The 69,849-nt window shown below is 46.8% G+C and overlaps 5 protein-coding genes and 3 long non-coding RNA genes across 16 annotated transcripts; 5 read left to right on the top strand and 3 right to left on the bottom strand.

Annotated features, from left to right (window-relative positions):
- The first annotated feature begins 410 nt into the window (after window positions 1-410).
- On the top strand, window positions 411-2,120 carry LOC120654943. 6 transcript variants are annotated; one of them, XR_005667231.1, is made up of 4 exons: window positions 411-770; window positions 918-1,001; window positions 1,384-1,489; window positions 1,725-2,120. It is a non-coding gene; the product is annotated as an uncharacterized LOC120654943 (long non-coding RNA). The 6 variants fall into 6 exon arrangements; XR_005667232.1 differs by having other exon boundaries at window positions 411-845; XR_005667229.1 differs by having other exon boundaries at window positions 918-962; window positions 1,725-2,075.
- A 7,422-nt stretch (window positions 2,121-9,542) lies between these two features.
- Window positions 9,543-12,112, bottom strand: LOC120654942 (protein LYK5-like). Its single transcript, XM_039932621.1, has one exon. It carries the CDS (start codon window positions 11,953-11,955, stop codon window positions 9,919-9,921), a length of 2,037 nt encoding a protein of 678 aa, XP_039788555.1. The 5' UTR covers window positions 11,956-12,112; the 3' UTR covers window positions 9,543-9,918.
- Window positions 12,113-13,176: 1,064 nt separating this feature from the next.
- LOC120653924 lies at window positions 13,177-14,556 on the bottom strand. Its single transcript, XR_005666897.1, has 3 exons — window positions 13,979-14,556; window positions 13,463-13,553; window positions 13,177-13,369 (listed from the first exon to the last, which is right to left on the bottom strand). It is a non-coding gene; the product is annotated as an uncharacterized LOC120653924 (long non-coding RNA).
- A 4,826-nt stretch (window positions 14,557-19,382) lies between these two features.
- Window positions 19,383-20,572, top strand: LOC120654939 (peroxiredoxin-2E-2, chloroplastic-like). The gene has a single exon (XM_039932620.1). The coding sequence runs from the start codon at window positions 19,489-19,491 to the stop codon at window positions 20,176-20,178; it is 690 nt and encodes a 229-aa protein (XP_039788554.1). The 5' UTR covers window positions 19,383-19,488; the 3' UTR covers window positions 20,179-20,572.
- A 955-nt stretch (window positions 20,573-21,527) lies between these two features.
- LOC120654938 lies at window positions 21,528-23,730 on the top strand. Its single transcript, XR_005667226.1, has 4 exons — window positions 21,528-21,673; window positions 21,786-21,892; window positions 23,191-23,386; window positions 23,482-23,730. It is a non-coding gene; the product is annotated as an uncharacterized LOC120654938 (long non-coding RNA).
- A 5,808-nt stretch (window positions 23,731-29,538) lies between these two features.
- Window positions 29,539-36,382, top strand: LOC120654937 (glucomannan 4-beta-mannosyltransferase 1). Its single transcript, XM_039932619.1, has 9 exons — window positions 29,539-30,228; window positions 30,333-30,431; window positions 32,101-32,353; window positions 34,375-34,485; window positions 34,591-34,727; window positions 34,895-35,008; window positions 35,122-35,321; window positions 35,439-35,636; window positions 35,716-36,382. Exons 1-9 carry the CDS (start codon window positions 29,950-29,952, stop codon window positions 35,876-35,878), a joined length of 1,554 nt encoding a protein of 517 aa, XP_039788553.1. The 5' UTR covers window positions 29,539-29,949; the 3' UTR covers window positions 35,879-36,382.
- A 610-nt stretch (window positions 36,383-36,992) lies between these two features.
- LOC120654936 lies at window positions 36,993-41,278 on the top strand. Of its 3 annotated transcripts, XM_039932618.1 has the most exons (8): window positions 37,022-37,224; window positions 37,876-39,113; window positions 39,200-39,331; window positions 39,423-39,733; window positions 39,848-39,920; window positions 40,014-40,624; window positions 40,711-40,762; window positions 40,902-41,278. In XM_039932618.1, exons 3-7 carry the CDS (start codon window positions 39,214-39,216, stop codon window positions 40,759-40,761), a joined length of 1,164 nt encoding a protein of 387 aa, XP_039788552.1. In that variant the 5' UTR covers window positions 37,022-37,224; window positions 37,876-39,113; window positions 39,200-39,213; the 3' UTR covers window position 40,762; window positions 40,902-41,278. The 3 variants fall into 3 exon arrangements, with proteins under 3 accessions (XP_039788550.1, XP_039788552.1, XP_039788551.1); XM_039932617.1 differs by lacking the exon at window positions 37,876-39,113; XM_039932616.1 differs by lacking the exons at window positions 39,200-39,331; window positions 39,423-39,733; window positions 39,848-39,920; ... (1 more) ...; window positions 40,711-40,762; window positions 40,902-41,278 and having other exon boundaries at window positions 36,993-37,224.
- A 650-nt stretch (window positions 41,279-41,928) lies between these two features.
- Window positions 41,929-66,326, bottom strand: LOC120654935 (methyl-CpG-binding domain-containing protein 9-like). Of its 2 annotated transcripts, XM_039932615.1 has the most exons (12): window positions 65,457-66,136; window positions 60,066-60,151; window positions 59,320-59,639; window positions 58,002-59,141; window positions 57,243-57,914; window positions 54,639-54,944; window positions 52,994-53,329; window positions 46,693-46,791; window positions 45,875-46,306; window positions 44,768-45,387; window positions 43,258-44,728; window positions 41,929-42,684 (listed from the first exon to the last, which is right to left on the bottom strand). In XM_039932615.1, exons 1-12 carry the CDS (start codon window positions 66,134-66,136, stop codon window positions 42,442-42,444), a joined length of 6,405 nt encoding a protein of 2,134 aa, XP_039788549.1. In that variant the 3' UTR covers window positions 41,929-42,441. The 2 variants fall into 2 exon arrangements, with proteins under 2 accessions (XP_039788549.1, XP_039788548.1); XM_039932614.1 differs by having other exon boundaries at window positions 43,258-45,387; window positions 65,457-66,326.
- Window positions 66,327-69,849: the final 3,523 nt, after the last annotated feature.

The following is a 69,849-nucleotide window of genomic DNA, read 5'->3' as shown; positions in this document are numbered from 1 at the left end:
ACGGGTTTGAAAAATTGATACCCGAATCCGCAAACCCGCAAATAATGACTTTTGTGATGTATTATGTATGAGACTAGTTCATTATTTGCTAAAATTTATTTGTTTCCTCAAATAAATGGTGTTGACGTGTTGATTATTAGGTTATAATTTATTAATATTGAGATATAGATGTGCATATTAATATTTACATGCTATTAAAATGTGCTTGTGTGCTTGATTCTCTAAAACTTGCGGGTATGCGGGCGTACCCGCGGGTATGCGGGTATCCGCGGATAGCGGGTACGGGTATCATTTTCTACCCGTTGCGGGTTGCGGGCGCGGGCACGGGCACGGATTTTAGCACGCGGGTACGGGTTTATAAAATTAATATCCGCGCGGATTTTACTCGTTGCCATCTTCAGACCTAATCCCTTCACTCACTTTCTTCTCTCGGTCCGAGCCGCCGCCCTTCACGCGCTGGAGCACCGCGGCTCGAGGCCCGACCGCGTCCGCCGCTGCAACGAGCTTGCGTCGCGCTCCATCCTCATGGTCTGCGCCAACCCGACTGCTCTACGCGCCGACTCGGGGCCACGGCCACTGGCCATGTGAGGCGCTGGCGCATGGTCCCTGGGCGCCGCCGCAGCCGCATACCCCGTGGGCGCCGGCCGCTCGCGCGTGGGCAACGGCCGCTAGACACAAGCACGCGTGCCAGGCATCTGCGTCCTATGGGGCGGTCCCTCTGTACAACGGCGGCCCTGGCCGCCGGCCGCTTCGTCGAGTGCTGTGCGCAGGTGAGATCTGCCTCCCTTCCGTAAGATTCAGAAATGGGACATATGGAGCCGTCGAACTCTTGATTCGTCATATGGGTAAAGCTCTCTCTCTCTCCATATCTCTCTCCGATTTGTTTACTGATGTCCTCCAAATCGATTTGGTTTCAGACCTAGGGAGCGCCGATGCGTGTGGCTAGCTTTTCTAGCGCCAAGGTAAGGGCATGTGAAAGCTACTCGTTGGCCAAAGGATTAGTATGTGTATTTGCATCTGATAGCAGGATACTAGCTAATGCTGTATGCGACTACTAGCACAATTACTTCTTAGCAAAAATCATTACCTAAATTATTTGTAGAATGCTCTGCTAGTACTGATGACCAATAAGCAAAGAGATGAAATCTTAAGTCTGAGATCGTAAACTGAAACAAGGTTGCTGTGTATATAACTTCACCTTAAGCTTGCTGGTGTTTAACTGGAGAATACTTAGAGCTACTAAAATTGTGATTCCAGTTAAAATGTTTCATATTGGTTTACTTCATTTAAATTAGTAAGTCAGATCTTAGAGCAATAACATTTTCTCTGACTGATAATTGCATTTTTGGGTAACAATGTCTTATTCCTATTCACGGATTGCAGTGAGGGAATGGACTAATGTACAAATGGTTTTGGAGGAGGGAAGTGCTGTTCTGGGTTTGCGGTTACCGACAAAGGGAAGCAACGCCTTCTATAGGCTTTAGGTTAGGTAATTGCTCTCCTCGCCTGCATGTTTTGCTTTTTATTGCTCCTTTCTATTCCTGAAAAAAATATTTGCAAAGAACACTTGACATTCATGAATGTTGAAATAAAAAATGTTTGTCTTCAATTTACTTTGAAGAGACATGTATGTCCGTAACTACCATCTTTCTTTTAAGCAGCCAATCTTTTTGATTCCCTGAAATTCTCAAAATCTAACTATGCAGTGACATTAATTTCTGCAGGTGATTTAAAGGGTGAAGTGGCAATTAGAAGAGAAGAGAAGCCTCGCAGAGAAGAAATAATCATGGCTAGCCAAATATGCTGCCACAACACTCTCATCAAAACTGATAGGTGGTGAAAAAGAATTATTTGCTTCCTTAGTTGCTGCTGCTGGTTCATACTCTTGATGAAACCTATCTTTTGTTGTTTCTGGTCCATTTTGTTGTCTTTGATCCTGCAATGTTATATTGCTAGTTCTGATACATGGAAAAAATTGTATGTGATCCATTATTCTGGTGTAGTGATGCTGGGATGCTATTGATATGAGGTTATAATTTGGGCTGTAATTGATTATTGTGACTTCTGGGCTGGAATTGTTGTTTTGGTAAATGGGCTGTGTGAAAGCTGAATTTTTTCCAGTACTATTTGTGCTGTGTAAATGAGGCCCAAATGGGCTGTGTAAATGAGGCCCAAATTGGCTCACATGCCTGCTGCCACATCACTGTCCATGTCAGCATCCATGTATGTCAGCATCCATGTGGTGCCATGTCATCACCATTTTCCACGTCACTGCTACATTATCGATCATGTCAAATTACATGTCATCATTGCTATTCACGTCATTGCCATGTCAGCAGTCATGTCATCTTCCATGTCATTATTGTGTGACATGCAATTGAATCTGTGACGAAAATTATACTGTTCATGACGTTAATTTTCGTCATAGAAAACGGGTTTGGGTTGGGCTTCGGGGGCCCGGGGACATTCCATGACGGTTTTAAAACGTCATGGATCAAGCAATCTATGACGAAAATTTAAGGAACGTCACGAGGTGTGATTTATGACACTCAATACATGACGTTATTTGAGATCGTCATAGATACTGTTTTATGACGGTTTTTCAGTGATTTGTGACGAAATTCAATCGTCATGGATCAACAGATTTTTTGTAGTGATCTCCCCCTCCACCGTCGACGTGGAGCACAAGAGGAAGAGATCGTCGCTGTCGCCGTCCCCCGGTGCGGCCTCCCGGCGGGTAAGGAGGGGAGGGCTGGCGACGCCTCCCGGTGATGATGCGGCCTACCGCCGGGGAAGGAGGGTCTGGGGCCGCGGATCTGGCGGCGGGAGAGGAGAGGGAGGGGAGCCGCCGCCGCCGGAGGAGGAGGACCAGAGGCCGCGCTGGGAGGAGGTCGGCTGGTCGCCGTCCTCCTGCTCTGTCCGCGTCGAGAAAGGGCCACTCCGAGCCGCCATCCCCGTGCCGGATCTGGATCCAGCAGCAGCAGTCGGGTCGATGGTGGCGGCGGTGGCGGCGGAGAGGAGGGACAGGTGGCGGCGACGGCGAAGAGGAGGGAGAGAGAGGGGGGCGGCAGTGGGGAGCAGGAGGCAGAGAGGGGAGAGATGGGGGCGACGGGATTGGAGGACGGGTCAGGGTAGAGTTTGGGGAGGGGGTGGCGTGTGGGGCCGGGCTGGATGGGGGGAATTTTGTTTGCCATATGTTGTAAAGAAGGACACACGGTAAAGATTGGCTTTGCCGTGTGCAGAAAAAAAAACACAAATCAAACAATGACTTTGCCGTATGCCCGAGATATTGCACACAGTAAATTAACGAGCACACGACAAGTGACAGCCTTGAAGCCCCACTAGCCCACTATCACTGGAGTTTGGTGGATGGGCTATCTCCATCTCCTTCCTCAGCCACAGCGACTGGCGCGGTTATACGTCACTTCAGATGATGTTAGCACCAACCATCACCTGGAGCAGGATTAATTCCCTCTCGAGAGAGCATGTGTTATTGGACCAAATTTTAGGCATGTTACCGTGTTCCAACTGTTTCTGCGCTTTCCCACATGCATGCATGCAGTTGAAGAGAAAAACGATGATATCACCCACATGCAAAGGGAGTTACTAAAAAAACTATAAATCTTAAACTGTGCATTCAAATTAAATTTCGATTACATTATTATCTTTTTCATAATAAGATCTTTAAAACAAGACCGCACTTGCCTACGTTTGCACAATATCACGAACAAATAGATCAATGTCACGGAACAATTTAATCTTCTAAGAGAATAAATAATATGATATTGGAACAAATTATTTATACACACAAATATAATTTTATATGAAGATAAATGTATCTACATTTATAAAAAGTTAATTTTATAAGCATATATACATATGCTAAACAAGTTAGCATATAAAAAAATAAATCCTTTTACACACCAATTTATGATCTACAATACAAATAAACTAGTGTATATATTGAATATTACTCCCTCTTAAATATGAACAAAAGAATATAACATCTTATTTATACATTGAAATAAATTTGTATGTACAGGCTTAAAATAAGAAATATGAAAGGACAAGGAAAAGAACGGATAAAAGAATACATCTACGAGAGCTGGGTAAAAAAAGAAGGGACAAAGAGGATAGAAAGGTGCCAACTTTAGTGTTGCAGTAAACATGCATGTGCAAAGAGGAAAAAACATCACACACGTATGTAGAGGAAAGAAATAAGATACAAACATGCATGCATGTTGAAAAGAAAAGTATACTTTATGTACATGTGGTGTCAGAACAGCTACATAAAGAAAAATAAGAAAGGAACACAAAGTGTATGAACGCTAGTGCGTGGGGCCTGCGTTTGGCGTGAGAAACATAAGTGGCCCAATTAGAAAATTCAACTGGGCTAAATAACTTCCCACATACCACTTCAGGTGATGAAAACCTGGGGCGAGTGGCCGCCGTTCTTCATGTCTTCGCCCTGACCGCGAGCATGTCGCGTCTTCGAGGCCAGTTGCTGCGGACACCGTGGTTGAGGGCGACGGTCGACACAGTGAAGAAACCGTCCGGGCCATGGATAGGACCAACGCCCGTAAGTGCCATCGCTGTTTCTCCAATATGTTCTTTCCTCACATTGGCGAGAACTCGCCTATGGACTCTTCTTTCGCTCAGAGGAGAGCGTGCTGAAGTAGAAAGTAGATTAGAATGGAATGAATAAAGGATTCATTGATTGATTGGATGGACAATGTGATATAGGATTCATTGATTGATTGAATAAACAATGTGACTACATCTTTATACATGGTGATATACATGGTGAAAGGGTGTGTCCAAAGGACATGTCCCTTCGGTATTCAGACCCTTTCATGAAAGGTCATGTCTATGTACTAAGAGGTGTCTCTTTATGAAAGGATGTCAACTAATTGATCACTAACATAAACTTAACTCTAACATGTTCGGCAACAAGCCTCATGTTTCCTCTTTCGCCGATTTTAGCAGTAGAAACATAGATGCGTGTGTTTAGACTAACTTCTTGTACGACTGTAAAATGGTTCCTGTTTACACATACCTGCAAAAGTGATAAACAAGAGGAATACCCCTTACTCACTTGGAGACCCTTTTTTTCTCAAGCATCACTACAGCATTGTGGAGGGCCTTAGTGGCAGTTCAGACATGATGTTTCTGGCTTCCATTTTCTGGGAAGCCTTGGCACTATGTTTCTGCATGTGCAAAGAGGAAAAAGCAGCACACTACATCGTCGAAGCAGAACTAACCATGTAGCGTTCGATCAGCTTTTCAGTAAGCAAAGGTCAGAGCAACCTAATACGGAGTAGTATCTTCAATTGTGGGGAAGCAGCTCCATGTTTCAGGTCCAAGTTGCAGAGAAACTGCTTCTTCTGATGGCACCATTCCACCATGCTCCCACTGAAGAATGTAAACACAGTGCTGAATCATAAGTGTAGCTTTAAGGCCTGCAATCTTATGTCCTTTTTCCCTGTGTTAGCGAACCAACCAATGTTCAGTAAAGCCTAACATTGAGGTAACTATCCTTACTGTCACTGAAAGGTCAGCTCTCAGCTGAATGTTTGAGAGTACTGGTAACTATCCTTACTGTTACTGAACACGGCACAAGCAAGGATTCCTTCATTCCTTGTTCCTCACAATGGTTGTGACTTGCAAATTCAAAGGCATTCTGTTTGAACAAGAATTTGTTGAGTCATTAACTTAATTATATGTCCATCTTTCTTTCCCAAAAAATTGGATTATTTCTTTTTGTTCCCCATTTCTTTGCTGAAGTGAAAAATGGTTCCCGTTTGCACATTACCTGCAAAAGTGACAAACAAGAGGAATACCCCTTATTCAGTCCAAACATGATGTTTCTGTCTTCCATTTTCTGGGAATCCTTGGCACTCTGTTCTGAAAAGACTTACATCGTCCAAGCAGAACTAACCATGTAACATTCAATTAACTTTTCAGTAAGAAAAGGTCACAGCAGCCTAATGGTTTCTGGTTTCAGGAGGAGGTGATCAGTGCTCTCAAATTTTCAGCTGATCTTTCTGTTGCCAAGAAAAGTTTTACCGAGACGCCTGCTGCCGGGGGATGGTGCCTTTTTTTTTTTTTTTGATAAAGGACGGTGTGTGTTGATGAGAGGGCTGATGATCCACGAAATGAGAAAGCTCTTGTTCTGCATTTGTTGTTTCAGTGGTAGTCCTGGTGCATTCAGACTCTGCACAAGTGTGCGCCATTTTGTGCACTGAGCTGGTCTAAAACCGGGAAACGTTGCTGTAAATGCAATCTATCTATTATATTAATAAGAGAGTGTTAAAAGAAGCAACCACATTCGCCGAGAGGGTCTAGAAATTCCCACACTAATCTAAGAGTAAAATACACTATGGGCACCTGAACTTGTAGCGCTGTGTCAAATAAGTCCATGAACTTAGAAATCAGACATCTAGCCCCTCGAACTTGCGAACCCGTTCACCCCAGGTCCAGCCCGCTTTTGCAAGGCTTGCATGGCACTGTGCAGCATGTTAAGTACGCGAAAAACGTTGAGGCTTTATACTGTTTTATCAATATCTTAACAACTTCAAATGTAAAAATTCAAAACTATAAGAATTTAGATTGTTAAAAGTGTTAAAATTTTGGTATACAAAGTGTCTTCATTTGACAACAAACAAAAAATATATTAATTTTCTAATGCGACAAGCAAAAGTATGCGATTATTATGGTGCTGTAATTTTATATATATTTTTTGAGCACCATAATATCGTCAAATGAAAAAATTCAAAACTAGAAAGTTGTAGATCTCGTCGAGGGCTACAATTTTCATATAAAAATCATCTTCATCCGATGTCGTATCGAAGAGTTATGATTTTTCGAAGATTTAGCCAAAATAAATTAGAAAAGGAAAAAAATCGCAGTTACTGTAGCAAATCCGGGGTCACTGTAGCAAATCCCGTCCGCACAGTGCCATGTAAGTTATGCAAAACCGGGCTGGACCTGGGGTGAACGGGTTCGAAGGGCTAGATGTCTGGTTTCTAAGTTCATGGACCTATTTGACACAGCGCTGCAAGTTCAGATGTTCACGGTGCATTTTACTCTTAATCTAAAAAGAGAAGGATTTGCACTATTGGATTTTATGAAGATCTAATGGTCCAAACTAACTCAAGAGTCCATATCAAATACAACTAATAAATAGGTAATTTCGGATTTAAAAAAATTAAGAAAAAATTGGACATGACCAACAAGTCCATGCCGAATACGAATTCTAATTAGCTAAATTCAGAATTTAAAAAAGTAGAACTTGTCTAAAAAGTTCATGATGAATACGAGTCCATATCGAATACGGCTAATAAATTGATAAATTCAAAAAATTAAAAATTAAAAAATAGTAGTTGATTTGTATAGTAGTTGATTTGTATAGTGATTAAGATGCAATATTTGGAATATCTTTGCTTCAACGCGTCGTTCCTCGGCCTGCCACCATGGCATTTGTTACCAGGAAGGGATTTGGATGTGCGGCAAAGTTGCAGTGAGCGAATGTTTTTGGAGCATCTTACTGTGCCGTAAACAGTTTTGGATGTCGAAGAGCTCAAGGCGGGTGTTGGTACCACTAGAACGTCAGCAATAACTCTAAAGAGGAGATCAAGTGGGTCAAACACCTTTAGATGGCTTGGCACCTTCTAGACTACCGAGCAAGCGGCCTGAACTTTACAAGGAAGATTTACAGCAGGCCATGCAATTCCATCTTTGACATCTTCCTTGCCTTAATGGCGCTAGCATCCAATTAAAGTGCTTAGCAGCTTGCTTGAGTTGGTTCGCATACATTGAGATAAGTGACAACAGTCACATCATGATATTATCTACTGTATATTTGTTAAAGATATTTGTATATTGGGAACTTTAATTAAATTAGATGCCACCCTTATTCGTTGTATATTATATTCCTCTGCATAAACCATGATACAATTACCAAAGTGATATTTACTCTATGTATATTAATCACTATGCCACATGTAGGTCGAACTGCGGACCTGTGGTTATAATGTGTTTGTTTGACTAGCTAGATTAATTATATATAACGATGTCTTCACAGATAACTCGATGGTAGTTGCGGGGATATTTGAAAACTTTAAAGATGAATATTATCACTGTTAAAGCTTTTGGGTTGCAACTGTATAGGTCAAATACAAATAATAAATAACCAAATTTTAATTAAAAAAGAAATTACATGTTCACAAATGGTTGATAAATAGCTAACTCTAGAATTAAAATTAATACAATTAGTAGTTAATTTGTAGATGAATTATGAAAAAATAGCAAAATTAAAATATGTGTCAAATACAATTGAGAAAGAATTGAATTTTAAAACAAAATAGAATTTCTTTAAGCTGCATTTAGAAGTATAGTTTGAAATCACCATGCTAATAGTAAAATATATACATCATTAATTTTATGATAATATGATGTTTTAAGTTAATCCAAATATTTTGTTGAATATGTTTAGCATATAATTTAACTTAACAATAAAATAATAAGAAAATATACTATTCTACATGAATTTGGAAGGAAATAAAATAAAGGTCATGTAAATAATGAATAGATAAATAAATAAATTACAAGAAAAATAATGAAAAAAGGTGTTCAAGTCTCAATTGATATTTGGAAGCAAATTACATAAATAAAGAGCACATGTGGCTAAATTTTTTATGGTATTATCACTACTGGTACAACTTCTTTTGTTGCCTTTATGACGAGTTAACCATTGCCTCGATTATACGACTTGCTTGATCAGTTGCCTAGCATAATAGAGTACAACAACTATATCATGACAATTGCCACCATCTAACATTCAGTTTTAGTGTAGTATTGGTTTGGAAAATGTTAGAAAGATGCATGCTTCTACTTTCAGTCGAGAAACAAACAAATAATAAATATTAAATGTTAGAAATCAATCATCATGAATTAGTAGCTAAGTAGTGGCATGACTATGGTATTTGTTGAGCCTTGATATGCTCTTCATCATATATTATCAATATCTGAAACACTAGCTAGCACCTTTGACAATACCATGTTAACCCCTGACAATTATTAGGGTGTGTTTGTTGGTGGCTTCTTCAATAATTTCTCCAACAGTTTTTGGTAAATATAGGTAAAAATAAAACGGCTTCACACAAAAAACCAACATGAAATTAAACTCAGATTGGCTTACAATAGAGAGGAGCTAAAAATGACTTTAACCAGCTTTTTCTCCCTCGTCAAAATCTAAAATATTATCAAAATTATCACATTACCATTAAAAAGCTGCTTTGCCAAATATTCTTTTGAAATAGTTTCAGCTCAGAAGCCCAAACTAAATCAATTTCAGAAAGAGATGAAGCCCTACCAAACTGGTCATTAATATGTTGTTTAGGGAGCATGATAACAACCCTAAAAAATTATCGAAATGGCTATGGAGAAGCACAATTTAATAGCATTAGTTTACAAGAAACAACTATAATTGAAAGAATAAAGAGAAAAATTTAACACGAGTCATATTTGAGCGGGTGATGATAAAGGAAAAGATTGTACTTTGTCAGCTAAAATAGAAAATTTGTAGACCTGTATACGGCCCGTAAAGGTGAAAGGTCCAGCAGCAACCGTAGTATAATATATGTGGAGAATAAAGAAAAAAAACTAGCTACCCGCGCTATTTGTGCGGGCCACCTAGCTAGTTTGAGTGGATTTGATTGTACTAGTAACCAATTCCAAGCCTCCAGATATTCGGTAGATGATTTTTTACATTTCCCAAATTGTAACACAAATTTGATCAGATTTGATTATACTAGCAATTATAACACAAAATTATAACACAAATTGATGAATCGATGATAATACTATATCCCAAATCGTCCCCAATCTACGCAATCTCTCGCTCTACGCTAATCTCTTCTACCTCCCAACCATCGAAGATCCGGAGGTGCCGTAGTCGGATGGATCCCAATCCAGCGTCGAGTTGTACACCGCCGAGAGCGAGACGAACACCTCGTCCATGGCCGGTCGCGCGCGGGGCTCCCGCGCCACGCACCGCAGCGCCAGCGCCGCCACGGCGAGCGCGAGGTCCACCGGATAGTCCCCGTGCAGCCGCGGGTCCGCGAAAGCGCGCACCTTGACCCGGTCCACGTCCTCGCCGCCGTCCGCCACCAGCGCCTCCTCCGCGGCCTCCCACAGCAGCGCCTCCTCGCCCGTCTCGGCGTCCGCGAACGCGGCCTCCTTCCCGGAGAGCAGCTCGAGGAGGATGACCCCGAACGCGAACACGTCGAGCTTGTGCGTGATGAGGCCGTGCTCGAGGTACTCGGGCGCGAGGTAGCCCTGCGTGCCCACGACGCGGCGCGTGAGCTGCGCGCCGCCGTCGGCCGCGCTGACCGCGCGCGCCAGCCCGAAGCTCGACACCTTGGCGCGGAGGTCGGCGTCGAGGAGGACGTTGCTGCTCTTGAGGTTCTTGTGCACGCACGGCGGGTTCGTGTAGTTGTGGAGGTAGTTGAGCCCGTCGGCGACGTCGAACGCCACCTGCACGCGCTGCCTCCACCGGAGGGTCCGGCCGCCACCGCCGCCGTGGAGCCAGTCGCTGAGCGCGCCGTTCTCCGCGAACTCGAAGACGAGGTAGGTGTCGCCGCGGTGGACGCAGAGGCCCGAGAGGCGGACGAGGCAGGAGTGGTTGATGCGCATCAGGATGCCGACCTCGCCGCTGACGTCGCCGGCCACGCGCTTCACCGCCGCCGCGTCGCCGTTGATGACGGCCCGGTACACGGACGTCCCCGGGATCTGCCGCTCCTCGGCGAACCCCGCGGTGGCCTTCTCCAGCTCCGAGTACTTGTACACCGTCAGCGCCTCCACGGCCCCGCGAACGTCGCTTGCCACCAGCGACCTCGTCGCCGACGACGACGAGGACGTGGTCGTGTTAGTGGTCTGCTTCCCCGAGGCCAGAGCGCCGTACTCCGCCGACGAGGACCCGTCGAGGACCACCTTCCCCTGACGGCCGCTTCCCCCATCCGCAAGCCGCTGCCGCCGCCGCCGCCGGGCCCGGAAGAGGAGCAGGCCGAGAATTCCGGCCAGCGCGAGAGCGCCGCAACCCACCCCGACCCCAACGCCGACCCACTTCCCGCTCCCCGACCCGCCCGACGGCGCGGGCGCGGTCTGCGGCGGGGACGGCGCCGGCGGCGGCGCCGGGGACGCGAGCATGTCCGGCGTGGGCAGGTCCCGGAGCGGGATGAGCAGCGTGGTGAAGGGGAATATGATCTGGTCGGCGGCGAGGCTGTTGGCGTCGAGCACGTCCCGCGCGGCGACGCGGAACCTGGCGGCGATGGAGGTGACGTCGTCGCCCCACGTGACGAGGTAGGAGAGCAGGTGGCGGACCCCCCTGGCGGCCTGCGCCGGGGACGGGCACGCGCAGCGGAGCAGCACGGTGAGGCTGTTCCCGTCGACGAGGCCCCGGCTGTCGTGGAGCGGGTTCTGCGCGATGAGCGCCTGGCAGGTGGTGAGGCCCTGGAAGGTGATGTTGGCGAGGATGAAGTAGGTCTCGCCGGGGAACTGGATGGTGTAGGAGGCGTTGTGCTGGAAGTAGCCGCCGGGCGTGCAGGCGCAGGGGACGGGGGCGAGCACGAGGCGGGAGGCCGCGAGCGGGGACACCGCCGGGACGCCGGTCGCGGCGGCCGTGGCGGGGACGGAGGCGTTGAGGAGGTAGGAGATGGAGAGGGGGGACTCGTACAGCGGCGGCGCGGCGCGGAAGACGAGGTAGGAGTCGCAGGCCCGGGCGGAGGCCGTGGTGGCGTTGCAGACGTAGCCGAGCACGGAGCTGGCGTTGGTGGCGTAGCAGGCGTTCTGCTTGTTGGCCTCGTACTCCTGCTGCCCCCGCGCCGGCGCCGCGGCGAGGAGGAGGAGGAGGATGAGCGGGAGCGCCGCCGCGGGTGGACGCGGGGGAGGAGGCATCGTTCGGTTGGGAGTGGCACGGGGCGGCGGGGCTGGCCGGCTGGCCTGGGTGGGTATGTGAGGAGCGCAGCGGCGGAGTCAACAGACAAGCGGTCGGTCAAGGCTGCGCAGGCGGAGGCGGCTGCAAGCCCGCAAGTTCCGGCGGTGGCGAGCGGGTGGGGAACGGTGGACACCTACGGAGGAGGCCCGTAGCGATGGCAGGTCAACACGGCACACCGAGTCAACCCTTCCGTGCTTCGCTATAGTAAATTACTAGTAAATCATTTATGATGCTATGATTGTACCCAACTGCAACTGATGTGGCACAAACAAAACAATCCGTCACTCGTGAAGCAGAGGAAATGCAGACATCACCGTTCGCCAGCATCCGTTGACACTTGCGAACAGCGTGCTGGGCTCGTCACGTCCCGTTTGGCAGGTAGTACTCCGTGCGTAGGAGTGGAGTTTAGATCAGATAGTAACCATGGTTCTACAGATATCTAACCCACTTCCTCCAGACATCTCAGGCCTTGTTTTAGATGCATTAAAGTGAATCTGTAAAACATAATAGTATTTTTATTTGTATTTGGTAATTATTGTCTCGTCATGGATTAACTAGACTTAAAAAATTCGTCTCACAAATTATTAACAAAATATATAATTAGTTATTTTGTTTAGCTACATTTAATACTTCATGTATGCGTTCAAAGATTCAATTTGACGTGGAATCTTATAAAGTTTTAGAATTTTGTAGCGAACTAAACAAGGCGTCAATTGCTTTATCCCCTCGTACTGTGGTGGTTGATGCCTCTCTCCGATGCAGGTTAGCAGGAGTTAAAAAAAAAGTAAAAAGAAAGGGCTTGGCTAACCTACCGCCGGCCGTAATTTAGGCCGACCGTACGGCCCATCCCTTTTTAGAAAACCGGATTACTAGCTTTCCCTTATTTGGTAAATAGCTGCCAGATCAGGGGAAAAAACAGTACAACCCTTTTTAGAAAACCGGATTACTAGCTTTCCTTATTTGGCAAAAAGCTGCCAGATCAAGGGGGAAATTTTGCCACCAACAACAGCTAATTTTCCCACCAAAAATCAGATCCCGCACCACCGTGGCACCACCCCTCCTTATTTGTTTGCTTCTAGATGTTTCACCAGGGGCAATGACAAAAGCAACTTTTGAAACCTCATAAGCAAAGTTATGAAAAACTATAAGCAAATTAGAACATTCACAAAGTTTCACCCGATCTAAATTCCAAACATTCATAAAGTTTTGAAAACTACCAGCATACAAGCCATGATTGCCACAACTGTTATACTGACCAAACAAAAAGATTGGAGCTACTACAACTAATACGATGCTAAGCATGAATAAAATCTAAGTTGAGCTGCAACTAATCTGCTGATGATGATCCAACTTTCTGGCCGCCAAACACCAAAGCTATAAGAAAAAAGGAAAGTCTTTATTTCATTATGGCTCAAAATTGAAAACTCTAAACTCTGTATATACCAAAAAAAATGGTAGGAGCCTTACAAATGTAGAGCATGGTATAGTGTTGATCCGCTGAAGAAACTTGCAGGAAGAAAAGAAAGGCACATCAACTTCTAAACACCCTTTTGTGGGACTGAAAAAAGAGGAAAGGAGACATGAATTAGTGAAAAGAATAGCAAGTGCAGTTAGTATCAGGAGTAAAAACATCAACAAAGCTGAATACTTCTCGAAAACAAACGTTGCTTGATCTTTTTTTGAAAAGGAAATGTTGCTAAATCAGAAAACCAAAAATGCTAAACTAAAATCAATAATTTATCTATTTATTTACCATAAGTTGCCTACATAAAAGTCCAAAAATGATGAATAGGAAAATTGAAAAATGCTACAATCAGTATACAAATGCTAAACTAAAATTAATAAATTACTTGATGATTTATCAAAAGTTGGCATGGCTGAATCATGCATTACCAAGAGGACTCGAGGACAGAATAAAATACTTAGACAATAGAAAAGTCAAGTTTGGTGTCAACAGGTGCAGAGGTGCATTAGGCATCTCACCAAAGAGACCTGACCACCATGACAAATGTGTAGTTGCAGCCTCTAGGAAGACCTCAAGAGTTTGGATAAGAGCAAACCCAAAATATCTTTACTAACCACATGTTCATGTGCACTGCCTCCCTAGGGCTCTTTGATTTTCACTCACCACTGCTTCTAAACACATCAGAAAACAATCAAGGCACAGTCTGCCAATGAATTTGTGCAGAGGTTGCAAAAAATCACCAGATGAAGCAAAACAAAATTGAAAAACAGCATGAGTGCAGAACCTCACCCTCTCACCTGATCCTTCGAAGCACCCTCTTACTATTCCATCTAGAACTTATGTAGTAGCAACCTTAGCAGTAAAAATAGTAGAATCACCTGATTGAAAATAGTAAAATTGACTAGTTCAAAATTATATCCAAAAGAGGGATCCAGGTGACTAGCAGTTTTCCATGGTGTGTAATCATGAGCACATGGAACCAAAAACAGATACATCATGAATCTATGTGTTTGGCTATGCTCAAATTTGGGGGAAACCACAACTCGAATACTTGTTTAACTTTACCCCCATAATCCATAGGAAAACTGTAATCCCGCTTTCTAGAATTCTAGACTCAAATTCTAAAAATTTAATGATGTCTAAGTCCTCATGCCTCATTCCCTGATCCTACTAAAGCATCACACCTAATTACCTAGCCAGAAAATGCAACTATGCAAATAATAGGTCAATGTGCAAAACCCCAATTCCTAATTCCTCAATAACCTTCTTGCCTCTAATCCCATGAAGCTAGAATCCAACATAGAATTGTAAAAAAAACATTTTAGTTAATACTAAGTATGCATTTTAATAATATCAGTTAAGCATTTTACATTTCCGTCACAGGTAGTTTCAATAAATTAACATAACACATCATAAGCTTGTATCCTTATACTGGACCATGCCAATGAAAATAAGCAACTAGCAATCTGATATATCAGTATAGGACTACTAAAAAATATGGACCGGTCAGTCCTTTCCAATACTCTCGTGAATATCATAAGCATTCTATTAGTGTTATGTAGGCATTTTAATGATATCAGTTAAGCATTTCGACAATTTACTCCATCGCCGCGGACAACTACAAACAAAAAGTTCAATTCCTGAACACACATCAAACAACATGGCAGCGGCTATGGCAGGATCCAACACTATCAGACTTTAATCTGCCTACTGATACCAATGTTACCGTTCCATCTACTCTTAGTTTTATTATTTCTGTTGCTACAAGTACATCAACTAACCCTACTTACATTATTATTGCTTATCTAAAAATGTGTGTATTGCTAACCATATTATTGTCTATCTAAAAAAATATTATATTGCCTGATCCCTACCTATATTATTGTCTAAATCAGGTCCATGTTATTTGCCTAATGACATTATGCTTTAAGTTGATCACATAAAAAGTCAGCAATACCAAAAGAAGATGCTTTAAGTTGATCACATAAAAAGTCAGCAATACCAAAAGATACAATAAGCTGAGCACACATATTGTTAAAAAGAGTGCCAAGATACAACTGCATAATTGCTAATGCATAATGAATAAAAGCTTAAACATTCCTTTAAAATACTCATATATAATAGAAAAATTGCTTAATTCAAAATGAAAGGAATGCGAGATAACTCAATCATTAGAAAACAAGCAAAGCAATAGTAGATAACTCAATCATCAGAAAACAATCAGGTGTAAAGTTACTGTTCGTCCTATTCAAAATAGATTTTACTCCAACAAGCAAAATAGAAAGATTCATGAAATCACATCATGATGCAGTATTCCAACACAAAAGCATATACATAGAAGCAACAAATACTTAGAAGGCTTAAAATCAAAGGCGATGCATTGTTGTACCTTGTGTCTCCTGTGACTTTAGCTTTGATAGAACCAGAGAAACTCAGCAGAAAAATCAGTGTCTGTTGACGCTCACTAACGACCATTTCCAGGCGTCAACTTGATCAGAAAATCATGAGAGTTTGCATTTCTTACACGCATCGTTATCCAATAAAGTTCCTAAATCACACTTTACCTTTTAGAATATGCAAGTTGTGTTTTCAAGCTAATATACAGGTTACAAGCACACTTTGATCCGACACAAAATCACAGAAAATATCAGAGTACCGATTCAGGCTCAAATGGACCAAGTGAAGCCCAAGAACTGAAGCAAACCCAGCTGGGGCAGGCCGTGCCTCAACATTAGGACAAGGGGAGACCAAGACAAACCCACTCCAGGAAGCTGGGGGCCGTTGGCGGCCCGGGCAGGCCGAGCGACCTACCTGGTCGGCCGGCCAGGCCCGTGGGCCCCACCGCCTCAACCAAGGCACGTGGCGCTTCCCTGTTGGCTCACAACATCAGTTTGGGGTGCTGCGACTGGTGGCTCCCTGCTATAAATAGAAGGAGGGTAGAGAATAGGACACACACACCACACCTCTCACTTCCTCCCTTGCATTCCTTGCATAGTCTTTAGGCTTAGTGGAGTTTAGGAGAAGTCTAGGAGTCATCGAGTCGCCGGAGTTGCTCGAGAGTCTGGTATGGGTTCATCTCTAACTCTCTCTTGTAATATTCAGTCGTTTGTAATAGAATTAGACTATGGTTAACGATATCTGCTTGAAGTATATTCTGAGTTATCGAGTATATGTTTCTTGTCATGGTTGCCTTATTATTCAATGCTTGCATTGCATGATCGCCCTGTGCTGGAGATGGTTAGTCTTTTGTTCTTAGAACTCTATCAACTGCTCCAGTATTCGTATGATTGCTCTAGTGTGATGTCTGTCCATCCGGATGGTGGGGGCTCCGCGCGGGACACTATAGTGTCCCTTACTAGTATAGACATGGTGTCTAGATTAGTTAAGAGTTGCTGGATGTCAACTATACCCACGGTTTGTAGAGGTAGCCGGCAGGTGGTCTTTTAGAAATCTTCCACGTTCGGTATGGGGGGTAGGAGTTATATAAAGTCCCTGGGGTGTACGGGCTCCTCCCGTTACTTTGATAGCGATCTCCCTGTTGTGTAGTTTAATCTCTGACGAGCTAACTAATAAGAAAGTGTAGATATAGCTAGCCTAGCACAGCTGACTCGAGCTCTGACTTTTACCTTGCTCCCGGCCTAAAGTAACATTTATTCTTGTGTCCAAGAGAGTAGTTTGTGTGTATGTCACACTATCTCCTACCATGTTATTATCTTACCCATGTTTATGCATGAGAATATACAATCTAGATAGAGCTCACCAACTGATCTATATATTCTCTCACTCATCGCCTTCCCTGCGGAAATATAAATGACACCCCGGTATACTCCCGGGTAAAATGCTACAGCGGTATTCCGTGAGCTTGCGGATCTGTTCGTAGTTCATGAAATACTGCCGCCCTAAATTGGCATCTACGGGCGTCATCGCTAGGTGACGTTGGTAGGCGCCAACAGTGTCCTAGGGCTGATATGAATGATGATTAAGCATGATGGACAACAAATTGAAGTAAAGAAAGCACCGATGAATCATAAACACATAGCAATGAGTCAAAAAGTTTTCTAGTTACAGGGGCAGATATCTATTCTACATACAAGGATAAGGTAGACTTATGTGGTACTGACAGTTAAAGACAGGCAATGCATATTCAATCTCGACACTGATTTGCACGATTAACTAGCATTAGATTAAAATGCTTATGAGTTTTTACCAAAATGCTAGTTGAATTGGCATAAGTTGCATAAAAAACGCCCAATAATTTAGCATAAGGTAGACTGATCTCTACTATGTGGTACTGACAGTCAAAGACTGGCGATGCATAAGAAGGAATTAGAGAAGAAAAAATACTGTAAAAATTCTCAAAAGCCAGTTCACTTCACAACAAAAAAAAGGACAGAGCATCGATGAAAATTCATGGAAAATAATGGGGAAATACGACCTCTGTGTGCGTCCCCTTGCCTCTCCACCTCCGATCTACACTCCCAACCACGCAAAATCGCTGGATCTGAGGGAACACAAGTGAGAGAGGAGAGAGAGACTAACCCTAGAAGCGAAATGTGAGGATGCAAAATGAAAGCACGGACCTCAGGAGTCTGGACGAATGCGCACTCCGCGCTGCTCGATGTGCCGCTCGTTCCGCTTGCTGCGGCCGCGCCACGCCGCCGAATCCATCCGCGCCACCTCGCCCCGAGCAGACCCGCTGGCGCCCCTCCACGCTGGCCCCCTCAGCATCGCTCGCTCCGCTTGTCGTGCCTGCGGCCCCGGACCCCTCAGTGCCCGGGCAACCCTGCTGCGCCACATCGGACCCCTTCGCTTGCCGCGCCGTCGAACCCCTCCCCGCTCGCACAGCCTTGTCGTGCCGTGCTGTCTCATGCCGCCCCGCTCATGCCCCCCCCCCACCCCCTAGAGATGGGGGAGGGAAGGTCGCAGGAGGAGCGAGGAGGCGGTGGACCTGGTCGGTGGAGGGGATGCAGGGGAGGGAAGTGGAGATTGGGATCCCGGGAGGAGGGGGGTCCCTTGTCTCCGGAAGATGGTGAGTGGAAAACCATCTATTTTGGTGGCTGCTCAACGGTGTACGGAGGATGTCGTGCGGAGAAGCAAAATTACGGTCGGTTGATAAGAAGTCATTACCAAAAAGAAATTATAACGGTAAACCGATCCTGGAGGTACACGATGTCCAGAAGTTAGGCTCCGTTCGATTGGCAAAAAAAATGCTACAGTAACCGTCACATCGAATTTTCGGACACATGCATGAAGCATTAAATATAGATGAAAAAAATAACTAATTACATAGTCTAACTGATTAGCACGAGATGAATCTTTTAAGCCTAATTAATTTATAATTGAATATTATTTATTAAATAATAACGAAATGTGTTACAGTAACTTTTCGCCGCGAAACCGCGAACTGAACGGGGCCTTAGCGAGCGGCAGCAGATCGCGACGTGCACGATCCGTGTGCGGGGCGGCTCGGGCTGGATCGGTCAAAGGCGACGACGAAGGCCACCGTGACACGGAGCAACGACGCGGCGAGACCGTTGTTCATTCGCTGCCACCGACCGGAGTAGGGGGTCCGTCGCTGTCCGCTTCGCGTAAATCCGGTTTGAGCAATTGACCAGTTCGCCGGTGTTGCTTCCGTTCCTAGTGCTCGCGTACTTTTCTGACATTTTTTCCTTTTTTGTACTTTTCTGAGATTACAGCATGCAAAAAAAGAAGAATTAGAATTTTCAGACTTGTACTTCCACGACGTGCAAAAAGCCAAAAATTGAATTCGGGCTGAGCTTAAACGGGCTCCCAAGGCCCAAAGAATCATTTGGGGCCCAACCACTACCATAGGACTGTTGGGCTGCAGCCGTGTGATCCAGCCCAGCGACTCGCCGTCCACCCGCCGCATCAAATCAACCAACCGAGAGAACCGACCAGACAAAAATCCCGCGCCGCTCGCCCTGCAACCGCAAACCACATCCCCCGCGCTTCCCCACCAACCCAAGCAGATAGCATTCCGTCGAACACCTCACCTCACCTGCCTCCAATGGCCACCGCCACCACCGCATCCCTCTCCCCCGCGGCCGGCAAGCGGTTCGTCCTCTCCTGCCCGTCCCTCTCATTCTCCTCTCACCGCCTCGCCGCCCCCGCCGGGCCCGTGCACCGCCTCCGAGCCGCCGCCGCCGCCGCCTCGAGGGCGGCGCCAAGCAGGAGGCGGCGGGCGTCCCGCGTCGCGGCGACCATCGCGGTGGGCGACAAGCTCCCCGACGCGACGCTGTCCTACTTCGACCCGGCCGACGGGGAGCTGCGGACCGTGACGGTGACGGAGCTGACGGCGGGGAAGAAGGCCGTCCTCTTCGCGGTGCCGGGCGCGTTCACGCCCACGTGCTCGCAGAAGCACCTCCCGGGGTTCGTGGAGAAGGCGGCGGAGCTGCGGGCGAAGGGGGTGGAGACCCTGGCGTGCGTGTCGGCGAACGACGCGTTCGTGATGAAGGCGTGGAGGGAGTCGCTGGGGGTGGCCCCCGACGCCGTGCTGATGCTGTCGGACGGCAACCTGGAGCTGACGCGCGCGCTGGGCGTGGAGATGGACCTCTCCGATAAGCCCGTCGGGCTGGGCGTGCGGTCGCGGAGGTACGCGCTGCTGGCGGAGGACGGCGTGGTCAAGGTTCTCAACCTCGAGGACGGCGGCGCCTTCACCAGCAGCAGCGCCGAGGACATGCTCCAGGCGCTCGGGTGAGCAATGCAAGCCCGTCGGCGTCTTCTTGTCGTCGGCTTGCAAATAGTAAGAATCGACGGGCCGTGTCTGTCTCCTTCGACCCGACTACCCGAGAGCATCTTGTCGTCGTCGCCGCTGTGGAGAGCTCTCTTTTTTTTTTTTTTTGTTCAGCGTCTCGTGCCATTCCCAGTCCCATGTTCGATGAAATGTCAGTTGAGATCATCGACACATGCTTAGGCGGCCCATGCTTTGTGGTGGGCCGGCGTTGTCGTTGTATCAAGTAGTTTAGGAGGCCCATGCTTGTTTATAGTGGGCCGTGCGCGCGAGGCTAGAGTTCAGCACAGCCCATCAGCGCGACAATACCCACCACCGGTGAGCCATCCAATCCAAGACTGTGCACCACATTTCGTCTCAACTCTGAACCGAACCCAACCCGAGTACCCGGCGTGATGCGCGGTGACGTGCGTCCCCTTCCACGGCGCCGCGCCAGCACATGCCCCCGATTGAATGGCCGCCGACTCGCCGCAGATCACGCCCGCTAGCTGCTTGTGGTGCGACCGTACCCGTGAGAATTTTGATGCGCGTCCGAGTCACCGGAGGCATAAAAACGGTGGGTATTGTCAACGAGTGGGACCCACCGACAGTGCGAGGATTTGGGGGACCCGGCCGTCAGAAAGGAAGAAGAGAAGCTGATCAGGAGCATTCAGGACATTTCGCCTGCCTCTGCTGACTCAGCGCCAGCATGTCAGACCGCCGTGGAGTGCCACATAGGCAAATGTGGTAAAAATGTAAGAGCCGCTGAATAATAATGATAAAATTATAGGTGTCAATAGTGATATTCGAGCGAGTGCCCCTCGGTGTAAGGCGAGCTCTAGCGGAGACCCCTATACGTCCTCCCACCCCGTAGGGGGAGGTTTGGGGGGAAATCCGATCCAACGGTTCCCCCCAAAGCTCCCCTATATACGGGGGAGTTGAAACTCCCCTCCATATATAAGGTGAGTTCCAACTCCTCTTATATCTCTAATCACACTGTTTCTTCGCGATATTAATTCTGTTTGAGCTCCGTAACATGATGATAATGCGTATTATGACAGTATAAATACTGTATGATTTTTTAAATTCAAAAATATTTAATAAATAGTTATTTAATGAGTGATAGTATATATGGAGAATAGACATGGGGAGAATGATTGGAGAGAAGGAGTTATAGGGGGAGGAATTTTTTAGAGGGAGGTAGTAAAATATAGTAGAAAGTATATATAGGGGGAGTTGGATGGGGGAATGGTTGGAGCAGCCTAAAAAACGAGGGCAAGGGGAGAGAGGGCGTCGACCTGAGATCTAGAAGCGAGGGCGCCGGTCCCCCCCCCCCCCGCGGCCTCGCGTGCGTGTGTCCATGGGGGGCACCAACCGCCGATGGATCCACAGCTACCCGCGCTCCATTGTCGGCTCTTCTCCCCTCTCCACAAGAACAACGAGAAGTCAGTGCAAGTGGTTGCGGCGATGGTGTGCCCCAAGTGTAAGATCTCGCTTCCTCCTCCCTATCTAGATGATTCTCCTGTTGGAATTTTCAATTCCTCTTATTTCTCTCTGTTGTTCCTTAAGAGGAGTTTGTTGGATTTTGGATGCAGGTTGGGAAAAGCTAGGGAATGACGACTAGAACAAGGGCGCCAGGTACATAAACGAAAGCAGCGGCGGCAAGAACAACAAGATCGAACTCCTCCCCCAAGAAAACCAGGTCAGCTCCCACCAACAAGCATGAGGATTTCATTATCTCACTAGAATCAGCTGTGGATCAGGACCGGTTGCCCTAAGTTCCTGTCCTTGTATACCTTAAGATAATAACAATAGCAGTAAGGGGACATTATACAATGCTAGGCCTAGGAGAAGTTAACAGTGTATAGGGTATGGGTTTAATACTGAAAGTTGGAAGAAACGAGTTCTAGGCCCAGGTAATTTGTAAAACGAGTTTGGCACCTTTCTTTTTTTTCACATAGACCACATGTCGACTTTATTGTTGGGGATTGAGCATCCAGTGCGCAAGTCTTGAGGACAATCGCAAGCATTATTGCCTGCACCTGTACTGGTTGGTTGAGCACCCAACTGTTCTAGCCTACCTTCAATTAGCCATGATAGTGATAAGCAAGTACTGGAATAGAGAGTCCTTTTTTCTTAAACCCTGATGAACCTGGAAACTCACCACAAGTCACTACTGCACTGGATGCTTGGCAATTCTCTGTTTTCAGATAGCTCTTGCAAATAACAGGTTGCTAGCCTGCTGTGTAATTTGCTTAATAATTTATATGTGTCAAATTAGAGGTATCTGTTTGTTGCTTGCTGCATTCGACCACTTGTTCAATGGTTATCACATTGTTGATTTGTTTCCTGTGAAGTGAAGGTAATATGCAATATGGTATCTGAATTTAGAAGTTCATGTTTTGTGATGATGCATTATGATATCTGTGTCAACATTCAGTCCATATATCCAGTTTCAATACTACAATCAGCAGATTATGATGTCTTCCATGTGTGCTAATATGTTTGCTCCTTTCCTAATACATTTCAATTATTTCCATCTGTCAACATTCAGTCCATAAATGGAATTATAATAAGTGTTTACATAATCTCTGAATATATTTTTCACCTTTATTGTATATAAAATTTGGACAAATAAGACAACGTGAAGCACTTAGGATATCTGCAGAACTAAAAGACCAGATACCCTATGTTTTCTTCCACTAGTTGGGATCTGATTCAAGTACTGTGTCCATGCCATATTTCTTGTGTCACATGACTAACATGATGAAAGAGCTCATGCAACTTCCCAAACGTTCCTGGGCAGTTCCTTGCAGCTTGGTGCATGACTAACACGAGTTCTTTCTAGGAAGGATTATGATTACATTGTAACCAACGATTTAGTATCTTTTGTGTCACATGTACATTCATTTATTTTTGATTAAGTAATTATTTTTACTTGAGGAACATAGAAAGATTCGCCGGTGCAATTTACTAAACAAATTGTTTGTCAATTTGCAGGTATATTGGTTCCAATTCGGGGAGATGTTTTGCACGAGGGCCTGTGGTGAGTAGTACTAACTTTCTGATCTATAAGATGCAGTTATATATTGGTTCTGAGACACCATCCTAAGATGAAAAGGACTCCCTTCTTTCTGGAAAGAGATGATTATGCGCTAGAACTTGCAATGGGAGACGAGTGAGCAGTGCCTAAGAGGTCGTGTCCTCTCAAATTAGAATCCCTGCAATACTGAATACGTTCACTCTCTGTTCTTCCCCCAAAATCTGACTCTCTGCTTTCACTTCTTTCAGGATTGTGGTTTTAAGCTCTGTTTCCGCAGTTGGTAGCTTATAGAGTCACAAGGACCTGCTTCGCAAGAGGGGTCGAGAATTTTTCTTTTCTGCTCTGTTCACAGTTCTCCCATGTTCCGTTGAGTCCTAGTAGTAGCTGGCTTGTGCAGATGTGCTTCTTGTAAAGATTTCACTTTTTGAAATTTTAGAAGTTTACGTAATACTCTATTTGTTGATTGGCTTCTCAGAAAAACCTTTATCTATGCTTAACGGACTACCAACTTCAGCTGAGTAGTCTGGCGGGATGGACAGCACCTCGTGGCTAGCGTTAGCGTATATATGCGGAATCACGCGGACTGCCGCACATCCCGCAAAAATATTGTGGAGGGAGGCGCAGCGCCGGGGACGGCGGTGCTCGATGCGCTCGAGGCTGGGGGAGAGAGAACGAGGAGAGGAACGACGCGACGGCGGCAGTGGAGGCGGTGGAGCTCGAGGGCCGGGCACGGGAAGGAGACGGAGACCGACGGGTGAGAGACGGAGAAAATGGGGTTGGCTCCGTCTGCCAGATTTTGGTGGATGCAGTCGACCCGCATATTACAAGAATATTCGGTTTCTAGGTTGGCTCTAACCTCTCTCACTCTCATCCAAACATCATAAAAAGGGATTGGCTCCATTCAGGTTGGACTCCACCACCCAACCAAACAGATGGTTGGAGATCAGCTAGTAGCTAGCAACCCATCACGGCATTCAACACCCCCAAGAATTCAGCAGCCAATGACCTGCAACCTCCCCGGCATCATCAAGATTCAAGGCGACCCGGAACCCATTACCCCATCGAGCTGAGCTACCAACCTCGCACAGCCCGCTGCGGCGAGCGCGAGATCACATCAAATATTTGACTAGATGTTGGGAGAGATTTTCTAGTACTAATTAAAAAACTAATTTCAGAACTCGCTTGAAAACTGCGAGACGAATCTTTTGAGGTATTTGACCGCATCATTAGCACATGTGGGTTACTGTAGCACTTATGGCTAATCATATAATAATTAGGCTCAAAAGATTCGTCTCGTTGTGTACATCTAAGCTGTGCAATTTGTTTTATTTTTTAACTATATTTAATACTCTATACATATGTCTAAAGGTGAGTTGAAAATTTTTAGGTGAAAATTTTTGATAACTAAACGGGCTCTCAACTGAGATGAGATGTGTGTTATCAAAAAAAAAAACTGAGATGAGATGTGGGTGCGTGCGTCGCTGTCAGGCAATGATAAATAAACCCAGCTGCATACAGGGTAGGACTGTAGGAGTGGGAAGGAGATCGGACGACCGACGACGACGGACGGGGTAGGTGCTTCCAAGGCCTGCCGCGATAGAAGCAGCGGCGGCCAGCAATGGCGCATGGCGAGTTTGGTTTGGTGTCCGAGGGGCCGGCCACCCGGCCTGCCGAGGGGAACGGTGGCGCGGACTGCGAGGAGCAGGTGGTCTGGCTATCCGGCGGACGCACAGTGCCCGAGCGATCCGTCAGACAAGCAACTTTGACCGCACGCTGCTCCGATTGGCGGCGTAGCATAGGCGGTTTGGTTTGCGTTAGAATTTTAGTGTACTAATAAATAGTAATATTTTAATTGTTAATTATAGTGTAAAACAAAGTTAGTTTATAAAATTAATTCCAAAACCCCGTGCTAGTGACCCTAAAGAATTTAATAAGGTCTTTGATCGCGCGATTATATGATGGGTACTGTAGCATCGCTGTAGCCAATCATCGATTAATTACCGTCATTAGATTCGTCACGAAAAGTTACACCCATCCCTAAAAAATTTTATAAATAGACTTCATTTAATATTTCATACATACGAGATTCTCTTTTCGAGAAACATGCGCTCTAGTTTTAAAAAATGCCAAACAAGACGTAGCCGCATCCTCTTCCATCTTCTTATCTGGGGATGTCGCTGCCTCGTGCCGAATCCGGGAGCAGAGAGAGAGAGCGGGCGGGCATCGTCGCCTCATGGTTCCTCACTCTCTAGGTCTTGTTTAATTTGTTTAATTGTATCCAAAATTTTAAAATTTTATAAGATTTCTCATCACATTTAATTTTTAAACTCATATATAAAATATTAAATATAGCTAAATAAAATAACTAACTACACAATTTATCTGTAATTTACGAGACGAATCTTTTAAATCTAATTAATCCATGATCGAATAATAATTAATAAATACAAACAAAAGTCAACGTATACTTTTATTACATGTGTCAGATCAACCGAGGAGGCAAGTTACTGGGCAGGCACGCAGCCTTTCTTGCTTCTAGTACATGTGTCAGATCAGATTAGGAAGGAGCGTCAACGTATACTTTTTTGGCACCCTAGGAAACGCTAGTAGTACTCCCTCACTCCCAAAATAAATACAATTCTAAGACCAAGTACGCAAACTAATGTTAAATATAAAATTATCAAAATATTCTTTGTCTTTTGCAATAAGTGAAAGAGGTGTTAGTTGTTTTTTGTGAGAATGTTTCGAAAATTATCTTATCTTTTGTGGTAGGTAGGCCAAAATTATATTTTTTTGTGAGATAAATTTTGAACTCTATAGTTGTAATTATTTTAGGACTGAGAGAGTAGCGGTTAGGCAAGGAGATGAAAACCGGTGTCCTGACACGTGACACGCTCTTGGCCTGGGGTCTCCTTTTTCCTTTTTTTTATTAAATGGTACCTGTATTATACCAAAAGATGTACAAATACGAAACAAAGCCCATACAGGAACCTACTAGACGCGTACAGAAGGGACAGTTGTACCCACAAGCTTACACAAAAAACCCTGAAAGAAAAGAAAATTACAACCAAGTCCCTCGGATCTCTTGTGCTTGTAGAAACCGCCGTTCGTCTCCATCGCCGCCACTCTCCTCGGCCACGACGAACGCCGAGGCCGAAGAAGGACACCCAAAGCCAGCAGGAGCTCCATAGCACGAAGGCGTTGAGATGAGCCGCAGAACGAAGCAACGAAGAAAGCATGTCGGCTGGGGACGTACCCCGAGCACCTGAGGCCATGGAACCACTCCTTTTGCCGACGAACAGCAAGAAGCAGGAGAGATTTCATCCACCCAACCACCACGAGCCCCTTAGCGATCCCACTGCAAGAACCCGGCGAGCTCCAATCCGTACCTAGTTGAAGCACCGCCGGTAGGACTCCACACGAGCAACACAGATCCAGAGTAGACATCACGTGGGCGAAAACTCCGGACCTCGCAAGCTCCTCCCCCACAGACCTCTCGCCGGCGCCGGAGTATACACCAACGAAGCGGGGATGAGGCCAGAGGGACTTATTCCATGGCTGCGCCGCGCGCCGCCGCCTCGCCGTCGCCGCCCGGAAACCCTAACCTAGCTAGCCTAGGACCTACTCTACACCGCCGGTCGAGGAAGCACAGGTCCCTCCACATCCGAGGCCACGAGGGCCGCCGGAGGCGAAGAGGAACCGCGCCCTCGCCGGCGGGAGCACCGGACTCCTCTTTTTCGCCGCTCTCAACTGTAGCAGGGAGGAGAAAAAGAAGAGACTACCCCCTCTTCTGCGGCTGCACACTGCACGTCACCTTCCGCGCCCTCCGTTAGCGTAGTCAGTGACTTGTGAGAGGCGACCTTGGCAACATCCACTGCCGATCCATTTTCAAAAAAAAAAAACGGAAGAAGAAAGAAGTTCCATGATTTTCAGAGCTCGCCAAACGACTTTCACATGGCGCGGCCGACGGTGTACAGTACTACCTTGCTGCCTGCCGCTTGTCAAGGACGCCCCCGGCGTACTGGTGGCAGAGGAAGGAGCAGTAACAAGTTTTTTCATTTCAAAAAAAATCTGGACAAGTTTGGTTTGGTCCGTAGTACAAGTAGTACAAATTTTGACTAATAATTAGAGATATTAAATAAAGACAGTTTGCAAAATTAACTCAACAATCTCTGCTCTACTTCGTGAGACGAATCTAGTGAGGTTTTTTAAGCGCACGATTATAGGTTGGTTACTGTAGTATCACTGTAGCTAATCATCAATTAATTATCGTCATTAGATTCGTCGCGCAAAATTACACTCATCTGTGAAAAAATTTTGCAAATAAATTTTGTTAGTACATCATGCATTGAAGATTCTCTTTTGTGCTAGATGTGCTATGAGTCATCCAAACGGGGCGTGAGATCCCCCTGCCTGCAGGTCTCCTCTGGGATGCAGCCGGGTACAAGCCCCGTCGCCTGCGCGTCAATGTCCGGCGGCCCCCGCCGGCTGCGTGCGTCCAGTCCGCGCGCGGGCGCCGGCATGGATCCCGTTCGCGCTCGGCTCGGCAGCGCTCGCTCCGCGCCACGATTTGTGCGGAGATCCCTGTGAAAATTTCCAAACGTACGAGCCAAGCCAAGATTTGGCGTTGCGCAACAGTTTCGGGCTCCGCTCGGTTTGAGGCTACAATCTGGCTCTGCTCCCCACAGTAGAATTTTTGGCCAACCCATCTCTTCGCTAGCAAGAGTCTTGCCCAATGCCCATGCAATGTTGAGTTGGCATTCGGAGGGTTCCGTCGGTCGGTCGGTGTCCTGAGGTGTTGAACGCTTTTGAATGCTCGATGAATGAATGAATCTTATTCAAACATCGACATCCCTATAAATCTTGCGTCCGATTTATAAGCCATTTAAACCATTTTGCATTTCCGGTGATGAAATATGTTAGTGTTGAAGACCACATCAACTTAATGAAAAATGTGCTCGCGGTCGCGAAAAAATACCAACCACACTTGATGAGTACTCCGTGGGACCCACTTTCCATACCCGTCCGACACTAGACAGACACTAGTTACTAGTATGTATAGACTCGCTCGAGTCTTGGCTACGCATGGCAAAAATTTTAGCTAGGCCCAGTCCATATGGGGCGGACCGGCACCCGACCTTGAAATGTTGGCAGCCCAGCCTGCCAGTCCATATGGAGCAGGGCCGGACGCCCGGACCGGACGCAGAGCCGCGCATGTGGCCGCGCCGGGAGGAAACATTAGCCCCCGTCTTGATGCCCTGTCTCGGGCTCGCCCCGCCGGCGTCGGGAAGCACGGGCCAAGTGCCCAAGTGGAGGAGCGCTTTCCGCCGCCTCCTCCTCCTCCATCTGTGCTGACTGCTGAAAAAGAAGCTGATACCTCGCCCAACTTTGGTTTGGGTTTTCCCGGAATTTGGCGAGATCAGGGGGAGGAAAAGAAGCTCTTGTTGCCCCTCCACTGCGACCTGCATTACTACATGGGAACTTGATGACACCGTCTAATCTAATCTCTTTTGGATTTGCGTCTTTTGGTTTTCCTGGCCTGCCCTCCTTTTGCTTGCCTGACTGTCGAAGCCAATCCCAAGGCCCCCAAAAGTGCTCTCTTCCCTTAGCGCGGCTCACGCCAAAAAAAAAAAAACTACCGCCGGCGAGTCGAGTTAACTGATTCCGTGATTGCCAACCAACCAACCAACCCATCTCCAGGCCTCATCAGAGACAGCGGCAGGGTGAACCGGCATAACTGACGCGCCCATGAGCCCGTGCCTGCACCAGCTAGCCTCTGATTCTCATCTCATCTATGTCCTCGCCACCGACACCCCTCTCGCTGGGCCCGTTCACCCGGCCCACCGCGACAATGATGGCCTAATCGGCTCCGTCTCCCCCCATCCGTCCACGCTTTTTACTGTTAACCCCCTCTGTCTCATCTCATCCATGCCATGTTTGCCGTCGCCCGCTGCGGCAATCATGCTGTTCTTTTTCCCTTTTTTTCTCTTATCTTTTTAAATTTGTTACTGTCACGGTGAGCACCACAGTAGTACTACATGCCTTGGATCCCAGGCCCCACTCGCCTCGTTTGACAGGCCAACAGTGCCGGAGGCCGGAGGCTGCGTAAAAAAAAATTCCCTCTGGCAAGCTGGAACAGCGCTGGTGCTGATTAGCGAATGTGCTCGGTACGGTGGGCAAGCGAGCGAGACCGTCGGTGTGAGGCTGGCTCATTCTTGCCAGCAGGTGCAGACCTCCTGAGTTAGGAGTCGCCAACGCTCCCTCCCGCCATTTCTTATTCAGGGCACCAGTGGATCTGCGGTTTTGGCGCCAGTTGCACCTGCAAATATCTTATCTCTCGAGTCCACTCTAAAATACTCCTAGTTTGGAGTTTAAAAAAAGTTGTTCTGAAAATGCATTTTTTCTTTTTCTTTTTTCTTAAAAAAAAAGAAAGGGAAGTGAGGGCTAGCTAGGAGCCTAGTAGTAGGAGTGTACTAGACAAACAGTGATGAGCAGCGGGGCGTAGTGCAAAACCCTACGCCCTCCCCCCTGATGCCGCGCTAAGCACGTGCCCGGCCTCTATAAACCCCCCTCGCTCTCGCGCACTCCCACTCCGCAGCCCGCCCGCGCCCCAACACAGACCCACACGCACCCGCGCCCCCAGCGCAGCCAGGCAGCCAGCACCCTCGCCGGCGGCCGCATTGCCCTGCGCCGGTCGCGCGCCTCCGGACCGAGCGATGGACGCGGCGGCGGCGCTGCCGGAGGCGTGGTCGCAGGTGCGCGCGCCGGTGATCGTGCCGCTGCTGCGGCTGGCGGTGGCCGTGTGCCTCACCATGTCCGTGCTGCTCTTCCTGGAGCGGATGTACATGGCCGTCGTCATCGCCGGGGTGCGCCTGCTGCGGCTCCGCCCCGAGCGCCGCTACCGCTGCGACCCCATCCCCGAGGACGACCCGGAGCTCGGCTCCGCCGCCTTCCCCTCCGTGCTCGTCCAGATCCCCATGTTCAACGAGCGCGAGGTACATCCGCATTGCGCGCGCCCGCCATTGCTGGGGCCTCCTGCAATGGCGGCGGCCGGCGGGATGCATGGATTCCGGCTAACCTTGGGTGGGTGCTGCTGCAGGTGTACCAGCTGTCGATCGGCGCGGTGTGCGGGCTGTCGTGGCCGTCGGACCGGCTGGTGGTGCAGGTGCTCGACGACTCCACGGACGAAGTGATTAAGGTAGAACTAAAGCTCACGGCAGAGGCTGATTCCTCCTAATCATGTGGTTACCTTGGCGCTGCCATCATCAGCAGCGCCATCTCCGACCTGTCGGTGGGTTGGGTGGCCATTGATACGGGCTCGGAGGGGTAGAATAGGCACAGTAAAAATAGGGAAAGTAGGTGGGGTGCCGCCGAGGGGAAAGGGCTTTGCCTGACCTTTTTACTTTTTTGTCCCCAATTGAAAGAGGCCGCCGCGCCCGGGCACCCTGCCAGGGCCAGGCCTGGCCCTGGCCCGACCACGCTAGCTTGTCCTCTTTTCTCACGCTACACATGTCGCGTCACGCTACGGCTACGGCCCCCCGCCGCGCTGTGGCTGAGGTGTGGGTTTACTGCACTGGCGCTTGCAATGGGACGAGGCTCCGCTGCAGTTACGTCCCCCGCAGTTGAGTCACTGCGTGTGGGGCCTGCACGCAGTGGGGCCCACGTGGCAGTGACCCAACTGCAGGGGACGTTACTGCAGCGGATCCGGTTCCCTTGCAATGTGCAAGTGAAAACCCACATGTACCCTCACTCCCTCCCCTACCTACCAGCTACACTACACATGGCCTAGCCGCAACACTTTCTAAGCATAGCAGATCATATCCGTGAAAAGGAGAGGGGAAAAAAAACTTCGGCCGATGTTTAGATGCCGTAAAGACAAAATATAAAATTTATGTAAATTGTTTGTATGGTGTACTAAATATAGTCAAAAAATAAATCGCATTATAAAAATAAACTGTAAATCGCAAGATGAATCTAATGAGTCTAATTAGGACGACACTAAACTGCTACAGTAAACATGTTCTAGTGATGTATTAATTAGGTTCATTAGATTCATCTCGCAGTTTACAGACGAGATCTGTAATTAATTTTGTAATTAGTTTATATTTAATACTTCAAATATTAAAGATTCTCTGATAAAAATACAAAAATATAAAATGCAAAGTGATCTAAACACACCCTAAACATAGAATTTTGCTGAGGTTTGGTTTACATCTCAATTACCGCGGATTCATTTCTAGTTTCAGGGCACATTAACTTTTCGCATAATTATTTAGTAGTAGTAAAAAATATCTCCGGCGCCGCAACGGCAATAAAAAAAAGGAGATCCCGCGGCGCCCCGGATTTGCTGCGCGGCGCCACCACGCCTTGTAGAGCCGCGCATTAATTGCCGGGGGGGGACGTGGGTAGGGAGCAATAAAGGCCGCCCGCTAATTAAGCGGCCCGAGCTCGTGTTTAATCCGTACCTGATCCTCCGCGCAAAGGATCCCAGTAGCACATTTACTAGGAGGCACGTGCAAAGGCCGTGCCGGGTGCTGACCGCCCGAGCTCGGGCCGGTAGCAGCTGCTCCAGCCATTACGCCAGTTTCAGTGGGTTTCATAGAGGGTTATTGACATGACAAAAAGAGAAAAGATTGAATTTTCTAGAATGTGACGAGAGTTTCATCATCATAAAACTCATATAGTATAGTTATCTAATTTTTATTCTAGATAACTGTGCCATAAAATTGTGCACCGAGACTGGCCTTAGAGACAATTGCAATTCCGGTTGTGGGAAAAAATTCTTTCCATTCCGGTAATTATCAGGGGGGTGAAATGAAATGAACTGAACTGACCGGGGTGGGGTGGTGATTTTGGTGGGCATGCAGGAAATGGTGCAGCTGGAGTGCGAGCGGTGGGCGCGCAAGGGCGTGAACATCACGTACCAGATCCGGGACGACCGGCGCGGGTACAAGGCCGGCGCGCTCCGGGCCGGGATGAAGCACGCGTACGTGCGGGAGTGCGAGTACGTGGCCATCTTCGACGCCGACTTCCAGCCCGACCCGGACTTCCTCCGCCGCACCATCCCCTACCTCGTCCACAACCCGGAGATCGCCCTCGTCCAGGCGCGCTGGAGGTTCGGTGAGTGCCTAGCCTAGCTACTCTCTCTGCTTCCTTGCCGTGCACCGCCGCTACCTCGCTCGTGGCCTCGTGTACGTTTTCTTTGTCGGCGGTAACGTGTAACATAAGGTTAGTGTACGTAATCCGCGGGATTATTGCTTGGGATGCACGGGGTTTGAGCTGAAACCGGGGTCTGCGATTGACTTTCGGGGCCACCCCCGGGGCACGTGTACAACGGCCTCGGCTTTCGGCCTGGTGGTTGTAGAGCCTTGAGCCGTCGGATTTGTTTTTTGAAAGAAAGCTGAGCCGTCGGATTATTTACGGGCGGTGTCTGGTGCACCGGACGCCGGCGCCACCGACGGTCTCGATCTCGCACACCCGCACCGCGTGATGCGCTCGGATCACGGCCGTCGGTGGCTGATCAACTCTCTAAGTGGTGGCCCCCCCACCCCGGCGCGCCACGCGCGCCTGTGACCGCGGCATCTGCATGTGACCGCGCCCCGCTCGTGGGGGCGGGGCGGCCTTCGTATCACGGGCGTCGGCGTACGGTACGGGGTTACCCCGGATCTCCTGACGGGCGCGTGTGATGCCGTTGGGATCCTACGGGTTCCTCGTCACGTCTCCCCCGCCGGGACCGCGCGCCGCGGGCCGGACGGCGGCGCCGGACCCCCCTCGCTCGTGCCCGCGACCGAGGTGCTCCGGCCGGAACAGCACGGCCGATCTTGGCAGGCCGCGGCCGGGCTCTCGCTGCCGGCCCCGTCCTTGTCTCGTCGGCAGGGCCGCGCTGTCGCCCTCGGGGCCGTCGGTGACCCGATCTGCCGCGGTTAATCTGAGGTGTAGTTGTGCATCTGCAGGCCGTTTACTATTCGGGCGCCTCCTGACAGTGGCAGCACCGTAGCAGCAGCAGCAGCATATTCTCTCGTGCCGCGCAGAGGGAGCTTCTACACAAGCTGCTGCTGCCCCTACGTCAGATTCTGCTGCCACGTGGCACCGACGCGCAGCACGTCAGAGGGTGCAGTGGAGCTAGAGGCTCACTCACTCACCCCATCTCAGCACGGACTAGAGGCTCTCTCACTCACTCTCCCTGTATCCCAAGTGTCGTCGAGTCTCTCTATCCGGAACTAGTCCGGGAACTGCGCGTACGTGTCCCCGGGCGCGGGGTCCGCCCCTGCCGCCGGCCGGACAGGTTTTCCGCGGCCATGTGGCGCGGTCCGCCCGTCGGTGATCCCGGGACGACGACGCAGGCGCGCGTGGGCGCGAGGTGATTGACCGCGACCGGGACCCGCCGTGTCTCTGCTTTGGTGCGGGGCAGGCACGGGCACCGGCCCCCTGCACTAAAGCCTCCTTGCGTCGGGCCTCCCATCGGCGGGGGATAAAGAACACGGCCATCATGCTGCAATTAGTAGTGGCATCGGAGCCCATGTCTTATGGTATGGTATGGTGTGGAGACCATCAAGATCCAGACGATGCTGGGTGTGTTTGGGGAGATGGTAGAGCAGTAGGGTGTGCGTGGTCTGAAACTGAACTGAGCTGCAGTGATGGATGAGCTTGATCCTTTCTCTGCAACTTTTGGCTTTCCCAGAAGGGTGGATTGCAACTTCTTGTTTAGATGCCTACTACTCATTATCCCTGTAACTTGGTAAGAGCTGCTGAGCTAGTAGTACTCACATGGTTTTGATTGCGATGCTGGTTTTCCTTTCCCAGCCTGACCACAGGCACATTGCTTGGTCTGCTGGTCCAATTGGTCACTGACCACGACCTATATAAGTGACAGAACAGAACAGAAAAGAATTCAGAGTAGCTTGCACATGTATCCACGGCAGTGCTGGTCCGATGCAGCAGTACAGTATTTGTCTGCTCAACTGAACAGCATAGGAAAAAAAAAAAGATGCCCATGTTTTTTTAGCCATTATTTCGCGGCCTGTACTTTTTTTTTCTTGTTGTCTTCGAGGTCACTTGTTTTCCTCGTGATTGTGACCATGCCATTGATGATGAATAATTGATGATTGTATCTGATTGATGTTCCCTGTGGTGATCATCAGTGAACGCGGACGAGTGTCTGATGACGAGGATGCAGGAGATGTCCCTGGACTACCACTTCACGGTGGAGCAGGAGGTGAGCTCCTCCGTCTGCGCCTTCTTCGGCTTCAACGGTAACTACTGATAAGCTCACATCCGATGCTCTCTCGACTTACCACTGTAATTCCACATTTTTTTCCTATCATGTTCGCAGCATCTAACTAGTCTTTTTCATCCAGGAACTGCTGGTGTGTGGCGCATTTCTGCGGTTAATGAGGCCGGAGGGTGGAAGGACAGGACCACGGTGGAGGACATGGACCTTGCTATTCGGGCGAGCCTCAAGGGCTGGAAGTTTGTCTACCTCGGTGATGTTCAGGTACAGTCCATACCAATCATGGCCTCCGACAATTTCAGATACCATCCAATGCATCTTTCCGCCTTACTATCATTGCATTACCGCCGTTTCTTCTTTCCGAGACAATAGTACATTCAGATTGCCCAAGAGGAAAGTCAAGCTAAAACCATGATGCGTGCAATTTTCAGGTGAAAAGTGAGCTGCCGAGCACCTTCAAGGCTTTCCGGTTCCAGCAGCACAGGTGGTCATGCGGGCCCGCAAACCTGTTCAGGAAAATGCTTATGGAGATTGTGACGAATAAGGTCTGTCTAAACACGAGTTCAGAAGTTTAGATGCTCAAAACACAGTTGAGCTGATTGAAATTTAGGGCGACTAGAACATGTTGCTAACTCACATGCTATTGATTATGATGCAGAAAGTGACAATCTGGAAGAAGATCCATGTCATCTACAACTTTTTCTTGATACGCAAGATCGTGGCGCATATTATAACCTTTTCATTCTACTGCCTTGTCATCCCAGCAACAATCTTTGTCCCAGAGGTGCGCATACCGAAGTGGGGCTGTGTCTACATTCCCTCGGCCATCACCCTTCTCAATTCTGTTGGCACTCCCAGGTGAATACCTTTTAGTGAATATCACAAAGCCAATCAAATATACTCATCAGTTAATGATCTTGATCTTGGTGATCAAACCGCATGATTACCTAACCTGAGGACATCAATTTTTTGTAGGTCTTTTCACTTGCTTTTCTTCTGGGTTGCCTTTGAGAACGTCATGTCCCTGCACAGAACAAAAGCCACATTGATCGGTTTGTTAGAGGCTGGCAGGGCCAATGAATGGGTCGTGACAGCGAAGCTCGGCAGCGCTATGAAGATGAAATCATCTAATAAAGCAGGACTCAAGAAACAGTTCATGAGGATATGGGAGAGGTATGGGGCGATTACATCTACTATTTTCCCCCGTGTTCTTTTTTAAGTCTTGCAACTAATGTTCAGTAACAAAATTCAGGTTGCACATTACGGAGCTTGGTGTGGGAACCTTCCTCTTCTCCTGCGGATGGTATGATCTTGCGTATGGGAGGGACCATTTTTACATCTACCTCTTCTTCCAGTCCATAGCTTTCTTCATTATCGGTTTTGGCTACGTTGGCACAATCGTCCCGCAGTCATAACAGAAGTGTTCAGTTCATCCGCCTTTGCCTTTTGCATTGTCTTCAGCAAGGTTCGTAGTGGATAACCAGTTTGAAGTAAAGATCATAAGGTCCTCTCTTCCATCGTCTTTTTTGGGACCGGCCATGTAGCCTTCCATCGTATGTGCTACTGTAAAATAGGAAATGCAGTGTTGTAAGATCACTGCAGGAAAATTTAGAGATTGGTGCCGTATGGGCAGGGAATGTTGTGGCGTTTTTGCTTATATATTATAGCAAGTATGTGCTGTGTTTTAAGGGGCGCAGGATGGCTGCTTCCAATGTACTAGTAACATACAGAAAAGGAGGTTCAGACATGTGTTGAGACAAATCAAGTGTTCATCCTTCTCTTGTACGACGCTACATTTCACACGTGCTGAATATAGTCCCCTCTTGTAGTGTCTTCTCATGTCCACAATGTACTACTACTCTACCTTTCTGCTTGTAACATGTTTTGTATACCTAGAGGTGCTAGAGTGTTGGGCTTTAGAGTTCTTTACACTTTCAGTGAAGCCTCCATCTCAGGACTTTCATGGAGGATGCTTATCGAGCCAAATGCCTTATATTTGGGCAAAATACTTTCCAAACTTCTTTTTTCTTGGGGGATTGAAGCTTAAAGCTCTAAATCGTGGACATGGGACCCTACCCTAAATGTAAGAAAACACATGATCAATGCTGTGCAATGGTACATTTTTACTTGTGGGTGTACAAGCTAAATTCTGAAGTCCCCTGTTGTGGCTGTACAAGCTACAAGTATGAACTCTGAAGTAAAGACTTCTCATGTGCACAGTGTAACCCACAGTGCCTTTCAGATTGGAACCTTGTTGATCTTGCCTTTTACATTTTGTGGTACATATGGAGGACTGCAAAGGCCGCAATGAACACAATATTTCGGCCTCGTTTGGATAGACGTGGTTGGGGGGGGGGGGGGGGGGGGGGGGGTTCGGAGCCCAAACCCCGTCTCCTGTGGATCGAAGCCCACGTCGGGGCGAGCTCCCCCATTGGGCCAAAATTTACATTTGGCAAGACGCGGGTCGGCGTGGATCATAGCCCAATACCCGTCGACCCACGGGGGAGACAAAAATCTCCACCTGACCCGTGGTGTGGAAACCCTATCTATTCCTCGCGTTCGTGTGCTGCGTCGCCTCGCCACCGCCTTGCACGCGCCATCGCCTCGCCTGCGCGTGCTGCGTCGCCTTGCCCTTCAAACGCGCAGCGCCGCATTCTCGGCACCTTCCAACCCCGGCGGCTCTCGTCGTCCGCAACCCTCGGCATCTCCCTCGAATTCAAGTATCCACTCCGGTAGCCCCTCATCGATCCCACGGTTTCCGGTAAGCCTCTCCCTCCTCGCTTGCGTCCCCTCTTCTCTCAATTCGTATTGCACTTCTTCTCTGTTTCGATTTGAACTTCCTCTTCTCTGATGTACAGATCTTAATCTTGTGAAATTCACCAGTCATGCTATCTCTGTGCGCTGTGTTCTGATGCTTAGGATTGATAAATTCGCTTGGACCATTTTCAGCATGTTCCTAGGCGAGGAAACCACCTAGGTTAATATTTGTTCAGGATCTTTAGCGTAAGCGTTGGCTAGTGTTTTGCAGCAGACATACTAATTTACGTGTTTCACCTAATATATCAAGGACTGACCTTAGTTTTGCTTTTTGATTGTCGTTAAGCGCATTGGTATGTTTCTGGCACTGCATTTGTGCTTGTGTTTTTTTTATTAAGCTATCTAATGGATTCATGGCTCTATGTTGGCCTGATTCTGCTTCTGTTATCACTTTTACTTAAACTAAATTACTAAATTTGGGACCTAACTGTCATGACTGTTATCGTAGCATATCATTGTTTATGAATTAGCTTCTCTATTAACTGATTTTGTAGCTGAATTACTTCCTGGTGCATATGCTAGCATAGTTTTGTCACTTTTCTGAAGGACATGACTCTGTTTTAATAGTTACGGTGTTGTTTCTTCATACATGTAGAATATTTGAAGGTTTAGAAAAATGAATTCGAGGGTGGACAATCTAGTTAGGAGGAGGGCGGAAGATGAGGATGAGATGATGCTATTTATATTACCTACAGTGTACCTTTTAAGTAGCAATGGAGGAAGGAAAAAGAGACCTAGGCATACATCTAAGCTGTCTGGCAAAGAGAAACTAAAAGAAATCTTAGAGGGACATCCGAAGAACTGTTGTGTTGCATTCCGCATGGAGCCAATTGTCTTTAGAGAGATTGCGGACTTTCTCAAAAGAGAGCATCTGTTACGTGACACAAGGGGTGTGAGAGTGGATGAGAGATTAGGATTCTTCCTATTTATGCTGTCTCATAATGCTAGTTATGAGGATCTGCAATATGAATTTAAACACAGTGGTGCGACCATCCATCGCCATATTAAGGCAGTTTTCAATATAATCCCAGCTCTCACCTATAGATTTGTGAAGCCTGCTATTGGAACTGGTCCACACTGGAAGATTAGTACAGATCCTCGGTTCTTTCCCTACTTCGAAAACTGCCTAGGAGCCATTGATGGTACTCATATTCCTATTACCATCGATGAAGAAAAGCAAGCTCCCTATAGGAACCGCAAGGGTACATTGAGCCAGAACGTGGTGCTAGCATGTGATTTTGACCTGAACTTCACTTTTATATCATCTGGTTGGGAGGGCTCTGCTACAGATGCTAGGGTTCTGAGGTCTGTATTACTTAGAGGATTTCATGTTCCTGAGGGCAAATATTATCTTGTTGATGGTGGATATGCTAACACACCATCTTTCCTTGCACCCTATCGTGGCGTCCGTTACCACTTAAAGGAGTTTGGCCATGGTCATCATCGGCCAAGCAATTATAAGGAGCTATTCAATCATCGCCATGCATTGCTGCGGAATCACATAGAGAGAGCAATCGGTGTTTTGAAGAAGCGCTTCCCTATCTTAAAAATTGGCACACATCACCCAATTGAGAACCAAGTGAAGATACCAGCAGCAGCAGTGATATTTCACAATCTTATACGGATGTATAATGGGGATGAGGGTTGGTTGGATCATCAACCAGATAACATACCACCAGAAGATTTTGTTGATCTTCCTGAAGGTGACGATCACTATAACAATGATGTGATGTCACTTACTAGTCAAATAGATAATGGGAATTATCTTAGGGATATGATTGCAATGAATATGTGGAATGACTAGTCACAACCAGTCCTGATTTTTTTTATAATGTAAGTTTATTCTTTTATGGAAGGAATGTGTTACCTATTATGTTTGTGTTATCTATGCTCATGACAGTTGTGATAATTCTTCACAGATGGCTTTTTGGTGATGTATGCAAGAGGTTCGCCAAAGTTCAACATGATGCAAGCTACATCTAAGCAAAGGAAGTTGTCACCAAGAGGTGGTGGTGTACACAAGAGAGCATCACCTAAAGCAACACAGCAAGGTATGTGATAAGTCCAGACAATTTACATTAATCAGATTTCAATTTTGCCACTCTAAATTTGCACATCTTAATTTAATTTAATTATCTACAGTGGTTCGCAAAAGAGCAAATTGGAATCTAGGACTTGAAAAGGGTTTGGTTGAACTTCTACACTACCACAACAATGATTGTTACAAAAGTCAGAATGGATGGTCCTCAGAGGCATGGAATAGAATTATAAAAATGTTTCAAGAAAGGTTTACACATGTTTCTTTCTCGAGGTTGCAAATTCAAGAGAAAGAGAAGGAACTGAAGAGGGATTACAACCTACTCAAAGAAGCTAAAAAACAAAGTGGGGTACATTGGAATGAAGTTTTGGGCCTTATTGAAGCTAAACCCCCAATTTGGGATAACATAATCCTGGTAAAGCTCGAAAATAACTTGAATTTCTGTTTTACATTTAGCTCTAAATTGCCTATTGGATTTGCTATTTTTCTTGTTGAGATATAAAATAACTTCAATTTCTGTTTTCAACAGTCCTATCCTAAAGCTAAAAAGTTCCAGACCAAGCCTTTTCCCTTGTTTGATTCACTTGGAGAGTTGTATGATGGTAAATTTCCAATGATAAATATTTGACATTCTCAATAAGTATAAATATGCACTATGCTTGTGTTCACACTAATGGACATAATTTCTTGCTCAGGACATGTAGTCGAGGGATCCTTGAACTTCACATCTCTTGAGCCAACAACATTAGAACCAGCAAGGGGCACAAAAGTCGGTGCTAGTGAAGACTTGGAGCTTGACGACAACAATTCTGCACAATTTGCCAATCTTGATGATGATGACAGTGATGATGAAGTGAGGATCTTGCAACAGTCCGAACCAAGATGTGTTGCTGCTATGGGATCAAATAGGCCTAGGCCTGCTGCAACAAGGTCAGGAAAAGAACCTACTGCAACAAGTTCAGGAAAAGAACCTACTGTACCAAGATCAAGAAAAGAACTTAATGCAACAAATGGAGGAGTCAAGGTTGGGAAAAGACAGAATCAAGAAAATATCACTGGCATGTTGAAGAATTACATGGAAATGAAAGCAAAGCAAATTGAAGAGGAGGCTGCAGAAAAAGCAAAGACTGTAGCAGAAGAAGCTGATTACTCTATCAAGAATTGCATAAGTCTTGTGAACAGTATTGAAGAACTCTCTAGTGAGGAAAAGGCTGAAGCTTTTAATGTGTTCAAGGATGCACAAAACAGGCAGATCTTCATGACTGCGGAACCTGTTGCACGCCTAATATGGCTGAGGAACAAAATAGTATGGTTACTAACATATATTGGTTCAGTCCTTGTGATTAGTAATGACATCTGCTCCTGATGTAACCAGTTTGTTCCTCTTTGCAGCGGAAAGGGGATGTTAATTCTGTATTGAGGGGTGGTTCTACTTTGGCTTGAGGTGATTGCTCTTTCTCAGTTTATTAGTAAAACAAAAATAAATACCTTGATGTGCTGTCAATGCTTTATTTATGCATCAATGCTTTACTTATGCAGTTAACATTCTTTGGCTTTCATGTTCACATATTCTTTTGTTTCAGGGCTAACTGATGCATATCAAGAGGTTTTGGTAGCATACGACTTATTTTGGTTTAGGGCTACTGATGCAAATCTGGAGGTTTTGGTAGCAGGCGACTTGTTTTGTTTCAGGGCTACTAATGCATATTAGGAGCTTTTGATAGCAGACGACGTGTTTCTAATTTTTTTAACCTGATAATTATGCATGAGTAACTCATTTGTGGGCATTTTGAGAGCAATCTGATTGTCTTGTACTAGGGCAATGTACTGCCAAAAGTTGTTCCTTTCAGATTGTGCAGAACTTAGTGTTTGTGAGGCATGTCATATATGCAGTTCGCACTTGAGCCATTCAAATAATTTCACTGATCTGTTATCAGTTTGTTGTTTGATTGAGGATGTACATACGTGCATTTTGTGTTTGATGATTGCAATAGCTTGAAGCCAATCCTTGAGAAGGAAACATATTTTTATTTCTGGTGAATGATTACTTCTAGTTGTTTATTACTATAGGTAGCACGGGGCCGCTAGGGAGCGATTCCGTCCTACCAATCCAAGTCATCCCAAATGATATAGTTAAGCCATGGATTAAACCCCCCACGGTGGACGTGGATTGGGTGGTGGGAGGGGATCAACTCAATCCCCATGTGGGTGGATTCTCCCTTGGTTTGTGCACCACGGTTGCCAAACGAAGCCTACAGAATGCTCCAAGTGCATCAGTTTCTGTTACTACATAGCAACCATTTGTGTACAACTAGAGATCAAATGATTCAAAAACACTTGTACCGACACCCATCAATCAATCGGATTGTTCAATGTATCCGATGGCATACATAGATGGATGGTTATAATCAAGCTATATACAACTCAAAAACACCTATCAATTTGATCGAAATCATTCTTCATTCTTAGGCAAAATGACGATTTCCCTACCAAACCTATGTTTAGCAAGAAACACGGCAGCTGACAATTCGACGGGGAGGTTGTTTGGCCTTCCCGTCCACCCGAGTTTGAGAGGCAGACGTGCCAACAGCTCTTATGACACGAAGAAACTGGGAAAGGAGACAGGGATTCATTTTCCTTCTTCATTATTTGTTTCGGTTTGGTTACAACTTCTATGTCAAAAAAAAAAAAATTACACTCGTCATGTGTCAATGCGCTAACGCAGTCAGCTGCTGCTGGGACATCCTGAACACAATGCCCGGCAATAAAAAAGAAACATGAGAACTACCCACTGCTGCCACTAAAATAAATCAAGCAGGGTAGAAATGGGAGATCAATCCTACCGACCTAGCAATACCTCATCTAAACCCCCAGAACAGGCAAATTTTTGCCGATGCTCCTGCTGGGTAAGTTTAAACGCCAGCATGTACCAGTGTCATGCCTCGAACAGAATTTACAGATATTATTCTGACCCTTAACAACAGAAGTCGCACGGTGGCAGGCAGGTAAATATGATGAGACCGAAACGGGTAAACAAGACGGCAACCTAAGGTAACCAAGATGACTTGTATCACTATCATCTATACCTCCAATCTACCTGAACGTGTTGTTATGCTGTGATGCTCATGAATCAGCATCTCTCTTCCTCTTCCCCTTGTTTCCAGATCTTGCATTGTCAGCTGGCTCAGGGTTTGGAGCTGGATCTTTTCTGTACATGATGCAGTCATCGAGGGTGTAGATCCTGAGCGCGAGCGCTGTTACGGTCGTCGTCTTGATAGCTGCTGTGAAGGAGGACCAGTACCACCAATCTTTCTTCAGGAACTCGGCTTTTATCATGCTCTGCAAGAAGTTGGTTGCCAATACCACCTACAAGAGACACAGATCTGATTAATCAGTAACTGAATAATGCTGAAACGATTTCTAGCATAACTGAAACTGCAATTTTGCAGACTTGAGTTGGAAAGAAAAAACAACAGGATTACAGATTAGGTCCACCATTTGGATTGGCCACACTGCCAACAGGTTAATTACACCCTAAATTCTTTTGTTATTGGCCTTATTTCTCAGTCCGGCGACAATAGACCCTGGCACCATGCAGTAGCCATTTTGACTCCAGAGAGGCCAGCTAAAATCTATGCAACATCGGATGCAAGGTAGTTTGAGAGTGGGAAGTAAGATCAGGAGTAATATAAGTCAAATAAATTATTAGGCATGTATAGGCTTGTATATTTGTGTATGTATACACTTGGCCCATATTTGTGTAATATAAATGTTGAGATTTCTTAGGAAAATAGAGATAGAGATCATGCTGGTTTCTACAAAAGCAGAGATAGTTTCTTCGGAAGTAAAAATGGGGCCTGGAAACTCACTGAAAAAAAATCTAGCACTAGTTAAACAGGTTTTGTCAGTAAATTAAAGTAAATAAATAGGCTGACATACATGAGATATTGATTCTGCACTCTTCACAAAAGCACGCCATGAACGTCTTCTTATTTGTTGAGACTTCGAGGCTCTCAATGCTTCCTCGGGCAAAGCTGCTTCTACATCAAGCAAGTTTATCTTTAGCTGCTTCAGGATATGAAAGTTCCTGCCAATCACAGGCATCAATGATGACTCTGGAACCAAGCCCCCATTGATAGTTAGTAATCTTGTTGGTTTGTCTGTTGAAGAAGATGCTTCCTTGGCTGAAGTAGAATCCCTAACAGGCCTTTTAGATTTTGGCATCTGCGCATCACCTGCATTGCCAGGACAATCTTGAGCAGCTTGGGATACCTCTTGCCCAGACATTTTGGCGGACATTGCCTGGCATTCCTCCAAAGAGGAAGTCCAATCATTTGGGACATCATCATCCTTTCTTTTATTTTCACTTAGCAGAGCTGGAGGGTCAACAAAAAATGCAGGTGAAGGGACAAAAGATGGAACTCCATTTGATCCAAGGAGCCCAATCTCCTTCACCGTCTCCTTATTTGAATAATTTGTGATGAACTTTCTACAAATTTCTTCGAAATCAAAAGGGCATGGATCCAATTTTCCATTGTTAGATGGCTCAGCAGAACAACTATGATCTACAGGATCTTTTTCCTTTATATCAGACTTGGTACCCTTCAGTTTTGGCTCATCATTTTCTTTGGTTTCATTAGGAGAGTCATTACTGCTGTTGCATTTTCCATCATTATGCCCTTCATATTCTGCCAATGTAAGATAAGTCTCATGACAAGTTAAACAATGGTGTCGAGAAGGCCATACAGGTTCTAAACAGTCACAGCGATATATTCTTTCTTCAGAACCCAACTTGGTTTTCCTTCCTCTCCTTTTGGATAGTTCACTAGTGTCTTGATCCAATTGCAGGCCATACTTTTGCTCCAGAACTATAAAAGCCTTGGTGTCTGGAAGGTCCCCAAGTGGTTCACTCTTTGAAGAGTTGGACACTGGAGGATCACTGACAGGAAAACTAACCTGGTGATAAAGAGACTTTTGCCACTGCAAGATAGAGTCTTTCAGATCCTTCTCCCTTGGATCAGTGTCCCTTAGCCAATCAACAAGACACTTGATTTCTTCATCAGATTCATATACAACAATTGCTGCTGAATTCCAGCCTCTACTATCAAATGTAGACTGAGGATAGCTGGTAACCATGCTAATGTCTCTGTCCTTGGGTATCAGCATGCTTCCATCAGCGACCAGTCGCGGACGTTTACCAGGTCTTCCTGTAACCCAGTACAATCGACCCACACAATCCCTTCCAAGGCACTCTCTTCTCAAGGATGCCATACTGAGCTGTAACTCTGCTGTGCTAATTGAATCCTGCAACTGTGAAATCCTATCCAATAAGTTATTTGTTTCATTGTTATCAGCATCATGGTCGGCCAACTTAGTTGTCGACGCTTCAAGGTTATCATGGTCGGCCAATTTAGTTGTCAACGCTTCAAGGTTATCATGGTCGGCCAATTTAGTCGTCAACGCTTCAATGTTATCTTGGGATGGTGTCCTAGCATTTTCATCAGGCAACTCTCCATTTGGGGCATTGATAACTGTAGCAGAATGAGCCTCTCCCATATTGATGTCACCTACTGATTTCTCAAAACTTTGGGACACTTCACCAATAGAGCCCCCATCAATCCGGTCAATAACCATCTCTGATGTTTGTTTTGAAAGTCCCAAAGATTTATTCCTTTCAATAACAGATGTACCGGATATATCATTGTCAGCACTGTGAGGTTTACTCACATTCAATTGCCCAGCAGAAGCCCCTTCAGCAGGGGTGTTCAGGTTAACTCCAACATTAACCCGTTCAGCCTCTTCAAGATGCTCTGATGCTGTGGGCATAGCACGCTGCTGATTCTCCACTAGTCCTGAACTATTGCTTACATGGTCATTTTTTATCCATCTACTTTGTGTAGCATATGAAGTTCTTATTTCTAACTGATACTTCAACTCTTTCAGTTCATAATTCAGATGACGTAACTTCTGCTGGAGATCATTTGATTTGTCCGAACATTGATCTAGGTGTTCCCTGATTAGAGCTGTGTTGAGCAATTCATCACATAAAAATTTCAGTAAATATATCCTCTGCAATTTGAAGATCAAAAATAATATATCAGAAGGTTGTCACTTATCTGTTATAGAAAACAACATAAAAATAACATTAAGGTAACACAATCCCTGCTTATTCGAAGGCCTATTTGCTTTGTAATCTTCTTACAGATTATAAAGTTTGCATGTACATTACGTTTACGGACATTTCATCTCTTAGATCCTTACTTCATCACCTTTCCTAAGCGTTTATATATGCTGACAACACAAGCTATCCAATGGGGAAATAAAATAAATCCATACCAACCTAGACAAGTACATCTAGAAACTGTTTTACGCTGAATCTTAAAACAACTTGAAAAAAACTTTAAAATGATAATTTGCGTGTTCAGTTGTTCACACACTTTCTACCTTGGATGAAGGAACAGAAAGACTTCTAAGTAAATGATACATAAAATAAATGAAAAGCTTTCAAAGAGTAACAAGCTGATAATTTTACTTCAATTCAAAGATAAAGACAGACCTCTGGTCCACTAAGCTCCCAGTACTCCTTCTCGTCCATGGCCATAGCTAACTTGTTGAGTCTCTCAAGCAAAACACGAGCTTCCTCCCCAACACACTTGTCTTGTTCTTGCATTAAAACATGAGTACTGTGATCAACATTCGGTTCCTTTTGTCCTGACAAACATGACGGGCAATACCAGTTTCCAATTGGTATGCGTGCCAGTGGTGGGTTCAGGCAGTAAGTGTGGTATTCAGAGTCACAATTATCGCACAGAAGGACACTTTCATCATCTCGATCGATGCCGCAGACTTTGCAGACACCATCCTCCCATGGAGCTTTGGGCAGCTTGTTGTTTGCTGCCATGAGAACATCTTGTAATTCGTCATGGATTTCAGAATTACCATTTCCATTGCTTAGATACTTGTCAAATTTTTTAATAAGGTCTTGTACCTGCAACAGTCAAGTAAAAAACATTGAGAAAGGTTTGGTGCCAAATCACGATTATATTATTTAATATACAGAAATGTTCACAGTAATGCCTATATATAAAGCTGGTATCTAAGCATTATCACGGGCAAGCATAAACCAATATTACAAGCGCAACTGCTACAATACAATTTCCAAAACAAAAGGAACAGTCCAAAGTTTGCTCACAATTTGCAATCACCTCAGAGAACTCAAGAGAGGTGAACTAGTAGTTATTGGAAAATCAAGTTCATAGGCAAATTAACACTACCATAATAGAAGGTTATTAGCATTAATATGGCAAGAGCTAAAATTATACATCCCTGAACATAGAAAGCAAGATCCTAAAGGGACAGACAGGAATAACGAACCTCTGCCTTATACAATGACTCAAAACTCTGAGACAGCGCTGTAACCATTACCAGCACTTCAGGTCGATCGCCAAATGCAGTTTGCAGATTATGGATTACCTGCAGGTAAACAAAAGGACACCATGATTTGAATTTTGACCATGGAATACGTTGCCGGGGGGGGGGGGGGGGGGGGGGGGGGGGCGGGGTAGGGGTGTACTTTAAGAAATAACAAAGGTAGAGTAGAAGTGGTGAAAAGAGCACATCCACCAATAAAATGCATATGGGGAGTGGGGGTGGGGTGCAGAATTGAAGCCATCTCCTTGGTTTCGTCGTAAGAGAGGGGAGAGTACTGACCCAATGTTGATTCTACGGTTGGCGGGACGTAACAGACTATACGGTCGATTCGATCATACGCTCTCTATCCATTAACAGAAACCACCCATCCTGCATCTTGCTTCCGTGCTCCCAAACTAACAAGGCCTAGCGCGACAGGCCCACACCCCACGATGTTGGTGTATATTGAGCCCATGTATAGAGGCCCATCTAGAGACTCATGTATAGGAACTATATATCCCACCCTTCTAGGGTTTGGAGGAATACAAGCCATTATTCTCTCCATTATGGTATCATTAGCCTAGGGTTAGGGATCCATCCTCTCTCCTCCCTCCCCTCCTCCCAGCTGCCGCCGCCGCCGGCAGCCATGGCCGGCCGCCGGCCACCAGCGCCCCCTCCTCTCTCCTCCTTCCCTCCCCTTCCCTCCTCTTCCTCTGCTTCAGCCTCCTCTGCGCTGGGCGGGCGGCGCGCAGGGGACCTTGGGCGGTGGTGTCGTCGAGCAACTGCTGGGGATGCTAGGGCGGCACAGGAGGCCCCTGCTCGAGCAACAAGGGGCCGGCGGCGTCCAGAACGTCAGGGCCCTGGTCATCGTCCTCCTCAACCCGACGTCGTCCTCCTACGGACGCTGGCGGGACTAGGTCCTGCTCGCCCTCCGCCGCTACGCCCTCGACGACCACATCCTCCTCGACACGCCGATCGAGGCGCAGGACATGGCGTGGCTGCGCCTCGACAGCGTCGCCATGTCCTGGATCTCCGGGACCATCTCCCTAGATCTTCAGGACCTCGTCAGGACCCACGACAGCACCGCGCGACAGGCCTGGGTGGCGCTCGAGGGGCAGTTCCTCGGCAACGCCGAGTTCCGCGCTCTCCAGCTCGACGCCACCTTCCGTACCTTCGAGCAGGGGGACCTCTCCGTTGGTGAGTACTGCCGGCGGATGAAGGGTATGGCCGATGCTCTTCACGACCTCGGGGATCCAGTGTCTGATCGGGTCTTGATGCTCAATGTCCTGCGGGGTCTGAGCAGCACCTATGACCACCTGAAGACCTGGATCACCCGCCAGAGGCCCTTCCCCTCCTTCCTGCAGGTCCGGGACAACCTCGCCCTCGAGGAGATTACCAGGGGTCTCGCGCCCGGATCGTCCTCGTCCACCCCCACCGTGCTCGTCGTTGCTCCACCGGCTTCCTCCGCTGCTCCTACCACCTCTCCTTGGTGCTGCTCCCGCCGGGCAGACCGGAGGTGGGGGGGGGGTCGTGGACGTCGTCGGTGGGGGGACGTGGTGGTGGTGGCACTGGTGGTCCTGCTTCTGGGGGTACCCGTACCGGTGGGGGCGTCGGGGCACGCCGACTCCGCGGATTCTGGCTCCGGCTCTTGCTCCTACCCCTGCCCTTGGAGGTACGCTCTGGCCATCCTTTAGCAACTCATGGTCAGGGCGCATCTCGATGTGGCCTTTCTAAGGTCCGGCGGGGGGGGGGGGGGGGGGGGCTCGTCCTCCACTCCAGCCGGCGGCCATGGTCACCGGCGCTGCTCCCCTCTTCGCGTCGTCCTGGACTCCGCCCGCTCAGCCCAGCCAGCAGCCGACCTAGCCTAGGGGGTGGGACCAGGCCGCACTGGTGCAGTCCTTCAGCACCATGGGGCTGACACCGCCGGTCCGCACCGAGTGGATCGCCGACTCGGGTGCCTCCTTCCACACCACCCCAGACGCCGGTATCCTCTCTTCTGTCCGACCCCCACACCTCTCTTGTCCTTCTTCCATCATGGTTGGTGATGGGTCTTGCCTTCCTGTCACCGCCGTGGGTTCTGCTCCTCGTCTTCCTAATGTTTTTGTTGCTCCTCAGATGGTTCACAACCTTCTTTCCATCCGCCAATTTACTGCTGACAACTCCTGTTCTATCGAATTTGACTCTTCTGGTCTTACTGTGAAGGATTCAGCTTTCCGGCGTCCACTCCTCCGATGTGACAGCCCGGGGCCCCTTTACACTCTTCGGCTTCCTGCTTCCGTTGCTCCGCCTTCGACTTCTTCTTCGTCTGCTGCTTTTGCCGTGACGCCTTCTTCCACCACCTGGCACCGCCGGCTTGGTCACCCCGGCCGCGATGTTTTGGCTCAGCTCAGTCGTAGAACCGATGTTCCATGTACTAGGGCTCCTGCTGAGCACCTCTGTCATGCGTGCCAGTTAGGTCGTCATGTTAGACTTCCGTTTTCTTCGCATGGTGCGCATGCTTTTGATCTTATTCACTGTGACCTGTGGACATCCCCTGTTCTCAACATGTCTGGCTATAAATATTATTTGTTCGTGGTGGATGATTTTTCTTATTACTCTTGGACTTTCCCTTTGCGCGCCAAGTCTGAGACCTTCCCCACTCTCCTCCACTTCTTTGCATGGGTGTCCACTCAGTTCGGCCTCACCGTTAAGGTCGTCCAGTGTGACAACGGGCGGGAGTTCGATAACTCCACCTCCCGTTCCTTCTTCCTCTCTCGGGGTGTTCAGCTGCGTATGTCTTGTCCGTATACCTCTCCTCAGAACGGCAAGGCTGAGCGGATGATTCGCACGACGAACGACATCGTGCGCACCCTTCTGATCCAGGCCTCTGTCCCCGCGCTTCTGGGCTGAGAGCCTCCACACCGCCACCTACCTACTCAACTGCCTTCCGTCCACTGCTTCTCCTGCTCCCACTCCACACCATGCTCTCTTCGGTACCCCTCCTCGCTACGACCACCTTCGGGTCTTCGGGTGTGCATGTTACCATAACACCTCCGCCACCGCTTCTCACAAGCTGGCGCTCCGCTCGACTTGTTGTGTGTTTCTTGGTTACTCCCCTGACCACAAGGGGTACCGATGCTTTGACCTCACCTCTCGCCACGTCCTGATCTCCCGACACGTCGTCTTTGACGAGTCGGATTTTCCCTACTCCACCTCCTCCACTCCTCTTGATCCCGAGCTGGAGTCTCTGTTTCTGAGTGATCCGGTGGTTCAGCCACCGTTATCTGTTTGTCCTTTCCCTGCAGGTTTTCCCGGCACACTGGCACCGCTTCCAGTGATCCTTGCTGCGTCGAGCGCGGCCCCGGCGCCCGCGGTCGCGCCACGCGGGGCCCCCGGACCTCCGGTCGTGCCGCGCGCGGACCCGGTGTCTCCTGCTGCGCCACGCGCGGCCCCGGTGCTTTCCCCTGCACCTGCGCGGTACGCTCAGCCGGTGCAGGTGTACCGGCGTCGTTCGGCGCCAACACCGGCGCCGCAGCGGTACGCTCAGCCGGTGCAGGTGTACTGGCGTCGTTCGGCGCCGACACCGGCGCCGCCTCCTACTCCGGAGGCTCCTGCGATGCCTACATCGGAGTCGCCGCCTCCTCCGGCTCCCTCTCGAGCCGAGCCGGAGGTGTACCACCTGCCAGTCATCCATCAGGATCCTCGGCATATCCATCCCATGGTGACTCGGCGGATGGCGTCTCAAGCCGCGACTCTCTCCGCCACCGAGGGAGAGCCGCGACTCTCTCCGCCACCGAGGGAGAGCCGCGACTCTCTCCGCCACCGAGGGAGAGCCGCGGGTCTCTCCGGTACCCTCCTCTGTCCGCGACGCCTTGGCGGATCCTCACTGGCGTCGCGCGATGGAAGAGGAGTACGCGGCTCTTCTTGCCAACCAGACGTGGGACCTCATGCCGCGTCCGTCTGGTTGCAATGTGGTGACTGGCAAGTGGATCTGGACGCATAAGAGACGGGCTGATGGCACACTGGAGCGCTACAAGGCTCGCTGGGTTCTCTGGGGGTTCACACAGCGGCCAGATATGGACTATGATGAGACCTTCAGTCTAGTCGTGAATCCCGCTATGGTGCGCACGGTCTTCTCACTTGCGCTCTCGCGCTCTTGGCCTGTGCACCAGCTGGACGTGAAGAATGCGTTTTTTCACGGCACTCTGTCAGAGACTGTCTACTACTCTCAGCCAGCGGGATTTGTGGACTCGAGTCGTCCGAATATGGTCTGCCGGCTTAACAAGTCTCTTATGGTCTGAAGCAGGCTCCTCGGGTTTGGTACTCTCGGTCCGCCACGTTCTTGCTGACATTGGGGTTCACCGAGGCCAAGTCTGACACGTCTCTCTTCATCTACCGCCGTGGGGATGAGACTGCCTATCTGCTGCTATATGTCGATGACATTGTGCTCACAGCCTCCAGTCAGCGATTGCTTTAGAATGTCATCTCCTCTCTGCAGCAGGAATTTGCTATGAAGGATCTGGGTCAGCTCCACCACTTCTTGGGCGTCACTGTTGAGCCTCGCCCGTCTGGTCTTCTCCTTCACCAGCGGCAGTACGCACTTGATATTCTGGAGCGGGCTGGGATGACTGATGACAAGCCCTGCTCCACTCCTGTCGACACTCAGGCGAAGCTGTCTGCTGATCTGGGTGATCCGGTGGCTGATCCTACTGCCTACCGGAGTCTGGCCGGCGCTTTGCAGTACCTCACCTTCACCAGGCCGGACCTCACATACGCGGTTCAGCGGGTCTGTCTCCATATGCATGATCCCCGGGAGTCACACCTTGCTGCGCTGAAGCGTCTCCTCCGCTACGTCCGTGGCACTGTGGACCTCGGTCTAGTTCTTTACCGCTCGTCCTCTGCTGAGCTGGTTGTCTACACCGACGCTGACTAGGCTGTCTGTCCGGACACTCGTCGCTCCACTTCCGGCTATGCCGTCTTCCTCGGCGGCAACCTGGTCTCCTGGTCGTCCAAGCGGCAGCCGGTTGTCTCCCGCTCCAGTGCCGAGGCGGAGTACCGTGCTGTCGCTAACGGCGTGGCGGAGGCGTCCTGGCTACGACAGCTCTTGGCGGAGCTCCACAGCCCGCTCGCCAAGAGCACGCTCGTCTACTGCGACAACGTCAGCGCCGTGTATCTCTCCACCAACCCCGTCCAGCATCAGCGGACGAAGCACATGAAGATTGACTTGCACTTCGTGCGCGACAGGGTCGCAATCGGCGATGTTCGGGTACTCCATGTCCCGACCACCTCCCAGTTTGCTGACATCTTCACCAAAGGACTACCCTCCTCGACCTTCTCGGAGTTTCGCTCCAGCCTCAACGTAGCAGGTGGCTAGTTGTGGCTGCGAGGGGGGGGGGGTATTTTCCCTTTGTACTTTCTTCTTGTCCAGTCTTGAACACCGCTGCGTCGGTAGTTCACCATTGCTCGGTTAGCCACACATATTAGTAAAGGTGGTCTAGAAATTATAACAGCTTTTTGGCTCCATATCTTGAACTGAGCTCATATAATGACCATTTCTATAAAAATGACAACAATTTCAAGACTAAACTAAATACATTGTTCTAGACTTATTGTATCTTAGTTTCTTTGGTGGATAGTTTGGCTCCATCTTAAGACAACTGAACCTCATCAGCATAGTAAAGCTTCGTCAGTCTACAGAACATAGTAGTTTTTTTATAAAAAAATACTTTTTCAATAAAGAGGAAAGAATGACTCATAAGAAGTATGAATACTAAATCATCGCATTTCAACTGGAAAATATAAAAGTAGTGCATGGATATCAGATATCACTGCATTACCAAAAATAAATGACAAGATTCATAAAGTATATTGGGATTATAATTGAATTACACTCAACAACAGGGTCTTGTTTCTTATTAATTCATAAAACAAACAGCCCAGGGACTAAAGCAGGCATAACAATTAATTCCTGAATATGCAATCCAGGTTCTGAACTTACAGAAGCACATATTGTAATAGCAGTAAACTGGCATGACATGATGACCAAAAGAAAATGACAGTCAAAATGATAGAAGTTGAAGTACAGCCATAGGTACTTCATGTCTAGTTTTCATGGAAAAAGGAAGATGGAGGAGATAGTACCAAATTCATTTCAAGCTATCACAAAAGTGCAAGGAGATTCCTTGAAGGCACATGATATCCATATATGATAAATGACAAATACAAGAAAAAGATCATATGCATCAGCTCTGAATAATATAGAAACAAGGCGTCAAAGAAAACATACTTCTTGTACATCATCAAGAAAAGCCTCCAAGGATCCACGATAAGCTCCCATAGCCAACCTTATATCAATTGTGCGGAAATCCAAAGGGCGAGATACCATACCCGGAAATCCAAGGATCCCCTCATCCTCATTCTCAGTGGAATTTGTTAGAGTTGTTGCAAGTAAATTGCCAAAAGGCTTTGATTCATCGGAGGAAACAGCACGTCGCAGGACAATACGGCACTTTTTCAATATAGCCTCTGAGATGGAGATAATATTTCTCTCTTTTCTTGGTTTTTCTGGATTCTGGGGTATTTTTTTACGACAGACCTCCGCCAAGACAGACAAGACAGCTTTCTGAAAAAAAAGCACATTTAAGTAAATTTTACAAATGATACATTAGTCCTAATTTTCTGAGAAAGGACACAGTAAACACCAAAGGTGAATATCTAGTCTAGTTTGATGCTGATGTAAAAAAAATGGTGTTTCAGACACCAACACATCTCCAAACGCTGATTTGACCATTAATTTCTGTTGCACTATATTTACAAAATAAAGCAAAAGAATATTACGACGGTAAATGGTGCCTTTCTCTTCTTGCAGCTATATACCAAATTTTCATGAAACTGGAACAGCGGTAGTAAGTTCAGATCAAATTTAACAAAAAATTCTGATCAGATAAGCTAGAGAAGCAAAAGCATGTTAGAAGAGCATCTGAGGGGAACAGAATTTGCATCTCTGCCAAAGGGCCTCTAGCTGAGTTGGTTAGAGGAACCCAGCGGCACTCCTCAGGTCCTGGGCTCGACTCCTCGTGAGAGCGAATTTCAGGTTGAGGTTAAAAAAATCCCCTCGTCTGTCCCATGGCCAAAGCACAGGTCTAAGGCCCGGCCCCGGTCGTGGTCGTCTCACATGGACTACAGTGCCGCTGTGTAAGGATGGGGCAGGGGTTCGAGGGTTTTCTTGATCTGCGTGAGAAGGTCTTCTTCTTAAATACAATGCCCGGGGGCTGTCTTACCCCCCGCAGGTCAATTTTTTTTTTTTTTTGAATTTGCATCTCTACAAGGTAGTAAACTAGCTAATAACAAGATAAAAATCAGAAGAAAATTGGGTTGCTCAATCCTCCATCAAAGATACAAAGGATACCTAGCTTGCTATCCTAGGCCTACCCTACCACTTTGACCTACCAGTACTTTTTTTGGTGAGAAATCTGCTAATAGTTCATAGTGATAGCATGCTAATTTGAGGCTTGGTTAGGAAGGACATGTGGGCCTTAGGCGTGTGGCCGGACTTGCCTTAGGTTGTGCACCCGGCCTTTCCTTGTGATGATAGGATTGCTTGATAGTTAGGATCCTGTGATTGGTTCTGATTCTATAAGCAATCATGCTAGGGTTCCTTGCCTATATATGTGTATGAGGATTGCCTCTCCATAATCAATCTATTATCTCCTGGCCATATACGCTTTCACATAGATATAACATATTAAAAGAACAAGCATGTAGTGAGGTTCACTATTTAAGTGAAGACATAGCGAATAGCGAAATAGATATGGTAATCAGATACTCTGATCTATGTTCGCCAAAAAGATTAAAAATACAGAATGTAAGAAAGCACACACAAAAATAACTGAATTATATCACTTAGTAGCAGCAGCAGGAACTTGACAAACCTTGGTCGGTCCAGATGCATTACCCTTGTACACCTCTTTACTGATTGAATGCTCCAAAATTTCCCTTGCCCATTCTGGAGGTTTCCTCTCCAAAGCTTCATAAACACACTTTCTTATTCTTGTTCCTACATTAGTAGGCAATTTTCTCACAGGCTCCAGAGATTTCACCCAATCTGGTAATGCAGTATCACACGCAGACTCCTCAGGGGAGTCTACAGTATCACTATCCTTATAATCCATCATAAAGACCTTATTCCCTTCATTCACTGAAGAATGGCATATCAATGTTTCAGCCTCTGCAAGCAGCTGAAATACAAGAAGATTATAGCTAATGGTATGCACACATAACTGTAAAAAACTATAAATTTTCCAATTAAGTAGACATTCATAGTATTTTCTCTCTCAGCATAATAGGAGGAGATGAACTATAAACAAATACTGATAGATAATATGGCTCAAAGTAAACAACACCAGTACAGGTTTGTACAACAACAACAACAACATAGCCTTTTTTCCCAAGCAAGTTGGGGTAGGCTAGAGATGAAACCCGAAAGAAATAAGTTCAAGGTTCAGGCACATTGATAGCTAGTCTCCAAGCACTCCTATCCAAAGCTATCTCTTTAGAGATATTCCAATCCTTAAGGTCTCTCTTAACCAACTCATCCCACGTCAGTTTAGGTCTACCTCTACCCCTCTTTACATTATCGACTCGCTCAAGAACCCCATTACGCACCGGCGACTCAGGAGGTCTTCGTTGGACATGTCCAAACCATCTCAGCCGATGCTGAATAAGTTTCTCCTCAATTGGTGCCACCCCGACCCTATCCCGAATAACTTCGTTCCGGACTCTATCCCTCCTTGTGTGCCCGCAAAACCACCGCAACATCCACATCTCTGCTACACTCAGTTGCTGCACATGTCGCCTTTTTGTAGGCCAACATTCAGCACCGTATAACATCGCCGGACGAATTGTGTCCTATAGAATTTGCCTTTTAGCTTTTGTGGCACCCTCTTGTCACAAAGGATGCCAGAAGCTTGCCGCCATTTCAACCAGCCAGCTGAAATTCTATGCCTAACATCTTCATCAATGTCGCCATCCTTTTGTAGCACCGATCCTAAATACCGAATAGTATCCTTCTGGGCCACCACTTGCCCATCTAGACTAACGTCTCCCCCCTCATGCCTAGTCGCGCTGAAATCGCACATCATGTACTCGGTCTTGGTCCTACTAAGTCTGAACCCTTTCGACTCTAACGTGCGTCTCCACAGCTCTAACTTCCTATTAACCCCTGCCCTACTCTCGTCAACTAGCACCACATCATCAGCAAAGAGCATACACCAAGGGATCTCACCTTGTATATCCCTTGTGACCTCATCCATCACTAAAGCAAATAAATAAGGGCTCAATGCTGATCCTTGGTGTAGGCCTATGTTAATAGGAAAGTCAGTGGTGTTGCTATCACATGTCCGGACAAACGTCGTCGCATCCTTGTACATATCCTTAATGAGGGTAATGTACTTAGTTGGGACTTTGTGCTTCTCCAAAGCCCACCACATGACATTTCTCGGCACTTTGTCATATGCCTTCTCAAGGTCAATAAAGACCATGTGCAAGTCCTTCTTCTGCTCCCTATATCTCTCCATCAATTGTCGTATTAAGAAAATCGCCTCCATGGTTGACCTTCCAGGCATGAACCCAAATTGGTTTTGGGTCACACTTGTCACTCTTCTTAGGCGATGCTCGATAACCCTCTCCCAAAGCTTCATCGTATGGCTCATCAGCTTAATCGCACGGTAGTTAGTACAACTTTGAACATCGCCCTTGTTTTTGAAGATAGGTACTAATATACTTCTCCTCCATTCTTCCGGCATCTTGTTTGACCGAAAAATGAGATTAAAAAACTTAGTTAACCATACTATTGCTCTATCTCCTAGGCATCTCCACACCTCAATGGGAATACCATCAGGGCCCATCGCTTTACCTCTCTTCATTCTCTTCAAAGCCTCCCCGATCTCTACCTCCTGAATTCTCCTCACAAAACGTCTGTTTGTATCGTCAAAAGAGTCATCTAAGTCAAAACAGGTTTGTATGATGTAAAAAATTAAAATATATGACACAGCTGGACAAGACATAGCTTGTTTTCTAGCAATTTTTCCCCAGCAGTAGTACAAAAAATAGTGCAAAATGCATGTAAAGAAGAAGCGCTAGTAGAACTTTGAAAACAAATAATTAAAAATAATGCTGGCTTGACTGGAAAGATTTGGTTAGCTTTTCTTTAAATTCCATTCCATCTACAAAGGTTCATCATTACCCCATAATGTCCTAGTATGTAAACATGTCACATACTACATATACAATAGGCTGCTGATTATAAAATTGGATACATAAAACAAAGAAGTCGAAGATGAATGCAGGAAAATACAGAGCATAACATACAAGCATGATCAAAGCAAGATTCCTACAGCAGTACCATACAACTACAATAATTGAAACTCTCATGTCTAAATTTGAAGACGGAAGAAACAGGACAAACTGGAAATTATGTATCTTCTGTGACAAAAAACAGAAGTGCAAAAAAAACCAATACAAGGCAAACTCCTTACCGATGCATCCTTCTCCATGCCAACAACCCCAGGTAGTGCTCCACACAGAATACCACCATCACCTTGGAGGCAGCGGAACAACTTCACTCCTTCTCGACTAGAAATATCAGACGAATCCATGCAGCCACTTAGGGAAGAAACAGCTACAATATACCTTCTAGCCAACTCTGGCCAAGTTAATTTGTTAGCAGTTAGCATATCAATCTTTAGTTCTCTTGTTAGAGTATCAGTGTCCCTCTTTCTTCCACGCTTGGATTTTGATTCCTTCGAATCAATTCTTGGATCCACAAAAATTGCAACTCTCGGCACTAGCTCAGTAAAAAGAACCTTCAAGAGTGCAAGGTGAATCTCAGGCAACACTACACCACTACATCTCCCAAGTGTTTCAGCAGCCAACTTATCTTGAGCAGCTTCACTTGTTGAAGAAGTTTCAACTGGAATAAACACAGATGCTGTTTCTTCATTAGTAGTTACACCTGATTCACCATTTGAATATGATGTAGAAACATTTGCGGGTGAATTCATTGGTGGAGTATGATCCCTGTGGTGTTGAATGTCCTTTTGATTTACACAAATTGGCCATGGGTCAATAAGTTCATCTTCTAATTGCTCAACTGAAGGAAGTTCTTTGAGGCCAATAATTTCAGCAAATCGTCCAAGAAACTCCAATACCTACAAGAACATTGCAAGGATAAATAAGAAATGAACAAATAAAGAGGTGTTCCTTTTGAACAGTGGAACAGGTGAAAGAAACACTACCTGGAAAACATCTCCTGCCAATTCTGGTGGAAGCTTGCGGCTAAAAGGATTTCCTGGAGGAAGCTCACGGATGCTAAAAGAGCTAGGCTGAGCATGATCCTGTGGTCCAGTCACCATAGATCCATGTCTACCATATGACATGACATCCTCATTGCTTGGACTACTTTTATTAACAGCTAACAGCACGCCACTAGCAATCGTCAGTGAAGAGTTAAAACCAGTCCTGTTACACAAGAACTGATAGTTTGAACAAGCCCTGGATTTAGGAAGAGATTCCACAATTTCTTGAACAAATTCCAAATCTAACCCAATTCTATCCTGATACAACCATTCTTTAAGTAATGCACAAGTTGATTCCACATCATTCTCCTTTTCTATAAATTGTGGTAGCTTGGGCCCGTTTGATGAGCAAAATCTAGTCAGTAGATTGCAAGGACTGTCGATGTTCTGAGATCCGCTCCCATAGTCAAATGAAGTTTTGTCACTACTGTGTGTGCAGAACAATACCAAATGGCCATGTTCCTTGTACATTTTTTCACAAGCTTCCATCATAGCACAATAAATCATCCTCCAGACTGAGGAAGGTGATGTTCCTTCAAATGTGAAGTCACCAATTTTGTCATGCAGATTTGCATCTTTAGTCGGTGCCCAACTGAAAGATCCAGAATCTGACAGTACAGCTGGCACTGTCATATTTAACGTTTGTACATTACTGCACCCTAAATTCTCTTTACCCTCCATATTGTTACTGGGACATGACATGAAATCTTGGTTTGTCTCAGAGAAATTCGATAGGAGCATGGAAATATTATCATCAGTATCATTAGCAGTATCTTCAACAACAACACTACTTTCCTTTGTTTCTATTGTATCAGCTTTCCTCACAACATTTGGGCACACTGTAGTTGATGCCTCCGGAAGTTGGAACGGCGAACACGGTAATCTTCTCATCTTAAATAAAGGTCCAAAATTCCCTCCGTCACATACCTCACACTCAAACAGTGAACCAGTAACTCTATCATGCCAGTAAGAAGTAAACCCAACCGGCCATATCTGGTACGAATTATGGTAGCTTGTCCGATTGTCAATTTCTCCCAAGCTGGTAATAAAGAAATCACTATATTGAACAGGCAGGGCAACCTAGAGTTTCACCACAACAAAGTAATGCAGTTGAAATCAGTATCAAAAGAAACATAAGATAAAAGAAACTCAATTCATTCTGGGTCTCAAAAAAAAAGGTTGCACTGTTGGAAAACAGGGACATAAAAAGTGAGCATTGGAGAATCAGAATCAGCAATGGACAAAGCAAAATACTCACTGTACAATGATGTGGCTGATGATTACTTTTCTCCACAAGAAATTTTGGAGGCTTTAGTGAACTTCCATTTTCATTAGTACTTTGTTCCATTGCCTTGGTAATAAAGGATGGATCCATAAAAATGCCGGGATTTCCGAACTCATGGTTCTCAGCAACCATGGGTAATGTTGATGTTTGTGGAAGATCTCTTCTTCTGCGTAAATGAATTGACCTTTGTGGTACATTTTCATCAGCATTTAAATCTCGGTCCATGGAAGCAAATTTCTGTCTCATACCAAGAGAATGAGCAAGATCAAATTGTGGCATAAACTGCATCCCATCTACAAGATAACAATAGGTCTCATTAGTATAAACTGCACCATTAATAGCTAATAATAGCATTTGAAACCACATGTTTATTATACATGCAGCTCTGAACAACACCCAATAGACTTAAAATGTTAATAAGATGCTGAATGTTTTTTTGGGGTCAGAATCACCATACAGGAGGGAGCACACAATCTATACACTGAGCATACTGACAGAGGATTTTAGCTTGACAGTTAGCACAGAAAATCCCTGTCTAAAAGCCTCTTTTCTAAAAAAACAGAGATCCTTTCAAATAGAGATGGATATTGCTGTCTAAAAGCTAAGAACCATTAATCCAAAAATTTAAGAACTAAAAAGTCACATTAAAGTCTAAGAAAAAGAACTAACACACCTCACTTGCAGTAAATATGAGTAAATGATTGCTCCATCATCCTTACCATAAAGAGCAGTATTGTTCAAGCGCACCCCCTCAAAATGTGGTAATCTGGCAACACTCAGCTGAGCTCCACCAGAGATATTTGTCCTGCAGGAGTCCCAAAAACATGTTAGCTACCTTATGATAACAGTGTCTGTATGAGAAGGTTAGAAAACCTATCATGAATTCACAGACATTGTTAGTGTCAAAGCAACCAAAAAAGACATTCTGTTAGTTTGGTAAGAAGGTAGCCACCTAAAGTTCAAAGAAGTTACAGCTCAATATAGCAATTTGAACTTCAAGAAATCAGGAGTGTCTTCTTGGACTGGAACTTTCAATAAAATGATCAAAGCACAGACCAAACTGACAAGAAGGACAGCAAACATGGCAACGCTAAGGAGTGCTCCACAATAGTAATGTAAATAATAACAATAGAAGCTACTGTAGCAAATGCAATCCTGTCATTTCTGGGTATCAATTTGTTCAATGTTTTTTCTGTCCAGACACCTTAACAATAATTAGGAACATGACATTCACTTATAGTTAAATATTAGGAAAAACAAAGGCCAGGTCTCTATCTGATCGTGTCAAGTCTTCAAATTAGCAACTAATGGTGATGATGATATGGTTATCCTCACCATTAGGCTGCAGTGGTTTATTATTTGGAGCAAATCAATATTTAATATTGCTTTGCGGACAGGCCACTCTAAATAGGTTATCTTCCGGAAATATGCTGCTAACTCACGCATGTACTAGAGCTGAACAGCTGTGAGGCTCGTGCACCAGGCAACCAAAGATTGAACGCAGCGATTTCCTTTCTGGAAACCCTAAATCCCCCAATAGACGGTTGCAATCCAACTCATCCCATCACGGAACTCCACTGTGGGCGAGATTTACCCCCTAAAACAAGCAGAACAGGCAAAGATCAATTTTCCTTCTGGAAACCCTAAATCCCCTGATAGACGCTTGAAATCCAACTCATCCCATCCAGAAATCCACTGTGGGCGAGATTTGCCCACTAAAACAAGCAGAGTAAGCAAAACTGACATCAATCAGATCCACAGAAACCTCTTTCCCAAGATGACAATCTTAGTAATTCTGTAATACCGATAATCTGATGCAAATTACTTCACAACCAGCAAATCGGCATATACTTTGAACCCTAGATGCACATCTCAAACTACAGGACCTTGTTTCCCACAGTCCCACCCCAGATCTGACAAAGAAGCAAAGTTATGCTTAGATCCATACCTCAAAATGCACAGATATGCCGATCTACAACTCTCCTGTTGTATGAAGCAAGATTTCTGTGCTGATAGGGTTCAGGAGCGCAAGGGATACTTGGGGATTCTACTGAATTTATTCATTTTTGTTATACTGAGAAGACAGGTTTAGGGTATATATAAAGGGGAAAGGCGGTCTATAGACTCAGTCTACCAACTCTATATAAAGCAAGGAATAAAAAAAACTCTATATAAAGCAAGAAAGTGTGGTTTAATTAAAAAATATTTTATTTTATTGACAAATTACACGTCATTGTTCAAGCAAGTATTGACAAGGCCTGGTTCAAGAACAAGTCAGATCAGAATCCAGACCATACAAATTGTGTTTCTCCAAAAAAGAAAAAAAAAACTCTGTGCACATAGACTTGAGCTGGCCTTAAAGGAGATGTAACTATTTTATTTGATAAAGAAATTCACATTAAAAAACACATATCCAAGGGGTAATTGCACTAATGCTGATCCTTCAAACAGAAAAACAATATTTCTGTCCACCATATATACTACATATTACTGTGGTCCTAATAGTCATGCTCAGGATAAAGACATTGTTGACATAGTTGGACAGCAAAAGGGTAAAAAACGTGCATGGGCTAATCATGGAGAAAAAAAAAACTAGCGACCACGGAAGAGGTGTAGTTTTAGAAAAAAAAAGGTTGGATGATTGGAAATTTTCCATAATAAAATGTTAATAACACTATGGATTAGCTAAATGCTTGTATAAAACTCAGCCAATAAAATGCTCCTTCCAACTCAACTATAACATGCTCACCATGCTTTCATGTATTTCCATTTTTTTACTATTTCCATCTAATGTGGTAGCTTTCTAAGAATATCATCAAACATAAACGGCAGGTAAGAAAAATAATAATCACTGGAGAAACAAAACATTTCCACTCACACTCAGACAAGGGACCTCGTGTGGGCCTAGATTCAGTGACATGTCCGCTCGTCCATCAATAAGCGCATTGGTTCTTGATCCCACTCAATTCCAACCAGCACGAAAGACCCGAGAATGGAAATAACTGCAAGGGCGGGGCCTTACAAAACCAGAATGCGGAACAGAAAAATCAGGCATGAACCAGTTTAAAAAATAATTTACAGTTCAAATCAATCAAGCAAATTCAGTTTTATGAACCACCCAACTGGCACATTTAAAAATTCCGAAATTGTAGGACCCCATGGATCCACACTACTTTGAGCCAGCATGCACATGACTGACGCCTACACAAAGATATGTCACTAATTATTTGCGCCATAGTTGTAGTTCCATTCCCATGGTTATTGTGTTTTGCTCACTGGAACGGAATATTTCAGCACTGGGTCATACCAGTAATCAACCGGACCAATTCCAGTTGTTGTAAAACAATTTATAATTTCACAATATGCCATGTTTTTCGAATGCGCAGGAGAGCTGTGTATCATTGTATTAAGAAGGAATGATCCAATTACAAAACCCACACCTCACCTTGAATCAGAATGAGGGGTGGGGAGAAAAAAAAACAAGCAAACAAAACTGTTACAGAAACTGAACTAAGGTAGGACCTGATCGGGAACACTTCCACACGGCTAACTCAACTAGGTTGCTCGCCCTAGGCCCAGGGCACTAAGGCCCTTAGCACCCCCCCCCCCCCCCAACACACACACACCACTCCAAACCATCCACAAATGAGGTAGGCCTGGAGAGCAGTCTGAACACTTGGGGCCGATCCATCGAACACACAGGAATTTCTATGTTTCAAGAGGATCCAGGCACCAAGTATGACAAGAGAATTGAATACCTTAAATGGAAAAAATTCACAATATGCCATATAAATGGAAAAAATGCATACTCACATGTTTGTCAAAATACAAAAGTATTGTATTCTTCTAATAGAAATCTTAATATGGAAAGTAGACATCTAAGCTTCTTTGCAGGAGACATAATTGTCCTTGTTAATTGATAATTGGAGGGGCCAAAATCCAAATGGAATAGAGAATGGAAGTGGAATTATGATCAGAATGGAAAGGAACTTGATCCTTGATGGCTAAAGGTGCTCTAGTACTGTTGCATGGCCTACTCCATGACAACTCGTGAAAGATTATTCCAAAGAGAACCTGTTTTCAATGTCTGCAAAAATTATGCAGCATCATTCAATATCATGGAGTAACATATGTGAATCAAGCAAAAAAAAAAAGTACATCAATTTTCTAGTTAGTTTAATATTGCGTGTTCCAAATGTTTACATGGCTCTTTACTACTTAGTCATACCAGAACCGATGACCACGTGTCTTCTAGTGTGGTCATTGGCTCTAGTGTAGACATGGAGGATACTGCTTGAAGGCCATGATTGTTGGGCTAACCAAGCGATTTGCAAAAAGCTTCGCCTATGTCAAAAAGGAACTAAGAGATATCCGTCAAGATTCATTAAGTTAGTTCAATGCATGGACACATAGGAGGAAGGTCATAGTCCCTTGACTAAGTTGGAAGGCCTGCATTTTTGTCACAAAGATCATAGTTAACATCATCGAGCCTCTCGCAATGGTCTTCGCAGCATACGCCATACCTATCTCACATATTGTACTACACAACACATCTCTCTACAAGCTTACTTGACACGATAAGTGCAAACCTTGCCACAACCGCAAAGGGGCTTCGAATTTGTGCATGTACATGTTGAGCATGCCATGACATATTTGGCAATCTAGGGAAATATTTACGCCCATGCATAATTACATCGGCAACATTGCGAATGTAGCAACTGCCATGGGCGTTGAGGAATGGCAATGGTTGTCCTACAAAGAAGACATCAATGAATTGAGACAATAGTAACATGCCAAACAAGAACTTTGCCCAAAGAAATCCTGTTGCATTAAATGTAGAGCCCTATCTTGATAAGTTTGCGATTAGGTTTGTGGACATGTAAAGCACCAATGTTGTTGCAAATGAGGATGGTCGCCTTCAATGGTCGGTTGAGTTCATGAGAAGCTGATATAGCCAAGTTGGCAAAAGGTGATAGCACACCTCCACAACTAGGCGAGAAAATCATCTAGCACTTAAGAGGACTGCAACACTAAGTTGTCTCCAAGGTAGAGACAATATCCATACATGGAGAACAAATATCAAGTGAACTCGTAGAATCACCACACCTATGTGGTAACGGAGGCCACTAAGGAACCAATGATCCATAAGTTGGAAGCAAGGGTGCCCTTGATGCATCAAAGAACATGTTTCGACAAGAATATACAACAATCATGAGGACCATTCGTATGCAAATAGATCAATCACACAATAATGATTTCAAAGAGGTACTGAAGGCAGGGTTGCTCCATCGATAGGCAATCTACCCATGCTATGGAAAATCGAGAGTGGCGGGTATTTTGAATGAAGTGGTCCTCAAGAGAATACTTGCTAGAGGTGACCTCAATAGTCAAGAGCATGTGCCACTTGGTGTAGTTGAGCTTAACGAGCTCAATTCTAACAGGTGCAAGGGTTCTTTCGTTACCACAATGACAACTTGAGTCCACATATGCTCGTCGATGGGAGTTCTTGCTTATTTAGAGGAAGGTGAACTTGTTTGAGAAGCAGCATGCATGATGGAAAGGCACATGAGCGGTGTAAGCAGAGTCACCAAGGACATGGAACCATGCCATGTTTCTCGTCCCAAGAATGTAGGGGCATTATCATCCCCACCTTGCCAAAACCTCTCTCAAGTAGCATATTGTGTTCCTCGATCATGTTCCTCAACCCCATCGACAAAAGAACTTGTTGACTATGGGCATACATGAGAGAAGGCGTAGATTGAATCAAGCCCATCCAGTAGTAGGGGCTGGGTGGCACTCACACAAGGTCCTTGTATCCTAATTAACTTACTTAACCATATACTTAATCAGAAAAAGGAAAAGAAAAGCCCCACAAAGCTACCCAATACGTGAACATAATTAGAGATTACATGAGGCAAATTAGGTTCATCGCTTCATGCTATTCTGATGCGGATGATCTCCTAGATGCCATACCCTGCCCTGTCACTGGCTAGTGGCCACACCCGCTACATGATGGCGTAACAAATTGCTCAGTAGCAGCGTTTTGCAAGCAGCAGCCTACTGATGCCAAGCATATATGAGTATAAGTAAAAAGGTGCTCAAGGAAGTGCCTGCTGATGTCGTGGGCGGGGACTGCGACGGGTTCCTCCGGCGGGGCAGCGTTGATGTCAAGCGGGACGGAACCCAGCTTCCAGCGGGTGGAGCGAGCGCCACGCATCTCGCACTCGGGGCAGATCCAGTCCTCGTTGGTCGCGGCGCGGGGCCGCCGCGCGCCAGGGGGGCCGGGCGGCGGGGGCGGGGGCGGGGGCAGGGGCAGGAGAGGCGGCCAGACGCGGACGCAGTCGGAATGGAACCCCCTGTCGCAGGCGTCGCACACGAAGGTCTTCCCCAGCGTTTCCTGGCGGGCGCAGGACGCGCAGGGGGGAGGTGGGTAGCCCCAGCCCGCCTCCCCAGGGTGCGGCGCCGGCAGCGGCAGCCCCAGGCCAGGGAGCAACCCGGCGGGCACGCTCCCTATGGGCCCAAACGGGGTGTTCCTCAGCTCGGGCGGCCGGTGGAACCGCAGCACCACCTCGAGGGCCTCCTGCTGGAGCCGCAGCTGCTGCTGCGGGCTGGGCGCGACCAGAGGCAGCAGAGGGGGAGGCGGGAGCTGCGGCTGCGGGGGCGGGGGCGCGGCGTAGGCGGGCGGAGCGAGCTCCCGCGGGGGCGATGGGGCCCGCGGCGTCGGGGGCTCGGACGGCGGCGGGGACGGCGCCTCGTTGAGGTCGATGTCGAGATGCGGCGGGCGATCCATGCCGGAATGGGGGATCGTGCTCGCGCTCAGCCCAGGATTCGGCCCCTCGGCATGGCCCCGAGGACGAGGAGGAGTTGGGTGGGGAGCGTGAGGGGAGCGGGGGATTTGCAGCGAGCGAGGAGCGAGCAGCTGGAGAAAGGCGACACGGGCAGAGCTCGCACGAGCAAAGCGAGGCTGGGGTTAAGGTAGGCCGTAGGCGAGGGGGGGGGGGATTCGGACGGGATCGCAGCGCAGGCAGGGCAGGCACAGTGCGCTGCGCAGGACCAGCGCGAGGGGAAAACGGAAGGGAAAGGACGGGGCCGCCGCGGCGCGTGCCGTGCCTGGCCTGCCTCTGCCGCGAGGCGGTGCGTGTTCGGGGCGGGCGCAGCGGATCCGGGGATGGGGAGGAGGGTAGGTGCGGTCCCGGACGTCAGTGACTCACGCGGGCGCTTTTGGCCGGGGCAGGCGGGGGGATGCGGTGGCGCGGAGCAGGCACGCGAGGGGCATGCCGGGGGTCCGGGCGACGGGCCGTGTCCCGTACTCCCGTGTCGTTCTGGTTCCTGTTGGCTGGGTCCACAGGTTTGTCGCGCTAGGAAACAAGGGGCCTGAACGGATTTTGTTGCCCTCCGCTCACCGTCACTGGGCTTCCGGGGAAAAGGAAGGGTGTAATTGCAAGTTCGCGCCGTCACTTTGACCGGTTCTGTGAGATTTTGAATGTAACCTTACGGGTAGCAGCAAGATTTCGAACGAGAACAAATGAGTTGGTGCTCATTTATGCGTGTGATATGCTATTGGGATTCTACTAAAAACAGATTTGGAAGGACTAGTGAGTTTTGATCATTTATGTGGAGATATGCTCTTGTGATTCTATAAAAAAACATGCAGGATGGAATCACAAACATGTAGGATGGGATCACGTCTGCCTTGAAACTAAAGGCTTCACGTGACATGGATCAATGTGCTGGCAAATAGTCATTACTACAATGCACACCAACAAACAGTGGACATATATGTGCATATAGAGTCAAGACCCTGTTTGGTTTCCAAAAGTCTCTGGACTCTCCAAAAGTCTCTAGAGCTAAACTTAAGTCACACAATGTTTGGTTTCAGATACTAGAGGGACTAAAAGTCATTTAATGAAGTTGACAAAGTACAAAAATACCCCTGCATGCACAGTAAATGAGGGGCATTTGCTTTCCGCTGCCGGAGGGGCCGTTCGCCAGCGCCGGAGGCCGGGCCGCCGCCGCCGACTCGCCGGAGAGGGGGGCCGCGCGCGCTCGCCCCTGCTACGGCCGCACGCGCGCTCGCCGCTGCTGCGCAGCCGCGGCCGCTCCGCACCGCCGCGTCGCGCGCGCGCCACCCCGCCGCGGCCACACGTGCCGGCACCACACGCACTCACCCACGCCGCGCAGCGCACGTGCGCGCCGCCTCCGTCCCGCGCAGGAGGAGCCGGCGGCGAGGGATGCGCGGGCGGCGGAGAGGAAGCCCGGGAGAAGTCGAAGTCGTCGGTGTCGATTCGCCGGTGATGGGAGGCCGCTTGGGGGAAGAAATCAAACGTGTCGTCCTCGTTGCCCGCCAGGGTGGACGCGCGGGTCGCCACACCGGGATGCGCGAGCGCCAGGGGATGCGCGGGCGGCGGCGGGAGAAGCGAGCTGGGGTCGCCTTGTGCGGGCTTCGGCGAGATCCGCGGTCATGGCGGACGCGCGGCTGCCGGATCCGGGATGCGCGGCCTCCTCCGGGACTAGCTGCGCAGCGGGCACCTCCGGATGCGCTGCGGCGGCGGCCCAGGCGGCGGAGAGACGCGCGGGTAGTGGAGGGATGCGCAGCTGCGGCGGAGGCCCAGGCGGGCGGTGAGGGTGGCGGCGGCGGCGAGATCTGGGCGCGGGAGAGGGGAACGGGGAGGCAGACGTTGTGGATGAGGAAAACGGGAGTGGGGGGCTGCGCGTCGGTTGGGGAGTGGGGGGCTGCGCGTCGGGTGGGGAGGGGGCCCGGATAGGGTAGGGGGCAGTAGGTGTAATTGTAGCCAAAAGTCCCTAAAAAGCTCCTCATGAGGGTCTTCTTCAAAAAAGTCTCTACCCTAAAAAAAGTCCCTAAAAGTCTCACATGTTTGGTTTCAAAGTGTCATAAGTCCTAGGGACTTCAACAAAAGTCCCTCAAACCAAACAGGGCCTAAGTCATGAGAGGTGCAAATATGGTAAACATTGAACATAATTATTCTTTTTCCATTTTTATAGGTGCATTGGCACCCTAATCACTCTATAGATTCACCCTGCCAACAAAGATAGTTGCTTACTGCATCACTTCCAAAGAAAGAAGTCAAATATGATTTTGCTTGGTCTCAAACTTTATCGAAAACATCCAAAAATTTTCCGATTGTTTTGTTTTGAGGGAGAGACACATTTTTTATGGGAAAAGACCATTGCAACGGTTTCCAATCCAGCCATTAATGAGGTGTATGCCATTTAATTAGTAACTTAGAGCAAGATTAATAATACAGCCAGCTGCTGACTATAAGGATTCTTTATAGTTTTCTCTTAGCCCACTCATACAGTAGTTGTGCTCTTCATCATTAATACATGACCCACCTATCACTCTCACAAAATTTTTTGGTTTTTGTGCATAAGTAGACTATAAGCTTGCAGCCCACCTCTCTTTTCTTTCCTCTTCTCTCTTCTCCACCTCAACATTCAGTCAACTTAAAACCCACTATAATACTTGATCTTAGAGCGGGAGAAGCGTACGTGATGAAATACTACAAGATCTATCAAAGAATATCTATTTTCACGCAACCAACTTTTAGATGCATCGAACTTCTTAGGAAATGTATAGTTGATTCCATAAAAAATATATTTGGAACAACTAATAAACTATACTTCATTAGTGTGGAGATTTGCTTATGTGATTCTATAAAGAAGCATGCATGATGGGATCGCCATTCTCTTGAGGCAGAGAACAAGATAATGATCAATTTAATAGCATATTGTCGTGTTGAGCTGTATACCAACAATTCAATTACTTGCAGAATGATAGCCGAATGATAGTACAAATATGAAATTGATTGCTCTCGAGATTTTAGTGAATAAAGCATCCAAAGTTTTTTTACATTTTGATAAGTTCCTAACTTTAAATGGGAAGGGCCAAAAAGGGACGATCCCCTTATATGATGAAATATTTTTAATTTTTGTCCATAATTCAAGTGACTAATTTTTATACGCAATTAACTTCTCTGAAAAAAGTAGCATTGTTGCACGTAAATATTTTTTTCTTACTGCATGGGCGCTAGGCCGGGCGGCTATGTTCACCCGCATGGCGACGTGCCTTCTGGTTTGTGCTAGGTTTCAAATTTGTTGCATGTGAAGGCAAAAGGTGGTTAAATTTGTTGTGTCCAATTATCCTTTATTCATTGAACTTACGTTGACAGATTTGTTGAGAATTCAAATTTATTTTACAAGTACCAAACAAAATATTTAAATCATTCACCCTCGGAAATAATAGCGTGGATGTTTATGTGTCACGATTTTTAGTATGATTCATGGGATTCTTGGGAATAAAAATAAGAAAGGCTATCGTAAAAGGAGAATTAAAAGAATTTAGTCATCTATGAGGTAGAAAACATATACATACTTGCTTGCTCTAAAGTATTTATTGGAATCATCCAAAAAAATTTAGGCTACTTTTTGAGTGGCACACTTCGCAAGCAAAGGTTTGTTGCAGTTGCTTCCTGCCATGAGTGA

Source organism: Panicum virgatum, chromosome 1N, assembly GCF_016808335.1.
Source record: "Panicum virgatum strain AP13 chromosome 1N, P.virgatum_v5, whole genome shotgun sequence".
In the NCBI taxonomy this organism is placed as follows: domain Eukaryota; kingdom Viridiplantae; phylum Streptophyta; class Magnoliopsida; order Poales; family Poaceae; genus Panicum; species Panicum virgatum.
Note: the sequence above shows the minus strand (reverse complement) of the source record. Positions and strands in the feature narration are given on the sequence as shown.

Bases quoted from the DNA above. Each gene is read 5' to 3' on its own strand.
- LOC120654942 (XM_039932621.1), bottom strand. From the start codon at position 11,955: ATGCCTCCTCCCCCGCGTCCACCCGCGGCGGCGCTCCCGCTCATCCTC.
- LOC120654939 (XM_039932620.1), top strand. From the start codon at position 19,489: ATGGCCACCGCCACCACCGCATCCCTCTCCCCCGCGGCCGGCAAGCGG.
- LOC120654937 (XM_039932619.1), top strand. From the start codon at position 29,950: ATGGACGCGGCGGCGGCGCTGCCGGAGGCGTGGTCGCAGGTGCGCGCG. The intron at 30,432-32,100 runs GTAGAACTAAAG...GTGGGCATGCAG, and splicing joins CCACGGACGAAGTGATTAAG to GAAATGGTGCAGCTGGAGTG. The intron at 35,637-35,715 runs GTATGGGGCGAT...AACAAAATTCAG, and splicing joins TTCATGAGGATATGGGAGAG to GTTGCACATTACGGAGCTTG.
- LOC120654936 (XM_039932616.1), top strand. From the start codon at position 37,897: ATGAATTCGAGGGTGGACAATCTAGTTAGGAGGAGGGCGGAAGATGAG.
- LOC120654935 (XM_039932614.1), bottom strand. From the start codon at position 66,136: ATGGATCGCCCGCCGCATCTCGACATCGACCTCAACGAGGCGCCGTCC. The intron at 57,915-58,001 runs GTAGTGTTTCTT...ATGTTCTTGTAG, and splicing joins TGGCAGGAGATGTTTTCCAG to GTATTGGAGTTTCTTGGACG. The intron at 46,307-46,692 runs GTTCGTTATTCC...TGACTGTTGCAG, and splicing joins AGTCATTGTATAAGGCAGAG to GTACAAGACCTTATTAAAAA.